This window comes from Chenopodium quinoa, unplaced genomic scaffold (genome assembly GCF_001683475.1).
Source record: "Chenopodium quinoa cultivar QQ74 unplaced genomic scaffold, ASM168347v1, whole genome shotgun sequence".
Taxonomy (NCBI): domain Eukaryota; kingdom Viridiplantae; phylum Streptophyta; class Magnoliopsida; order Caryophyllales; family Amaranthaceae; genus Chenopodium; species Chenopodium quinoa.
In genome coordinates, this window is record NW_018743448.1 from 2,882,648 (window position 1) to 2,954,736 (window position 72,089).

Sequence of the window (72,089 nt, forward strand, 5' to 3'; positions counted from 1 at the left end):
AGATATGGACCTCCTGATAGGCTTAGTAGGAACCAAAATTGGCGTGGTGGTGGTAGTGTTAATCGGCGTTGGAATAGTGGTGACCGGAGGCGATAACGACTTTGTATTGGCTTGTATGGCTTTGTTATTCTGTGCATAGGTTGGCTATTCTTGTTATACCAAAGGTACCTGGAAAAGTTCGGATGAGAGCAGATTTTGTTTGACAGTTTAGAGTCATGGACCCTCGACCACGGATCCGAAAACACATTTCTAATATGGCAATTCCATTTGATTAGGAAGTCTTGAGACTTTTAACACAACCCGTTTCATATTCTTGTAGAGAAAGTGTGATATTCGACATTTTTACGTAAAGAGACTGCTGAATTTTGTGCAATGAAATAATCAACTAAATACAGTACATCAAAAAAAAAAAAAAAAAAAAAAAAAGAAAAAGAAAGGGAAGTTAAACAAGCTGACCAAAGCCCAATATTTGTTTGATGTTAAACAAGGAAAGCAAAAAGGATGGACTTTCGTATCAAATTGCCTTTTATTGATTATCTAGAGAACTATGACTAATTTGAGCTTCTGGGCTTCTGGCATTGTATTTCTAAAACTGTTCCTAATTTATTTACACATGACGCGTCTTATAATGTATATAGCTCCATTTCTATATGTGTAAAAATTATAAAAATTAGATATTAATAAAATATACAATAAGATGAATTCATTAAGACCTCACTTGACTATATTATTACTTATAGATTAATGGATATATATGGTCAAAGTTTTCAAAGTTTGACTCAACTATTTACAACGGGGCCAAAAAATAGGAAATTGATTTTGGCATATCCTTATGTGAAAAGAACATAGAAAACTATGTTCTCTCATAGTGGTGTGTCAAAATCATTTTTAGTGTACCAAAATCATTTTCCAAAAAAATAAGGTAGAGGGAGTAGCAATTGGAAAATTAAGTTGCTTTGATATTTGTGCAACAACAATAAAAAACCAAGTTCTTAACTGTTTGAACACCTGGCAACAAGATGATGGAATTATCCTTCTTTTACACTTAAAATTCATAAGTTGAAGGGAAAGCTAGTTTTTTTTTTTTTTTTTTTTTTTTTTTTTTTTTTTTTTTTTTTTTTTTTTTTTTTTGACAAAGGATCATTCACAAAGAAACAACTAAAAAAAGAAACAAAGAAGCTAACGCTTCCTAGCCGAGGTTGCAAGATGATGAGCAGACAAAACATGTTCACGGGAGACCTTCAAAATTTGGCAAACAGTAAAGGCTGGAAGGATGTCTATAATCTACTGTTGGATCCAAGCCGTCGAAATGTCTCTGGTACCATTTTCTCGAAGAGAAGTCAAAGTAGCCACACAGTCGGTACGAGTTAGCAAACATGTAAATCCTCGCTGGCGAGCCATGCGTAAAGCAAAGAGGCAGGCAAGTAGCTCAGCTTGAACAACTGAGAGAGCAAAGCACGCTCGAGCACCACCCCCTAAGCAGATAGTACTACCTGTCCCATAAAAACACCAATCCGCGCCTGCCTTGTAGTCTTTAGAATCCCAGGCCCCATCCACAATAAGATCCACCGTAGGGAAAGCAATGCTGCTACTTTAAAGGGAAAGGGAGAACAACTGAGACCTAAAATCAGGAGGAATGGCACTATCCATTGGCATAGAATTTTCCTTTGTTGACGTACTACGCATATACCACTCGTGAGCAATCTGAAAGACAGCTGTTGGTGACCATTGTGAGTCTTGAAACCTAATGTTCTTCCTAAAAGCCCAAACTGCCCAGGTGAAGGAGGGGATCAAGTCTAAACCCAACCAATCTCTGAGCTTGATAACTGAATTAAGTAAGGAAGTTTACCAAAGGGGAAAGGCAGGGAGGGAATTATCATCAATTCAAATACCCAATGGACCACAAACCCAAAGGCGGCGAGTAAACGAACAATGTAAAAAGAGATGATCAACAGTTTCATGACTGAGATGACAAAGGAACAAGAAGGATCAACGGGAATACCCTTAGTCTTTACACTAGAAGCAATAGGAAGCGCGTCATGGAGCAATTTCCAAACAAAAAGTTTCCATAATGCCCAAAGCTTTTTCCACCATAAGGATGAGATAGAAGCGGCAACTTGAGTAAACACACCCGAATGTTGGATCAAAGTTGCATAGCCTGATTTTGTTGAGAACGCTCCATCTCTAGTGAAATTCCAGTAAACAAAATCATCCATAGGATGCACGGGGCGTTCAAAGCTCAGAATCTTGACAGCAGTGGATGGAGTAAATAACAAGTGAACTAAAGTAGAGTCCCAAGAATTAGAATTTGGGTAAGAGAAGAAACCAGAGTCGGGCGAACCGATCCAGCAATGGATTCCTTGAATTGCACAGACGTCCCCGACACCCAAGAATCCTATAGAATACAAACCTAAGAACTATTTCCTACCTTCCAACTAAGCCCCAATTGGAGTGTCTTAAAACCTTCTAACAAACTTTTACAGCCCCATGAAGGACGAGTGATGCGGCCGTGGGAGTGGTAATTCAGGAGCAATGGGTATCTGGCCTAAAAAACTCACGAAACCAGCAACTGGGGATTCTACATAACTCTCCAGGCTTGCTTAGCTAGTAATGCAGAATTAAAGAGACCTAGGTGTCTGAGACCTGGCCCGCCTAAACCTTTAGGCGTAAAGAGAAGGGAAGAGGGGATCAACGCAAGACCTTTGGAATGGGGATTAGACTTCCACCAAAACCGGACCAAAAGATTATTAATTTTATCAGTGGTCGTGGTAGGGATCTTGAAAATTGACAGGACATGGTTGAGGGAGGCCACAAAAATAGAATTGACGACCACTAGTTTAGCCGCTGCTGAAAGATGAAGAGAGGCAAAGCTATTTAAGCGGCTAGCCACTTTAACGATGAGGGGTTGGACAACTTTACATTTACTTCTGCCAACATCCATTGAAAGGCCTAGGTAAGAATCTAGGGAGGTTTGAAACTTTAAACCCAAGACTGAAGATAAATAATCACGATAGCCTTTAGTAGTATTAGGGTTGAACTTGACAAAGGACTTCTGCAGATTAATCATCTGGCCCGAAATAACAAAAAAACCCTGAACAACCTATAGAATTTCATCACATGCTTGGGAGAAGGCTGGAAGAAAAGAAGGGAGTCATCAGCAAAGAACAAATGTGAAATGGCTTTGTGGATCATGGCTGAAAAAATTTCCATACAAAGGACAAACTAGTAAGAAGATGAAGGATCTCCCTGACGAAGACCACAGGCGGGTCAAAAGACCTTGGTGGGATTTCCATTAACTAATATCTGATAGGAAACCGTGGAAACACATTGCTGAATGATATGTACCCAGTACGGTGGGAAACCAAAAGCTTGAAGAACTTACCACAAAAATTGCCAGCTGACTCTATTATAAGCTTTATTCATATCGAGTTTCAAAGCCGCTGAGAGAGTATGACCCTTCGCGTTGTTCATGTAGGCAAGTAGTTCATGCGCAATGAGACCATTATCAGACATAAGTCGATTAGGTACAAATGCATTCTGAAAGTCCGAAACCAGGGAAGATAATACCTTCCTAATTCGAAAAGCAATACACTTTGCAATGCATTTATATATAACATTGCATAACCTGATTGGACAAAACTGAGAAGGATATTGCAGGTGGTCCACCTTGGGAATAAGAACAATAAAGGTACGGTTCCATTCCTGAAGCATATGACCATGGAGGAAGAAATATTGCACAGCAAAAATAACTGAAGGTCCGACTACATGCCAATGAGACTTGAAAAAAGCAGAAGTAAAACCGTCAGAACCAGGAGTTTTGGAATCGTCAATCCGAAACATAGCCCGTTTTATTTCGTCTGCCGAAATCGGAATCATAAGATCCTTTTTGGCATTCTTCGAGAGCTGAGGAAGATTTAGATTAGTCCAGTTGAAATCCTGAGGATAGCCTTGGCTCTGAGGAGTACAAAATAACTGCGAAAAATAGTCAAGAATAATCCCACAAATTCCATCTTAATCATGAACCCAGTTACCACTAGACCTGGCAAATGGGTGGTTTGGGTCGGGTACGGGTCGGGGCAATTTCGGGTCGGGTCGAGTATGGGCCGGGTCAGGTCATTTCGAGTTTCGAGTATGGATCGGGTCGGGTATCGGGTCGAGTTCGGATCGGGTCATTTTCGGGTCAAGTATGTTCGGGTCAAATTCGGGTCGGCTCAAAATTAAATCAAGTCGGGTCATGTTCAGGTTGTTCCATTTAATTTGTGGATCTAGTTCAAATCAATAATTTTATATTTTATTATTGTTATAATAAGAACTATCAATTTGGTTTATGAGTGTGGCTACAATTGAAGATGAACAATTTAAATTATTTTTGGCACCGGACATTTTTAGTGCAATTATAAGGTAATTTTAGTTCGGGACATTTCGAGTATTGGGTCTGTTTGGGTCAATTTTGAGTATTGGGTTTGTTCGGGTCAAACAATTCGGGTCAATTTCGGGTCGGGTCAATTCGGGTGTCGGGTCAACTCTATTTCTGGGTCGGGTATGGGTCGGGTCGGGTCAATTTTGGGTTTCGGGTCATTTTCGAGTCGATATATTTGGGTCATTCGGGTCATGGGTCGGGTCATTCGGGTCGAGTCATCGAGTCTGGGTCAGGATTGCCAGGTATAGTTACCACTCATATCCAGAAAACCTTGAATTTTATTCCTCCGACGGCGAGCCTGAACATAGGAAAAGAGAAGGTGGGAGTGAGAGTCACCGAGGGCATCCCATTTAACCTTAGCCCGTTGCTTCCAGTATAAGAACGCGACCTGAGATTGGACTATTTTTTCATCCCTTAAAGAAAGAAATAGATGTCTATGAAGTCTGGAATCCTAGTTCTGAGCCAAAGGTGACATAGAAGCATGTAACTCTTTCCAATTTATACCCCACAACTTCTTATATGATTGATACACCAAGTTAACAGTTTTGCTCGTAACTTCTCTAGTTTTCTAGAAATAACGTACATAGGAGATCCGGAGGTATCTAGATTCCAAGTCAATTAAATTAATAATTTCTTCTACACTTCCTTTGAAAGAAGACACCAGTTATCAATTCGATACGGGCGGTGATGAGCAGGCGGGGCTTTTTCTTGTAGAGTAACTGTTGTGTGATCCAAAAACGTAATGGGTTGATGAAGGAGGAAAGCATCCGGGTGATCCGAAAGCCAATGTTGCGTTGCAAAAGCCTTATCTAACGGTTCAAAGGTCGAATACCCATTGTTATGTCCATTTGTCCATGTAAAAAAAGGTCCAAAATAAGGAATATCTATAGGAGATTAGGAGTATATGTTGTAAATTAGTCCAGTTATAAAATAATACGTGTAATAAAACAAAGAAAATTTTTGATGTATTTTTTGGTCCAAATGAGCATAAGGGCATTATAAATCATAGTGGGACTCTTAGATGAGTCTATTTTACCGTGAATCTATCAACATTTGATATATATATGTCCAATATTTTCTCTGTTTTTTAGTGTATTGATTTGACTGGCACGTAGTTTTAGAAAGGTGAGTTGAGTGGAATAAGATATTGTGTAAGTGGGGTTTGTTGTCGAATTTAAATTATAGAAAATAGATAGTGGGGTAATAATACTTGGTAAATTATGCTCGGTAAATAAGTTACTCCCTCTGTCCTTATTTTTTTGCCCCATTCTAAATAATTGGGTCAAACTTTTAAATCTTTAACCATAAATTCTCATTAATTTATAAGAGATAATATAGTCAAGTGGAGTCTAGTTGGATTCGTCTCATCGTATATTTTATAAATATCAAGTTTTTATAATTTTTTAAGGATGTAGAAATGAAATTATATGCATTATAAGACGCGTCTTGAAGACTGTGAAAAGTCAAATGGAGCAAAAAAATAGGGACAGATGGAATAGGAATGAAGACCATATGTCTAAAAAAAGGAAGTGAAGCAATTAAAGAAAATGACTTATTTAGGAAAATGATGCACTTAAAAAAAGTGTAGAGAGTAGCTTTAATGAAAATTTCAACTTATTTCTAAATTTCAAAATTCAAAATGTTCAAAAGTTTTAATGAAACGTTCAATAATTAATATCCATCTAATTGTAAGTCCGAACTCACAAAATATCTCCTCACAAATGGAGGAGGATGGGAGATTCAAATGTGTGGAATATCAGCTACAGTCCCTAATGCATCCTCAATGGGCCAAAATCTTTTCAATCCATAAAGGTAGTTTGAGGTATAAAAGTATCATGTTTTAGTGATTTTGGTTTAGGGTTTATTATTTTTTTTATTAATCTTCTTCTTGATTTTAAAAATTATTTTAGCTATACCTTACCCTAACAATATTAAATTATCTTTTCAACTGTCTACTAAGAGTCATACGGGTTAAAATCTCTGGCTCCCATTTGTATTGCCTTCTAGCTCATTAGAATATCAAAAGTTTTTTTTTTTTATTTATTATTATTATTATTATTATTATTATTTTTATAATATTTACTAGGATTGTAATAGTATTATACTTGGCCTTGTCTTTGCTTAATTATAATTTAAATTTTTCCAATGAAGTTGGCAAAGACCCATTATGCTCCCCATCTTCCACCCTAACTACTCTAGTGTGTACAAATTCTTAATTGTCGGAGAATTCACCTAAAGCCAAGTATATCCACAAGCGCTTCCTTTTTTTTTTTTCATAAAAAAAAAAAAAAAAAAAACCACTAGCAGAGATCTAAGCAAAGAACCTCGTTACAACCTCTTGAATCCCATCTTACAACAAGATGAGCTAGAGTACGTATTCCCTGCTCGTTTTACATGAGAAATAGAAAAAACAGAAAAGACACTAGAATAAACGATAATATCTTCAATTAGCTAGCAAACTCGGAGGATCAAACGCCACACTCTTCTTCTGCACAGCTGAAACAACCTTCAAAGCATCACTTTCAACTATCACCTTGGAGTAGCCTAACCTTAGAGCCAATTGTTATGTTCATTATATTAGTTTTGCTAATTTAATAATAATAATAAATAAATAAAAAAAAGAAATATAGATGTACATATGTTGTGAAAATTGTTCATTAGGATTACTTTTGCTCACATGATGACAATAAAATGAATCAAAATTTCTTTTTTTAATACTTTGAAAATAGAAAAAATTGCAAATAATAATACAACCTTTAGCCTGTTCTTTTTTAATAATATAACCTTTGGAGGGTGTTCAATTAAAAAATAAAGCTCTCTTTACCTTCCTCTCAATCTAAGCCAAAACACAAACTCGTGCAAGCCTCACTTTCTCTTATTGATAAACGAAAGATATTTCTCAGCGGCAGTTTTGTAAATACATGCATAGGTCCCTCGATCCCGTGTTGAAATTGAGAGCTAAAATTCCGTTATTTGTGTTTACTGTTTTAATATTCGATGTTTTTGTCCTCCTTCCTTCTTCTTCATTTACTCCTTCCTTCTCAATAAAAATGGCAGATTCTTCATCAACACCTCATACAATGCCTAAACACCACCATTTTTGACGACAAAGCTGCTTAATTAAAAGAAAAACACTAAGAAAGATGGAGAAATAAGAACTAGTTAAATTAATTCCAAAGGGTATGGTTTTCTCCAATGAAGGTCTTTGAATTCGAGTGGTGGAGGAGAGAGAATGGAAGAAGAAGATGAACATATGAATTAGCTCCTGTGTATCTTATGAATTTACAATATTAGCCCCAATTACATAGTCAAAATGACAAGCATACCCTGTGAGATAGTTGGTGTAAATCAATAACAGAAACTTGGAATTACCCTATAAACTCTTGGAGAGCTCGCTAGTTTCCGGGCGTGATCAAGCTTGGTTTCTAGTATGCCTTCGACTTTATGGACGAAGGGAGATTCTAAGCATAGGTGTAATACTGCGTATTTTTATGTATTTTATAAATTATTTAATTAATTATAAAATATATTTTTAAGTGTTTAAGTATTTTAATTAAATATTTAAAGGTCTAAAGTATTTAAATTATTGAGTTTTATAAAAGTATAATATATTTTGGCTAAACATTATTAATTGTTTGAACTTGTTTAAATAATAGTATGTGAACAATCCTTACATACTCCTAGTGGACCAACCCATTTCATTTAAGTAAGCCCAATTATTTTATTTGAACCCTTGTGGGTCAAATATTTCATGACAAAAGTCCATTTATTTATTAAGCCCAAACACAATCTCTACTCTCTACTTTAAAAATATCCCTCAAAACCCCAAAATTTTCCCACACAAGAGATCAAAAATCAGATTTTTGGGGGTAAGTAATCTTTTCTTTCTCTTCCCTTATTTTTCTTTTCTTTTTCTTTTTTTTTTCTCCTTTTCTCATTTTTTTTCCTTTCCTTGCATTTTTGAGGTTTCATGCGTGAAACCACTTCACGCATGGTAAGGCACCCATGCAAGCCTCACGCATGTGCTGCCCACATCACCTCACGCCACCCCGCGCGACCAACCACCGCCGGCGACCTGTTGGCTACCACCCACGGTGTTTTTGATTTTAATTATTGAAATATAATTGGTATGTTTTATGATTGTCTTTTAATGACTAAAGAGTATAAATTTCAGATTTTCTATGGTTTTAAATTATGATTTTTTAAAAAGTATTAAAAGTTAAGGTTTTAATTATTAAAGTGTTGATTTTTAGGGTTCTAACTTACAATTGATTTGAGGGTTATATATACCCAGTGATTGTAAGTGATAATAAAGCCTAAAGATTATGTTTTTATGAAGTTTTGATGAGTTTTTATTAAAATAGTATCGCTGAAATTTTATTTTAAGTACAACTTTTGTGTTTAATTGAAAAGGGGTTAATTACCCATAAGTAGAGAAGGTTTTAATTGGTTTTAATATAATTTTCATATTTACTCGTGGGGTTTTAACCTTAAAAGTGTGCTGGAATTTTTATATAAACACCATGAATGAGTTTTTACCTCGTGGTTTTAATTACCCACTTAAAGAAAGAGTTTTAAAGGTTTTAAACCAAGATTTCAGCTTATTAGAGAGGGTTAAAAGTGTTTAAAAGTTGCTGAAAATTTGTGTAATTGAGTTTATGTATTTGGTATTGAAGGAGACTTTAAGTTGAGTAATTTCTAGCATTGTAGCTAGTTGGAAAGACGATTTAAGGTACGTTCGCGTACTTGGTAATTACTTGAATATGTAGAGGCATGCTAGACTTTGTTTAAATAAATTTCAAGTAGTATCATGGTAGGTGATGATTGGAATTTGTTGATTGGATTGATATTGGTGAATAATGATTTGTGACGTGTGAATTATTTATGATGAATTGGTGATTGGAATTAATTATGTTGGCATGTTGAATATGAACCACACTTTTATTGTTGGCATGATAGAGAGCATGTTTAAATAAACTAAATGTTTAATTTGGTTTGGAATATGAAAAGGGAATTTTATTATGGTTCATATAATTTTTTTTGATACTATAAGCATGGGAATTGAGCTATTTAAGTGTCTTAGTACAGAGGAATAAATTATATTGTGGTGCCTATGTGCACTTAAGGTGTTTCTAACACCGAGGGATAGGATTTACGGCGTATTATGCATTTAAGGTGTCTTTGACATCGAGGTAGATTAAAAAGGGTTCAACATTTAAATTTATGTGGTCACTAATTATTCAAGAATTAAATTGGTATGTTTGATTGTGTTATGGTTTGAGAGTCATCACAAAGTATAATAATGAGTTTTAAGGTGCTTTATGCGCTTAAGGTGTTATTTAACACCGAGGTAATTTAAAAAGGGTTTAACATTAAATTTATGTTGTCACTAATTATTCAAGAATTAAACTTGGTGTGTTTGATTGCTTGAATGATTTAGTATGTTGATTTTGAAATGGTTTGAGAGTCATCACTAAGTCTAATGATATGTAAATAACGTGAAAGAGATTACGCACTAAAACTTTTCGAACGTATATACCTTGAGTATGAACATATGGGGGAAATCAGTGACTTTATATTTGACCATAACTTCTACTGGGAGTACAGGACGCTGTATTTTCCTTTTTATTATGCGTAGGAATTCCGCCACTTACGAGTGGTTTATTGTATACTGGCACGATTAGCTCCCGTGTTAGTACCCCTTTATTGGGGCAAGTTAGGGGGAAACCCGTTCGATGCGTAATCAAAATTAAATGGATATTGGTATTGGTCTAATTAGGTGTTGAATGTTTTGTGTGCTTGTAAACAAGGGCATCACGGTAAGTTGTGTGTTGTTAGGATGAAAGCATGTTAGTGTGTTTTATTACGCTTATGTACTCAGCTTTGCTGATTGTGTGTTTGTATGTTTGTTTGGCCTTGTCTTTACCTTGCCCCTACGACGACCCATTTTTAATGGCAAGTAGTGGGGACAAGTAGAGAGAAGCTTTTCAGGTGATGAAGCATTTTTATGAAGGGCATGAGTGAAGAGCGAATCATGCTTAGTTCTCATAGGAATATGATGTATTATATTTGCTTTGAATATTATATATTTTATTATGATTATGAGACTAACGCAAAGGTTTTCAGTATTGTTTGGTTTTAAGGGTCTACAGTGGTTCCAAGTTGTAGGTTAACTTTGTTTGACTTAGTTTGACTTTTACTTTCGTTTGGTTTGACTTTTTCAAGTTGACTTGTTTTTAAATGGTTTTAAAGATAGTCTTCCGCTGTGTGAGTCTTTGATATTTGCCTTAGCCGTTTTCACGGTGGCGGTAATGTCTTAGATTTTTCCTTTTTTCGTATTTTAAAAGGGAAAAATGGGTATTTTAAAAGAAAGGAACTTCTAGGGTGTTACAATAGGCTTGTTCTTCAAGGAATTTTGAGTCTCATAGAGGGTGGGAGATCTTAATTTGGATTCATGATTACCTTCGAACCTTTAGGGAAACATGTCTAATTATTTGAAGGTGAGTTATTTTGTTCTGGTTTTGTGTGTTAGGCACTTGATTTTTCTCCTTTAGAAATTAAGTGTGCTCCCTTTCAATCTCATTAATCGAAACAACTTTAAATGATTAACATTGTTTAACTCTCTTTTAGCTTTGTAATGGTTCTTAATTTCAATTTATAGGAAGTCAGCCAGAGGCACTCTCTCATCATAATCTAGCAACAATGCAACAACAAAGTTGCACCTGTAAAAGTACAATCCAAGGCAAAAGGAGTAAGTTTCAAGAAACAAAAAAAAATTAAATTCTAACCTCGATAAACAAACAATTTTGCGGTGTTTATGTAATTGACATTTCACTTAATGGCATTATCACTTACTTTCTCTCTCCTCCATTAACTCTTTCCGCCTTAGTTTCTCTCTCTTCTTTCAACCTTCGATTTTAATGGAAAAACAAAGCAATATCAAAAACTAATGAGTCAACGGAGGTGAGAAAGCTCACCTACCCTTTGGGGCTAACCATGCCCTTTATTTCACCATTTGTTTTTAGGGTTTTTGTTTATTTCCAATGGCACATCCGTTGGAAATGGCGATGTTGGTGTGCTAATTGTGGTGGCGAAATCGAAGCAGTAGTGGGTAAGAATCATAGTGAAAAGGTGGTGTTGGTGGTGACGAAATTGAAGTATCGATGAGTAAGAATAAGATGAATATGGGTGGGAGGAAGGAGGATGAATAAAATGAAGGTAGGTGGGAGGAAGAAGAAGGTGAACTGGAGGAGGAAATGGACATTAACTGTTGTCGTAACAGATGTGAGAAAGAACAAATTAACGAATGCAAAATAAATAAATAACACACAGATTTATTACATGGTTCACCGATAGTGTATTGGCTACGTCCACGGGCAGGCGAGAGAAAAACTTTATTAATCTTGAGGAAATTCCAGATTACTGATTGATAATATATATCATAGTGGCTAGGAAATAACCTAAGGGTATTTATAATAACCCATACTCTAGAGAAGATAAACTTTATTTAAGGAAATAAAACCCACGAACAAAGTATCCAAAATCGACCAAAACTGCTGAGACGTGCCTCCTTTAGGCACGGACGTGCCTTACGTCCAAAAAGCACCAAAACTCAAAATCTACTGACGTGCCTCGTCAAAACTCTGTCTAGGCACGGACGTGCCTGGCCGAATATCTGTGAAGCTCGCTAAGGCACAAAAGTGCCTAGTCAGTCTTCAATACTTCTTCGTCGAGGCATGTTCATGCCTCCCCAAGGCATGGACGTGTCTTACCCTATTTTCCTAGTTTCTGACGTTTATCTTCCAAGCTCCCAATTCAAGGCATATTTCTTACAAAAATCCACCTTGACTTGAATCCTCTCACAAAAACAAATAACCAGACGTATTGATCACAATGCCCAGACTCTCCCTGCAACCAGACTAGTCCCAAAAGACAACCAGACCAGATTAGCCCCGTAGGACTCCTGATTAGCTCCGTAGGGCTCCAGATTAGCCCGTAAGAGCTACTAACAACCTCGAACACTGAGCAAGTTCAAACAATGTTGGAACTTACTCTGTGGAACCTGCTTGGTGAACATATCAGCAGGATTATCGGCAGTACCTACCTTCTTCTCTTTAATTCTCGTCTCTCTTCGTAGAAAATGATACCTGACATCAATGTGCTTAGTTCTCTCATGATGCACTTGATCCTTTGCCAAACATATTGCACTCAAACTGTCACAATATACTACCTCTTGATCATGATGTAGACCCAGATCACTAACCAGTCCCTTCAACCAGATTCCCTCCTTGGCCACTTCCGTCTAAGCCATGTACTCTGCTTCAGTAATAGACAAAGTCACCGTAAGCTGCAGAGTAGCTTTCCAACTAACAACAGAACCACCAAGAGTGAACACATAACCAGTTATAGACCTTCTACCATCAACATCCCCAGTATAATTGGAATCCGAATAACTTGTAACTAAATAAACACACATTATTATAAATGAGACCAACATCAAACGTACCTCTTAGGTAACGAAAAATTCTCTTGACTGCCTGCCAATGCTCCGTACCAAGATCAACCATGAACCTACTAACAACACTTACTGCATGTGCAAGATCCGGCCTAGGGTTTACCATAGCATACATCAAACTCCCTACTGAACCGGCATAGGGAACCCGAGACATGTACTCCTTATCCTCAGCACACTTCGGTGCAAAAGCAACCGACAAGTGACTATTGGCCGCGCTTAGAGTATCTATAGGCTTCACTGTTGACGTGCCAAACCTCGACAATATTTTCTCAATGTAGCCATTCTGCGATAAAAAAAAGTTTCTTTTGAGACCTATCCCTATATATCTCCATGCCCAATATCTTTCGAGCCGCACCCAAATCCTTCATTTCAAACTCGGCATCGAGAAGACCCTTTAATTTTTGAATATCAGACTTGTTCTTCGCTGCTATCAACGTATCATCTACATGCAGAACTAAGTAGATGTAAGACCCAATTGTCAACTTGTTGTGGTATACACAACAATCATACAGACTCTTGTTGTAGCCTAGCTCCATCATGTAGCTAGCAAACCTCTTGTACCATTGCCTAGGAGACTGCTTTAGCCCATACAAGGACTTCTTCAACTTGCAAACATATTCTTCTTTCCCGGGAACTTGGAAAATATCCAGTTAAGTCATGTATATCCAACACTACATGTAGAAAAACTGCTTTCACATCTAGTTTCTCAAGCTCCAAATCCTGATGTGCAACCATTGCTAGTAGCACCCTGATGGAAATGTGTTTGACCACAGGCGAGAAAATCTCATTGTAGTCTACCCCTCTCTTTGTGTGAACCCTCTAGCAACTACTCGACCCTTATACTTGATCCCCTCCGTAGGTGTCATCCCCTCCTTTTTTCTTAATAACCCATTTACAAGTAACAATTTTTCTCCCTGAAGGCCTAGGAACAAGATCCCAAGTCTTATTCTTATAAAGTTACTCTATCTCACCTCCCATTGCAGCAAGCCAATGGGTAGATTTCGTACATGTAATTGCTTCCTTTTAGGTAGATGGTTCATAGACATCCACCTCTTCGGCAACCTGTAGTGCATAAGCCACCATATGTTCAAAACCAAACCTGTTAGGAGGTTTCCCAAAATTTGCCCTTTTAGGACGCTCCAGAGCTAGACTAGGCTTGTTCAATTTTGGTGTTGATGATTTTGGTGCTTCAGAATTTTCATGCTAAACATCTTCTTCCTGTACCTCATCACTCTCATCATGAGTGACTTGTTGCTCCACCTGTTTGTCACCACTACCATTACCTGATACAACTATGGATTGAACATTAGAGTTAAACATAGAATTTTCATCAAATACTACATACATTTCTACTAAGTATAACTCCATTCTCTGATGGAGACCAAATCCTATAACCATACCCTACAAATACTCCCTTTTTAGCCCTTAGCTCTAATTTACCCTCATTAACATGATAATAAACATTGCAACCAAAAGCTCTCATATTTGAGTAATCTGTACGCTTACCATATCACACCTCATAGGGTGTTTTGAGGTTAATACCAGAGTGCGGTCCACGGTTGATCAGATAACATGTCGTACTAATGGCTTCTGCCCAAAACTTTCTAGTAAATCTAATATTAGAGAGCATGCACCGACCTCTCTCCAAAAGTGTTTGATTCATTCGTTTGTAGGGTTTCGTAGTGACCCTCACTACACGGAAAGAAACCCCCCAAGACCCGCCCCGATAACTAAAGCAATTAAAGCATGCATAACATAATTAATACATAATTAAAAGAAGAAGGGATAAAGAATTATACCCTAGACACGTGCTTCGCTCGCTAATAGAGCTCTTACTTCAACCTCGCAAATGCAAGGCCTCCGACTGTTCGTACCCTCGAACCCGACCAGATCGTCCTAAGCCCCGAAGGTTAGTCGGGACCCGGACAAAATATAAACTTTGGAGTTTTACGAACTTAAGGTATTCTCAACAATGGAGATGCCTATATAGTTCCACTCAAGTGTGTTCTTTCCCAAATGCCAAAGCCTTGGTATTTATAGGGAAATGAACCCTTGGATTTCATTCCCCAACCAATGTGGGAGAATGAGTCAAATTGATAATTTATTTAATTCTAATTAAATAATTAATCAAGGCAATCACTATGCAACAATTGTCAAGGGGAGAGAGAGAGTTAGGTGAGGACCAAAAACAAGGGGGGAACCATTGCCTTGCTCCCCAAGAATTTTGCCCCAAGTGTTGGTCCCCACTCTCCCAAAACCGCCACCAAGCAAGGCTTGCTGGGCTGGCAGCCAGCTAGCATGCTAGCATGCACCAGCCAGCATAGCTAGCCTGCACCGCATCACTGCCCAGCACGCAACGCGCACCAGCCAGCATGTCTAGCACATGCGTGCTGCTAGCGAGCCACGCATGATGCTAGGCTGGGCGCTGGGCCTCGCTGCTAACTGCCTGGAACTCGCACTCGCACACGCATACGCACAGGGTGATGCTTGGCATGGTGCTGCTGTGCGAGGCTGCCAACACTTTGCAATGTCATGCATGCACACGCACACACGCACAGGCCTAGCCATGCGATAGTGCTGTGCTGTGTGCTGCGATGGTGCGACAGCCCTAGGCACATGCACACACACACGCATAGGCCTAGCATGCGATAGTGTTGTGCTGTGTGCTGCGATGGTGCGACAGCCCTAGGTACATGCACACGCACACACGCATAGGCCTAGCCATGTGATAGTGCTGTGTTGTGTGTTGCGATGGTGCGACAGCCCTAGGCACATGCACACGCACACACACGCAAGTGCCTAGCACTGCGATAGTGCTGTGCTTGTACGATGGGCTGCCTTGTGCGCCTAGCACACACATGGTGCGTCTAGGCTTGCGATGAACTAGCCTAGCCTAGCACTTCACATGGCTCGGCCAATGTGATGCTACGGCTATGCTCGTACTTGTTGCTTGTGATTTTGCGACGCTCGGTCTCGACGCCCTAGGCTCGATATCCGACGTCTGTGTTCGTAAAACTCCGACGACTCATTATATTGAATCCTTCGGATTAATTCGTCGTCTTGGATCGGTTGTTCGATTGGGTTAGACCCGAAGGGTTCAGTTAAGATTAAGCTGTAATATTAATTATGCCTTAATATTACTGATCGGAAGCGGCCTCCACCAAGGCATTCCGATCACTTGACCTTACTGAAGAATTAGCTCTGTAATAATTCTGAACCCTCTATCAGAATAATACACTTGTTGGAAGGACACCATTCCTTTCATCGTTCTGCTACACCATTTTGTTGTGGTGTATCTCTGACGGTACGGTGCCTAGCGGGCAATCCCCTCATTCTTGCAAAACTCATCGAACTCAGACCAACAAAATTCAAGACCATTATCAGTTTGTAGCCTTTTGATCTTCTTCCCAATTTGATTCTCCACTAACACCTTCTAATGCTTGAAATTCTTGAAAGCTTCACTTTTAAACTTCATTATGATCACCCAAGTCATCCTTGAAAAATCATCAATGAATGATACAAAGTACCTGTGACCTCCCAATAACTCAACACGTAAAGCACCCTAACAATTGGAGTGGATATAATCAAGAGTACCTTTAGTTCTATTAATGCCTTTAAGGAACCAGCTACGATGTAATTTCCCAAAGACACAATGCTCACAAAAATCAAGGCTCGTGACCTTGTGGCCACCTAGAAGATCAGCCTAAGAGAGAATTTGCATCCCTCTCTCACTCATATGCCCAAGCCTCATGTGTCATAGCTTGGTCATATCATCCTTCTGAATCTCAGACGAAACAACAACAACGAAACCTGATAGAGTGGAGCCTTGTAGAAAATACAAAGTACCACGCTTGACATTCAGAACCCTTGCAGACATTCAGAATTCCACCTTTACCCCTGAAACTGAACCTCTTATTGTCTAATACACTAAGTGAAATCAGATTCTAGTCATTTGTGGAACATTTCTAACATCGTTCAATATGTGAAACGTACCATCATGTGTCCGGATCTTGATAGAGTTAATCCCAATTGCCTTGCACACTGCACTATTAGCCATCGAAATGTTTCCTCCATCTACCCGCTCATAGGTAGTAAACCACTCCCTACGTGGACATATGTGATATGATGCCCCAGAATCAAGAACCCACACATCATTGTGATATGTATGTTCACCCGCAACTAAAGCAATGTCATACTCAGAAATCGAATCCTCTTCTACTAAAGCAGTAGTTATAGATTTATCCTGTTGATTCTTCTTGGGGCATTCTCTCTTCCAATGCCTCTTTTCCTTACTATAATTACACATATCAGTTGTCTTAGGACCCCCTTTGGAATTTCCAGGATTCTTAGCCTTCTTCTTCCCGGAATTTCCATATCTTTTACCACCACTAGCTATTAATCCAGAGGCTAGATTGTCTGTACCTGTACTACCAGATGCCATATGGCGCAATTCCCTAGTATGATGAAATGATCTAACCTATTCTGGGGACACAGTATCTTTACCAACAATGAAAGATTGCACAAAATTTTCATACGACAGAGGCAAAGAAAATAACAAAAGTAAAGTAGCATCCTCATCGTCAACCTTAACATCAATATTACGCAAATCTAGCAAAATCGTATTTAATTGATCTAGGTGATCTCAAAGAGGTGTACCTTCATTCATTCGCAGACTGAACGGACATTGCTTCAATAGAAACTTGTTGGTTAGAGACTTCGTCATGTATAAACTCTCCAATTTCAACCACAGACCCGATGAGGTATCCTCCTCCGCGACCTCGGTAATGATCTCGTCTGTAAGACACAACATGATCGTTGAATGTGCCTTCTCCTCCAGAATGGCCATCTCAGCAGTATCCGAACTCGATAACTTTTTTTCCAATGGTTCCCATAACCCTTGTTGCTTCAGCAACGCCCACATCTTGATTTGCCATAGACTAAAACTATTCCAGTGAATTTATCAATTTTCACATTCATCCCAGACATCTCTCCCACTTAGATTGAACCTAAGCTCTTGATACCAATTTGTTGTAACGGATGTGAGAAAGAACAAATTAACTAATGCAAAATAAATAAATAAATAACACACAGATTTAAGTGGTTCACCAACAGTGTGTTGGCTACGTCCACGGGCAGGCAAGAGAAAAGCGTTATTGATCTTAAGGAAATTCCATATTACAGATTGATAATGAATATCATAGCGGCTAGGAAAAAACCTAAGGGTATTTATAATAACCCATACTCTAGAAAAGATAGACTTTATTTAAGGAAATAAAACCACGAACAAAGTATCCAAAATCGGCCAAAACTGTTGAGGCACGGACGTGTCTCCTTTAGGCATTGATGTGCCTCAGGTCCAAAAAGCACCAAAACTCAAAATCTGCGATGTGCCTCCTTTAGGCACGAACGGGCCTCATCGGAACTCCGTCTAGGCACGGACGTGCCTCCTGATGGCATGGACGTGCTTGGCCGAATACCTATGAAGCTTGCTAAGGCACGAATGTGCCTCTACTAGGCACAGACGTGCCTAGTCAGTCTTCAATACTTCTTCATCGAGGCATGTCCATGCCTTCCCAAGGCATGGACGTGCCTTGCCCTACTTTCCTAGTTTCCGACGTTTATCTTCCTAGCTCCCGATTCAAGGCATATTTCTTACAACCGCATTTTGTCAAACATAGCTAGAAGCAATGCATATATAATTTAATAAATTGGAGCACGTACGAAAATTAAGGCACTTACCTATCATAGAACTATTTGATAAATGAAAAATGTTTATTAAGATTTACTAAAGAAACTAAGTTATTTCAAAGTTGAAAAACCAGGACACGTTATTGTATTTTGGTACTTGTAAGAGCTAGCTTAGCTCATTTTAAATCTTTGTCGGACGCTTTTTGTCTGTAATATTTGTCAAACATATGTCAAAAAAAAATTGTACAAACATGTTCTCTTGAAAAAAAAAATACAAACATTTATTTTAATTTTAGATGATAGACTTTCTTCTAAACATAATTCCTTCCCACCCCCCCCCCCTCTTGCTTTTATCTTATTGATGAAAAGCTTTTATCTTATTGATGAAACACTTATCTTGGCTTTACTAAAAGTCATAACGTTGCATCTATTAGAAGGAGGTAATAAGATATAATAAATTCTTACCAAATAAGAATGCATTGTAACTAATCAAAAACAAGTGAAAAAAAAAGTGTTTCAATTAATCAAAACAGTGGGAGTAAGATTAAAAACAATGCTAATTTGAAATGCTATTTTGCTTCTTAGGTTTTACTGTATTGGCGACTCTTAGACTTTGATTATCCTTGAAAATTACTTTGTCCCTTTATGTTTACCCCATTTGACTTCTCACAATTTTCAAGATATGTCTTTAGATGTAAATTTCTTCTAAATAGTTGATGCAAAAAATAAAAAATGTGATATCATAAGAGTAGATATTAAAATAAATTCAACACAATCTCACCTAACAATATATATATTTTTTAATTTTTTTTATAAATTAGTGTTAATCTGTGGTCAAATTTTTTCTAATTTGGCTCATAAAAGTGCAATGGAGCAAACTAAAAGGGATAAAAGAAGTAAATTGTAATAGAAAAAACTAGGGATTGCAGGTGGAAATTATGCATTTAAGGGACCGATATCTTTGCTCAAACATATTCATTAAAAGCACCAAAGTTTATTGTTTTGGGTGCTATTAAAGATAGTCACCTTTTTTAAAGGTAAGAAGAAGGCTTTATCAAGTCGGAACCTTTCACAAAACAACCCGACTCACGTAACTGGGCAATGCCCTTTGAGATTAGGATTGTACTAGTGTATCATATGGTAATGTATACATGCTGTTTGGGGTGTATTTAAGAGATGAACAGAATACATAGATTGTAGTAAGACAATAAGTTGCTTATTGTTTTGTGAAAAAAAAAAAAAAAAAAAAAAAAAAAAAAAAAAAAAACCTTATACATTGTTTCTGGAAAAAAATAATAATAAACGAATTTAGAGGGGGGAAAAACCTTAAAATAGGTAAAGGGGTACTCATGTTTCTTGTATTTACAGTTTTTAAAGTTAACAAAAACCTGCAGCATACACCTGAAAATCAAAAATATAAATCTCATCAATCTAGTGCATAAAGTGAAAGGAAAAGTGTTGTGGATGAAAAAATTCGAATCAAACAGAAGATATAACAAACAATGATGCCAATAATCAATGTTACTCATCTGAAAAGATTCAGCAAAGAAACATAGCGGGAAGATTAAAAGAATCAAAACTAACAAATTTATGAGAGGATAGGTTTTAAAGATGACAATTCATCTAGAAACAAGGACAATATGATGTTGCACCAATTCAGTTCGAGTCTCTTTAAGTCCAAGCACCTCCATTTCAATATGTAATAATGTTTATGTGTGACATCAATAAGGTAGATCAATACTCTCAAACTAAAATAAATGCTTATGCAGTCAGCAATGAAAATACACACTCTACAAATTCAGAACTTATTTCTTCATATAAATTAAAAAAAGGCTTCCAGTTGTTTGAGAATTTAGATTGATCAGAATTACAGGACAATCTATTAATCAAAGGGCTGGAGATCTTGTAGGCAATTTAAATTTACCTGTTAGAGCTGATCCCATCGTTAGTGATTTCAGTTTAGGAGTGTGCTGTGCAAACTCTGCGGTGTTTCTTCCTAAAAATATACGGAAGATTTTGCTGCCTGTTTGCCAGTAGAGAAAAAAAAAATGAGTAATATAGCTTAATATAAGCAATGGGACACCAGATTTAGTTCAGAAAATCCTATATTATATAAAGACATGCCTTCAAGTAAAAACTCATATAAACATTAATGAGATGTGATACCACAAATGTTATAGACTTCATCTATTCACCTTATATACATGTATTTGGTGCTTCATGCCACTTGTATCCTCTCATTTAGAAAATGTCAGCACTGCCATAAAGAAAACAGAAACAATCAAATTACAATCTTTGCAAAGCCATCATGATAAAGCCTTGGAAAAAGTAATTACATCAAATTGTAGTTTTTCCTCAATCTTCTGGGATTGTCTAGAAACAAGAGTGATGCGGTTTCAGGGTTCCCAGCAAGCTCCAGTGACTGTTACTCCATATGAGCTACATTTCTCATGTTCTAATCTCTTTTATGTACACAATCATACTTGAATTAAAATAACATGAACGGTATAGGAATTCTCTTGTCATAACAGGATGGAAATCCAATAATGATAATTGCCATCCCTTCCAATAATAATTAGCCGCAAAAAGAATTCTCATTGACTGCTACTCCCAAGAAACATAAGATAATTGATAGCCTTGATACTATTGTCAACAGCTTGCAATGAGTCTCTTGTCCATGTGAGGAACCAGCTGAAGACATGAAATGATTTCTGGTCCATATCACCACATGCAAGCAAAGGATGAAACCCATTCACTTTTTACCTCCTCAAGACAGTTCCACAAAAGACATAACTTCCTCTGGACAACATGAACTGCCAAAAATAACTGCTTAACGACTGATTGTTTCCTTAGCAAGCCGAACCAAACGCAGTAGCCCATCAACATCATAGAAATTGAAATCCAGAGCTCTCTTAATGGAAGTGATTCCTCCCTCTTTTAAATCTGCCCGACTCATGCTAACATTAGCAGCTGCAAAAGCAATGCGTGATTTTCTTGAAGCTTCCATTGCAGAATTTACATCCTGAGCCTGCAAAAGATAAACCTTATCAAGGCACAACATCAATCTTAACTTTAGAGAAATTTACAAGAAGATAAAGTACCTTCTCTAAGCCACAGCACTATAGGGTATATAAGAAAATTTTATGGAATAGCTTGTTACTGATTGAGCTCATTATAGACCTTGATTTCAGTTAAACCTCTAATCTTGGTGTTCAGTAATTAAATAAGGTCTGAGGGCAAGGGAAATCTTAGCTGATAAAAAATGAATTTCACAAGCTAGTGGGATCAGCTAAGCCATTGATAAGTGATAACAATTGTTGGTGATGACTAATGAGTGGTGTGGTGATGAAAATTTACGAAAAAGATGTACTTCTAGAGGTATAATTGCATAATTATGGACTTTTAGTATGCCACTTCCTAGTATAATTATACAAAGTCCCCATTGGTAAGTGATAACAATTGTTGGTATGACTAATGAGTGGTGTGGTGATGGAAATTATGAAGATAAATACATCTAGAGGTATAATTGCATAATTATGGACTTTTAGCATGACACTTCCTAGTAAAATTATACAAAGTCATCACCATTTATTATTACCTACAAGAAAGTTTGTAAATGCAAGGTTTTGGATCCTCGCTTTGACTTAGGGGACGTTTGCTGAATAACTAGCTAGCAAGAGACAAGAGTCAGCTAAAGAATATGGTTAACGGTTTGGTTGTAGGAGCTTCTCCATTCACCAGTGAGGTTGTAGCAGTTGATGCTATTTTGGAATGATATAGTCATCTTTTGTTCAAAGAGAATAATAAATTGAAACATAACTATGCAATGTCAAGACTCAACAGTCCAACATGCTTTAAGATTCATGAAACATACAAAGAGAAATAAGCATATCTGACTTTGAGCGGCATGTTAAATATAATTCCAACTTTGAGTTGACGCAATATAAGTTCAACTTTCAAGGGGATAATCTTTAGCATGATCCAAGGTTAATTTGCAATGTTTATTGTCCAAAAAAGTCCTTGCTTGTTTCTATCTTCCTTCATACCCTTAGCCTGGTCCCTCCCCACTACCTCTTTCATACACATTCACTCTCCCCCTATTTCCCATTAACTCAAAAAATGTAAACCACCACCTCATCTCCACCACCACCCATACTTTCCCCAACTCTCCAAACTAAATTCAGCCCACATTTTACGAAATATGAAATATGACTGTTTAGAGATCAGAAATTAAAAGTTAATATCACACTTTATTGTTTTATGCGCAAAGTTTTGTCGCTAAATATATTAAATTCCGTAATGAAAATCATTATGAAAATTACATATTTAGAAAATATGCATTTATACAAATCTAATAAGACATCGTTAATTTTTTTTCCTTATGAATTAACGTACATATAAGGTCAAAGTTTAGTCAAATCTGACAATTAAATCAAATCACATCACATCAGAAGAAGTAAGTTCAGATAAGCAAAAATAAGGCAAACTAAAATTAGCCTAAATGCCATTGGTTTGGAACTATGCAATAGTTCATAATCCTTTAGAGTGAAATCATTTAGGAAACCCAACCCCCCACCCCCACCCCCCCCCCCCCCCTCCACCCCCTCTTAGGTTAGGATAATCTGAATTCATTCAAAGTTGGGATTCACAAAAGATAAATGATTAAAATTGGAATATTTAGAATTATTTTTCCAAATATTAGTTATTCAGGCTGATATAAACAGAATAATTATTTCAGTTTCAAGGCAAGTAACATCTGGTTTCAGTAGCATAAGTAGATACACCATTATTTCAGACAAGAACCAGGGGAACTTACAAAACTAAGAAGCCTAGAAAAGTTTGGACGGTTCTTGGCTGCAATGACGAGGTTTGCTGCAAGTTGAGGTGAACCACCACTTCTGGCCTGAGCAGCCTTGTCCCCATTAGCATTGTTGTTTAAGTTGTCAATATCAGAGGCAGATGAAGAAGGCGACTCTCCTACACATACAAATTCAAAATTAGTGGCTTCTACTTTGCTAAACATCAGTAGCAGCAGCTGATCAAGGACAAAAATTGGACAGGGGTCAGTATTTATGAAAATGATCAATGATAAAAAGCTACTAGAAAGAAGCAACAATATAATACAGGTTGATGTAAGGGTTTTGACCACCAGCCCTACTGCCCTTAACCCCAAACACAAGTCAAAAATAGGGCCTATTGGCAGAAACACCGCTGGTGGCAGTGAAGCATAAAAACATAAAATTGTTCTGCTATGTATTTTGTCATGAAGATGAAAATAAATAACTAATTGAAAGTCCCAGAATATCGAAAGCGGATAAAAAGAATAGAACAAAAGAAAAAAGGAAAACAAGGTCATAAGTACAAACATATTCCATTACCTGGAGGAACCATCTGCAGAGCAGCCTGCAACTCATGCCTATCTCTGCTTGCAGTAATATGTGAATTATAAATTACCCTCATATATGCCACTTCCACACATTTGTATGCCAGTGCAGCAGTAGCCATGTCTTTCATCTTCTCAAATTCATGGGCACAAAACCTTTTTCATTTGGGGAGGAGAAACTTTAGTTAGCGAACATAATAAATCAAGAGGTATATGACTACATATTACTAGAGGTTATAGCAAAGTTGAAATAAAATAAGGAAACAATCACTGCAGACACTCAGGTCAATAATTCTAAGCAGTACGTGTGTGTGTGTGTTATAATAAATCAACAAGTGTATATTACTAGAGGAAATAATTTACAGCAAAGTTGATATAATGTGTTGTGTGTGCGCGCGCACATGCAAGTTCAAGTTCTCTGAAATTGCAGACATCAGATAACCACAGAGAGATATCAAAGGATGCATGAAGCACAACTAATTCCTCAAAATATCTGCCATATTAGTTGAAACTATATGCCACCCAGTATTAGAATGCTGGAAATAATTAGTCTTAGCAATTCAGTGCTGTGCATCCAGTCATATGATACAGACAATATTAAGAGTGAATATGTGATCGACTTGTTTACTTACTGGCAAAGCTTTGCGGTACTACTATAGATTTGCTTAGATTGAGCAATATCTGCATGTTTAATGTTCTCAGCCTTTCCAGATTCTAGAAGGGAGGCTCCATGAAGAAACTTCAGTGCTGCTTCAAAGTACATTGCTATACTTTCTGTTGGACTCGAGCTCTGCAACAGTCAGCAAATAACACCAATTTAGAAAGAAAGGATACTTTAGCGATTCTTCCATTTTCTGATTTCTTTTCAGAGGAGAGAACAAAGACTATTATCACCTTCAGTCGATCAGCCAAGTGTTTGAGGTTTGTGGCTTCTTTAATAGCACTGCTTGCAGCTTGACTAGAAGAATCCCTTCTAAGAGGACTTGGAGCATCCTGATTCTTGTTCCTGTGGCCATTAGATATTGTTTGCTTTGACAAAATATGAGTTCCATTCTGACTATCAGCTTTTTTATTCAGTCTGGGTTCCCTAGGAAGAGCATCAAGACGAGCATCACTGGCTGAAGTACTGGCCTTAATACCTTGCTTAGGTTGCAGATTATCTAACGCCTCCTTTTTCTCACCATCAGAACGCAGCATATGCCTGGACTTCTCTTTTGCAGATATTGGTACCAAGTCCTCAGATTTATCCACATCAAACTTCTTTGAAAATCTTCTCTCATCAAATTCTGGCTTTCCTTCAGACTTTGGAAAAGAGGGTTCTTTATTGCTCAATATTGTACAATTCATATTCTTATCAGCACTTGACCCACATTTCTCGTCAACTTTTACTTTCCTGTCCAGTTCTCTCTCTTCATGAGCTATTGTATGATTCAGTGAGTTCTCATATGAGTCGGACATCTTAACTTTGCTCTTCCCAGAATTAGATTTCAAAGTTTGATTCTTATCATTGGAGAGTGAAGGAGAATCCTTACAAGATTTTCCTGAGTTTGAAATATTGGCATCAAGACGGAGTTCACCTCTAGCTGCTGTTTCATTCACACATCTATGTGAAACTTGTGTCTCTGAGGGGAACCCATTATCTAAGTTCAAATTTTCAACGCGGCTGTTACCATTAGTCAGCTGTAAATCTCCTATACTTTTGTCTTGCACGCCAATCAAATTTGAAGAGCCATGAAGTGTGCCTGTTGCAATTTTATCGTTCAGTATAGCTCCAGATTGATCATCGTTGCCATCATAATCAACAGCAGAGCACCTTGTAGGACTGTCTGTTGCCACTTTGGTGGCCTCTTGGACGTCATCATTCCCTACTGTTACTTTGCACCCAGATATGATGTTATCTTGATTTGGAATTCTCAAGGGAGAAGAAGAAACTGATTCAACAGGTGAACCTTTTATTTCCTGGAACTTAGATTTGACTTTAAGAGATCCAGAAATTTTTGAAGAGCTTGATGTAGCTGCCATAACAGGATTTGCACCTACTGAATCCTTTTGCACAGACTCATTACTAACCAATCTGTGTTGTGAAACATTTTTAGTCTTCTTGTCTGCTTTACCATTTCTTTTACTTGCACTGGAATCTTTTCCTTCTGACTTGGATATCCTATGCCTCTTCCTGCTAGATTTTTCATTATCATCCCTCAATTTGCCAGAAGATGGAGTAGAGTTTGGAGGATCCTTGAAATTATCACCTTTTCTCTTCTTATTTCCACTACCAGACTTGCTGACATGCATGGAACCAACAACTGGAAGGTCCTCAACTTGAAATTTTGATTTGCCAAAATAATCTGGACGGATGCTATTGATGTCATCCTTAGAGTTCTGAGAAGCAAAGAATTCTAAGTCAGATACCTGATCCTTTCCAGATGTACCAGCTCCCAGCCCATAGCCTGAGCTAACACCCAAAGTCTCAAAACCTTGATCATGGGCAGCTACCCCATTATCCCCACTTTGCATGCTACGTGTTTTACTTTTCTTAGAAGTTCTAGAAAAATCTTGATCAGATTCCCTTTTGCTTTTTATTTTTGGGTTCTTAGCATGACCTGTGGGAACACCAAGAAAATCAATTCTCTATAAGAAATAAGAGTGCTAAGATCAGAACAATTAGACAAGGATACTTGACATTTAATACCTCCATCAGAGTAACAATCCATTCTGTGCTTCTCTATTTTCTTATGTTGACCAGAATCTGGATATGTATCACCAGACTTAGCTTGTTGCTCAAGATCTAGTCCGTTCATGTGGTATGGCTCTTTTGCTGAAAATTGCTTCTTTATAGAGCTTGGAGGCTTTTTTGGAGAATTTTGGAAAGATGACTTTGACGGTTTTCTTACTTTACTGGTTATTCTCCCAGAGTTCATAATATCAGCTGAAGTCATTCCAGGAGGAGGGACATGGAAATTGTTGGTTTCCTCCTCACTAGCGCTGCAACGGTTCATATCAGGCCTAGAGATAAAATCAAAATTGTATAAGAACTCAACAAAATTTTTGAAATGTGAGAAAAATTAACACCAGAAATTCTTTCCTGCATGATAGCCCATCAGCCATCTCAAGCCAAAAAAATGTTTAAAAGCAGTGTGAATTGGATGAAAAGCAAGGAAACATAGATTTAATCTAAAATGAGCTTACAGCCAGGTCATCATACTGCAGTCCCACTTATCAGGAAGGTTGTCAGGTTTACAGCCAGGTGGGAAAACTCGCCATTTCTGGCATTTGTCACAGCCAACCCAATCAACATTTGCTTCATTGCTAGTAGGAGCTGTTTCAAATATAGGGCGGCCATTTTCTGGCACAGGAGCATCGGTAGAGTGCCCTTTAAGTTTCTCCCCGAAAGTTGTTCCCTTGCGTGTATCCAAGGAACTTGTCCTCTCCTTAGAATTGTTCTCATAAACAAAGCTGGTCTTGTCAACCACCTCAGAGGTCTTCAACATCTCTCCAGAAGGGACATCTGGGGAGTCCATTACATCACCTTCTTCCTCATTCATCTCTCCAAAGAAGTCAACATATTGACCCATGCCTATCTTGGAATCCTTTTGCACTTCAATTCTACAAGCAGTTTTCTCAGCATCAGTATACTTCATGTCTTTCAGCAACGGAGCACTATCTTCATTAATTTCCATGGCTATTTTTCCAGTAGCAAATCCACGAGCTTGACTTTTCTTTGGTCTTTTTTCATCACCAAACGAGAACTGTCCATTCCCACAAGATACAGCCATAGCATCATCACGGGAAGTAAATTTGTTGGTCCCTTGATTTACAGGATCTTTCAGTCCATTCTTTGAAGCCTTTTTTAAATTGGAAGCACCAGTACTGAAATTAGTAGTACCATCAACTGTTTTAAATTTGTCATCACCAACTTTTTCTGAATCGGTCACCATATTGTTTCGGACTTCAGCAGCTTTGCTATTTGAGTTATTTGCAGCATAGGATACCTTCCCAGTTGATTTCTCACTTAAGCTGACATGGACAAAAACTGGTTCTAAAGGCTCCCTCTCTGATGTATCACTGAAAACTGTTTGCTTCAAAGAAGCTGTTGGAGAGCATCTCACATCACTGTGAGCATTAGATAGAAGGGGAAGTTTCAAAGCTTTAGAAACAAGCTCATCACAAGAAACAGCATCAATGTCTGTCTCCTTCAATTGGGAACCAAAACCTATATTGTTGTCCTTCCCATCTCCCTTATCTTGCAAAGATAACCCTTTTTTATCCAACAACTTCATGTTGTTCTCAACAGAACTTGTCTTATCTTTGATTGGAAAAGTTGGGTGCCCTGTGACAGAATTTTTTAGTTCGGCCTTGGAGGAAGTTTCAGTAAGAATGTCTTGCGTGTGTTTTGGCCTTTCACTCAAACACATCAGGTCATCTGGAAGAGGAGACAAAAAGCAACCTCCTAATAGCAGGGAGGATGTCATCATCTGCCCAGAAATATAATAGAGATCAATAAGAATAAGAGAGAAAAAGTAATTTTCACAAGAAAAAGTAAACAAAACCATGAACTCACTTGAATAATTTGAGTTGGAGACTCGAAACCATCAAATGAAAGTCTACAAGACAGCCCTTCATTATCCATGGGGCTATCATCAAGTGATGAAGTTGGAGAACCATCAAGTCCAAGACCACTATAGATTGCAGCATTTTTCTTCACTGACAAATTATCTGAACCCACTTTAATTCGAACTTTCAGCGTTTTCTGATCACGAACTTCAGATTTAGTTGCACACAAATCCAATGACTTAATGGATTTTTTCCTCCCATTTTTTCTACTCAGGTCATTTTGGGGTAATGGCTTGTAAGGAAAAGATGAAGCAGAACCAGTAGAAGCAGATCCTTGTTTTATTGAATACGAGACATTGGCCGGAGCAAGAGATTTATGATGACCAACCTAAAGACAAGTCCGACAAATAAGAAATATCCAAAATGGTCATTTTTAAAACTTATAAACAAATCAAAAGTAAAGACAAAGCCTTCTATGCATATGAATAATGTTTTCACCAATAAATTTAACAAGAGATACGTCATAAAACAATATAGTAAGAGTACCTCCATTTGTAATGTATTTGGAGACTGGGGAGTAATATTATTTTGAACTCTTGGTGGACTTTTAGATTGAGATCCAACAGGTGATCGGCGATAAGTTGGCAAGAACGAACCATATATACCATATTTTGCTCCTGAAATATCATGAGGCAAGGATAATGAATGTGTCAAATCTTTCAAATCATAGAAAAGAGTAGATGGTTAGTAATAATTGACTCACCCAAACTCTCGGCTGAAACCACCCCTTCAAAATCTTTCTTAAAGTGACCCAGTACATCTTGAAGTTTATCATCCTTGAAAACACAATTAAAATATTGTCACCAATAATATAGTGTACAGCACCAAAACAAAGTGACAAACCGAGTCGAAGTCGATAACAAGAATGGGTACACAAATGACTTGTATCAGAAAAAAGAAGCCAACACTCATTACTCTATAAACGAGACATAACACTGCCAAAATATTTCACCTTGAAAACATCCTGCATCCATAATTCATTACTGATATAGTTATTGACAAAGTTAGGAAAAAAAATTCAGATCCCTAAAGATTTATCTTCATCTCTGTGTGAGCGTGTGGCATTATCAGATTTCTATTTTGAAAAAGCATATCTAATCGTGAAAAAAAAAAATGAAAAAAGGGAGTACGGAGGAAAAGAAACAATGGGTACCAATTCATCCTAGATCATTTGTCCCCTATTAAACTTGTGACTCGCAATTCTGCCACCGAACTCAGGAGGTGGAAAATCAATTAGGAAGGAGTTTTTGGATTTTGAAATAGATATCTGAAATAGTTGCTAGCCATCAATCATTCTATCCCAAGTCACAAGCTTATATTTGTCATGAATTGGTATCACGGGCCATAACAAAAATTTACCATGTACTTAAATAAAGAAAAATTCACCATCACTTATGCAATTGACTTTAACATGTGGCTGAGATGAGGGAATAAATTCAAAATAGGGATAACCTTGGTCCATCATTATATGCCATACCATCATGAAAGGTGAAAAACATAGTACTACTATTAACTTTTCTCAAATACTTACTTTTAACCACCTGATAATGAAACTGACCGATGTCACTAAAAGTTTAACTAAGAATTAACAAAGATAAGTCTCTGCAGTAAGAAAAAAAATTAATTCCTGATAATGCAACAAACTCTATTCATCTGTAAGAATTAAAAGCAAGTTTATTCATCTGTTCTACTCTATCAGAACCACATGTGGTGATCATAAAACTACAAACTCTCACACTCTTTATCCAGCAACGAGATAATGCTAGGAATACTAATCTTGTCAATCATGATCAACTATGCCATATTGTTCTGCAATATACTAGCTTAATAGACAGTATGCTTTCAGTAAGTTTGTAGTTCCTGGACCATCTTCTTTAATCACAACTTGTTTTGAGGTTCAACGTGATTGACTTCTAAAGCAATCAATAGACCTAGATAACCAGTATGTATTGAGCATCAACAAACAAGTTATCTATGATCACCTATAGTTTACTTAGTCAATAGTAATTAAATACTTAGAAAAGCAAAATAGTACATTCTTCTATGACTTGTAATAAGAATCTTATATGTTGGACGCTGGTTAGTTAATAAGTAAATTCCTCCTCAATTAAGATATCAGGAAAATTAAGAAATAACGAGCACTTCCCTGCCATTTAATTAGACAATTACATTGATTGGTATGTATGGTATTAGCATATAAGGGTAAAATCTTGATATACCAAATAATTCTCGTTATCTCTCCTCATAGTCCTTTTCTAAGACAGTCTGCTATTCATTCAAGATATAGCCTTATATGCTATCCTTCCAAATGGGGGTGCATTCTCATATGTTTGACAAGATAAAAGACTATGTTTGACAAAGCAAGAGCACACTATACAAGATATTTTAGTAGTTCCTCCAAGATAAAAGACTATGTTTGACAAAGCAAGAGCACACTATACAAGATATTTTAATTATATTAATTTGAAAGTATCATCAATGGACACTTTGATAAGCTGTCAGATATTGAAAGGTAGTAAATAACAAATAAATGACTCCATACAGTTAATAGATAGAGCTAGCACTTCCTTTTGCTGCTCAAGAGTAGCTGGTCATAAAATGTGCAGACAAGCAGATCTAGATTTTTTGGAGTTTAGAGTAAGTAGTAACTTCCGTTACGAAACTTAGCATGAAAATCATCAACAAGTTGAGGGAACCTCAAACTCTCCCCCTCCCCCCCCCCCTCTCTTCCCCACCTCCCCCAGCATGAAAAAGGCCAAGCATTTATTCAAGGTCTATCATTCGATGGCATTTCACAAAGTTTTAGCAAGTTTGGATCATTTTAATCAACCACCATAGTCCATAAAATCTCAAATGTAGTCGGATAGCCTAGAACAACTGTTGTATAGTTCCTTCCAACCTCCAAGACATATATGTGCTACTGGCACTTCATTATAAAGCATCAGACAATCAAAGAAGATCAATGTTTCTTCTGTGGTCCACACCTATTATTAATCAGCTATAGTCTTTGAGAAGTTCCAAGTTTTAGTATTTCATCAACTTAGGAAAGTATCCCAATTATCAAACAAGAAATATCCTCAACATTCAAGCACTGAGGTAAAATCCCACACTTTATATCATATATCATCTCAAACTTAGTTCGAAACCAATTATTCTCAATACACAAAGTTGGTTTCAAATTTTACATTCACGAAGAAACGCTCACATTCACTAACATTTGATCGAAACTAGCATCTCCATTCTCATAACAACTGTGACTTCATTACCCACATGACATACCAAATTCAACACCATTCACCCACTAACAAAACCCCATCAAAAATGCTCCTACCTCAACCTCGAATACCTAAGTATCAATTGTAGCTAACTAATACAATAACAAAGAATTATACAATTATAAAACAAATAGATTCTGTTAAGCAAAATTTCAATGCTTACTAAAGACTCCTGATCTAAAAACAGCTTAAAGTAGAAGAGCACCATATAATTGAATAACAAAATTTGCACAAAATTAATCCATAAAATCAAAACAAAACCCAATAACAATTAAACTAAGAAGCTTACTAAGTAAGAAAGGGCAACATCAGGGTCAATGCTTGTATCATCATCATCGTCTTGGTAAGAGCAAGCTTCTCCTTCTTCAAGCTCAGTCTCAACCTCCATCTCTCTCTTATTATTATTACTGCTAAATCTCTGCTCTAATCCCTTCCTCCCCAAAGAAATCATCTCAGAAACGCGAAACGTTTCGATTGACAAAAATTACTCACCAAGCTATTTCACAATTTCCCAGAAAATAAAATCACAAATTCTATTCGACCCATTGAAGAATATCGAAATCTAGAAAACCCCATTAGTTATTTCACCTTATTAGATCAAGATCAATAGCTGAAATCCAGAAAAAACCACCTAATTGAAAGGAAAAAAAAAACAATAAAATAAAATAAATGAATTAAATTGGGAAGAAAAAGAATAAATTTTTCTGGGTTTTTTGAGGGTAATTTAATTGTAATTGATCGAAATTTGAGGAGTATTAAAAACCCCTTTTTAGTTGTGGATCGTAAAATTGACGATCTGTAGGAGCTGGAATTTGATTAGCAGAGATGAACTACGGTTTTTTTGGTGTAAAGCAGCCGCGTTTTTAATTTTATTTTTCCTTTTTCTTATTTATGTTTTAATTTTAATGCCCCCACTTTCTAAAAATTTTGAAGGTAAAAAATATTATACTAGTTCTCCTATCTTCTTATTTTGTCAGAAGTGGGCCGATCCAACTAGAGAAAGAGGAGAAAACTAAATTTATGGTTCCCATAATTATATGTTTTCATCATAATTTGCTTGTTTCAATTTTGGCTTCTAGCATTATACCCATGGTTTAATCGATTCGGTCCAAAATCGATTTATAAAATTCAATTTTACCTTTAATATGTTCGGAGAAATCCTAAAAGATTAAAATTATGAGGTATTTCGTATTATATATTAAGATTTCAGAAAGACATTAACCATATTTTTTATTATTTTTTTTTTATGTACTTATAAAATTGATCCAAATCTATTCAGTCCGGGCTATGTATTGCTTTTAATGGTCCAATTTCGGTTTAATCATAGCACAATCAGTCTGGCCTTTAGATTTAAAAAGTATATTTATTATGAAATATTTGTGGATGACTATTATACCCCTGTACTCTCTAGAATATTCTAGGTGTATGGTTTAGGGTTCTCCGTATAAATAACTTGCTATTGTATATGTATATTTATATAAATCTCCTATTATATGAAAGGATACACCTCTTCTCACCCAACCTCTCATATCTATTCTCTCTCTATTTTACAACACGTTATCAGCACCATACCTAGGGTTTTAGGTACTCTACGCGGAATTTCATGAATCTCATTGATACACATTTGATACACACCTAAACAGCATCTCATGCATATACAAATAGAAGATCACATAATAGTTTAGAATTAAATTTTGATGCATGAATTCCCAAGCTTTCTTCTACCTTTTTGCGAAGATTAGAGCCCCAATTGTTGCTCCTCTATGACTATTTGTCAGAATCCACCTCCTTTCTTATGTATTCTTCTTTCTTTTTACTTGTATTTTGCTTTTGTTTATCTTTCTAGGCTTTTCTTTAAGTTTTTTTAGGCTTTAAGTAGAATTATTATGTTATTGTCAATCTAGTGTTTACTAGATTTCCATTGTAAATTCTATTTAAAGCTCTTTAGGGAGCGAATGGTTGAATGAATCAAAGCTCCCTACCCAGTTGCATATTGCTTTAAGACTTGTGTGTTGATTTATGCTTTTATAGATACTGTGCTTGCCTTGTTTTAAAGCATCCCCTCCAAACCAAGAGAACCTCAAAAGACACCCTCGTTGTCGTCGGTCTCGCTTGTGCCCTTCAAAATATCGGTCGTCACAAGCCCCGACTCTGCACTCATTATCGATGTGTGCTTCCTTGAGATACTCTTGGTCCGTGTTGATGTGTGCTCGTGTACCCTTTTCACTCTAGGCTTGCGTCCTTGTCGCCAAAAGACAAAAACGCGCCGCATGACCCGGTGTCAAAACACTCGGACCGTGACACTATTCCACAAATGTAGATCGAACCTCCACCAATGCTAGTTGGACGGGAGGGATTAATCTCCTCTTCTATGGAGAACTTCTAACCGGTTGTTGAGAGAGAGAGGAAGAAAGATGATGAGCGTCGTTTTATTTTTCCCTAAGCCCTTAGTTATGTAATCTTATCATCTAATTAGGGCCAGACTCATTCCCCATTTATTCCATATGGCTGGTCATTCACTAAGCCCAACTTTTGGACCCGGTTTTCTTGTTTGACCTAACACGGTAACGTGTGATCTCATAGGATCTATTTAGTTGGCATTGGTTTAACCCATTTTTTTAATGAAATAAGTAGCACTAATCCAAGTATTTACATACCAATGATATATGCATCAAAGGTTACAATAAATATTCTACCTGTTTTGGAATTTAATTTCTAGAATTCTTGTGGAAATAAGCTAAAAATCCAATTGCAAGTTAGAATTACTAATTCATAATGTCATGTTGCATATGGAAATAATAGAAGAATTACCAATTGAAATTGGAGGAGTTCAATGCATTATTTCTATTTTATTGGCAATTAATCATCCATGTCATGATACGGTAATAGGAAATAATTTTCAAAGATTATACACTCCATGCACTCATAATGTTGATCAAATTATCTTCACCATTAATGGTCATTCGGTTCCTATTCATAAAATAACAAAAGCTTATACTCATCAAACTATGGAACTTACGTGCAACCAGTATAGTGATAGGGCTACTCCTACACCACAACAAGAGGTAGAACTCATTATTGATGGATAAGAAAACTAAGCAGCAAGAATAATTATGTGTAGAGTTATATTCAACAAATCCATTATGACATAGGGATAAGGATAATGCTGCTAAAATAACTTTAACAAATCCTAATAAGATTATTTGAGAAGACAAATGGTTTATACCTATCAAGATATTTGGAATATATTGAACAAACAAAAGAATTGCTGAAAAAGAAGTTAAATAGAATAGCAAAAATGCTCATAATAGTCTAGCATTCATGGTAAGAAATCATACGGAAGAAAAAAGAGATAAAGCTAGAATGGTAATAAATTATAAGCAACTAATTAAATGATAATATTGTGTTTGATGGTTATTATATATATTCCTAATAAAACTGTGTTGTTTAATAGAATACAAGGAGCCACTTGATTTTTTAATTTCTAAAATGAATTATAAGAGTGGTTACTGGAAAATTGAAATGGAAGGGGAAACCATTCCATTAATTGCATGCATTCAGTGCCCCCAGGGACATTGTGAATGGTTAGTAGTGCCTTTTGGATTAAAAAAATGCTCTACAAATTAAATATTTCAATAAGGATGGATAAAATTTTCAGAGAGCTTAATCTGTGTTGTTTGGTTTATATAGATGATATTTTAATCTTCTCAAAAGATTTAATGCAACATAAGAGTGATCTTAAAGTTGTAACTAAAAAATGTGCTAAACATGGAATAATTCAAGGAGAAGATAAATGTGTCCATGCTAAACAAGAAATTGAAGTTCTAGGATTAGAAATTGAGGCAGGAAAAATTATTTTGCAAAAAAACATGTTCTTGAAAAGATTGAAAAATTCCCAGATAACATCGAAAATAGAAAACAACTATGAAAGTTTTCTAAGATGTTTAACCTATGCTTCTAATTTCATAAAAAAAATCTTGCTTTATTGTTAAGAAAACAATTACAACAAAAACTCAAGAAAGACATAACTTGGAACTGAAAGAAAAATGATTCCAAATTTGTCCAAAATATCTATGTGTAAAAATCTTCCTGTACTAACACTTCCTATTAGTGAGGATGATTTAATTCTTGAAACAAATGCTAGCAATAAGCACTGGAGTGTTGCATTAAAAATCAAAGAAGGTGAAAGACTTTGTAGATACAACAGTGGAAGTTTTAATAAAACTAAGTTAAATTCTCCTACAATGCAAAAGTATATTGTTGCAATCATTAGAGGGATCAAGAAGTTCTTAATCTTCTTATTCCCCAAAAAGTTCTTGATAAGAACATATTGCAAAGGCATACTTGGTTTTTTTTAAAAAAATTGTCTAATATGCAAGCGCATAGGAGACTCTTATGTTGGCAATTATGTCTTAACAAATTCTCTTATACTGTTGAACATATACAAGGATCGAAGAGATCCTTAGCAGACAACTTAGCTAGAGAATTAGCCAATGTCAAAGAAACTCAAGGCATCAAAATACCTCATGCCATCAACTAGAAAAGATTGAGGCAGAGTGAAAAACTCTCATTGAAAAAACTTATCTTAATTGCTTTACTTAAATAAAACTAAATAGTAAATATATAACTTACCAAATACGTGTATTGAAAAGTGCAATAAAATGGGAAGAATTTCAAAAATAAAGGAGTCTTTAAGAATAACAACACACTCATTTCATTATTTTTTTTTTCTTTATGTTTGGTATCATGTACGGTGATTAAAAAATATGTAAAATTTGAGTATATATTTATTTTATAATTCACAAAAATCATAGGTTCTACTACTTTATTATTTTTTTATAACTTAAATGAGAGCCTAAGAAAAAGTAATTTAAAAAATAAATAAAAATTGGATGAATACAAAATTAATCGTGTACGCATATAAGTAGAAGCAAAAGAGAGAACCTAAGACACCCTTTGTTAAATACTCCATATAACATTAATCGGTTCTTTTAGTTTAAAACAATAGGCAATGGCAGTTTGGCATTAATTTCATATGGAAGCATATAAGATTCCTGTTGTCTATAACAACCGGTCTCTTTGATCAACAATTTCGTTTTTTTAGGGGTAGCATCATTCCTTCGTGGGTCCGCCCCGACCCACAACAACAATCAATTATCCACTTTGTAGATTGGAATCCTACGGATTATGTAACTTTTTAGTTCCTTTACATAAAGGTTTGTAGGCAAGGTGTGTAAGGCAGACTTGAAGATAGTTTCATAGAGTCTTTCTAAATTCTTAGAGAGCCCTCTAAAGAAAATCCTCACCGTAAGAAAAAGATTGATTTTCCATCTCTTTTAAATTAGAAAAAAACTCTAGTTCTTGTCATGTTTGTTTAAGCTTTAAGATTAGAGTGTTGTAATATATGAGTGTTGTAATCTTTTCAAATTAAATAAACGATTTTTTCACCATATACTCCTGAATTCTAACTTTATATATTCACCATATACCACCAAAAATTTTCAAATTCACCATATTACCATCAATTTCATGAAAATGTCACCACATGCCCTTAATGACTAACGTCATTAAATCCGTTAGTCATTAAGGTTAATTGTGCCACGTGGCAACCTATGATAGGTTTAATTAATTAATTAAATTATTAAACAAAAAAACCCACCACCAACCCATCCACCCTCCCTGACCCCAACCCAGCCTGCCTTCACCCTCGCTGCCGCCTAGACTCGGCCTTTCTCCCCGCCGCCAGCGCCGCCTCTCCCCCTTCCCCGTGCCGGTGCCGCACCCCTTTCCCTTTTCTCTCTGCTTTTAATTTCCTCTTCGGAAACGATTTCGATCCGATCAAAACTCTAACCTTAACCTCAAACGATTTTCAATTTCTTCAAATTTGGGCAAGAAATAGTTCAATTTGTCTTTGAGACCGATATGTTTGGGTTTCACTGGGTTTCGTGGGAGAGGGAGAGGAGTGTCGAGGTGGTTTAGGGGGAAAGGGGTCGAGAGAAGGAGGGAAATTCGTGGTGGTTTATGAGGAACGGGCGTTGACTTGGGGGAGAGGCGGCACCGGCGCGGGGGAGAGGGAGGGAGTCTGGGCACCGGCGGCGGTGTAGGGGTAGTGAGGGTGGCTAGGGCTCGGGGAATCGTGGGGTTTTTTTTAAAAAAAAAATTTGTTTAATTATTTTAATTAATTAATTTAAATAAGAACCAATTAAAGTATGCCATGTAGTACACTTAGCTTGACTGACTAATAGAGTTTACGGAAAAGGACATGTGGTGGCATTTTCATGAAACTGATGGTTATATGGTGAATTTGAAAAATTTTGGTGGTATATGGTGAATAAAGTTAAAACTCAGGGGTATATGGTGAAAAAATCGTTAAATAAAAGTTTCTTCCAAAAAGGAACGTTATGCTCTCGAACCTTATATCTCAAATGACTTATTTTTCAGTTTAAAAACTTCATCATAAAAACAATATAGATTGTTTGATTAGAGACTACAATCTAAGGTAGAAAACGAATTAGATTTGTGTTGTGCCTAATCTAAGGAAGAGAAGATTCAGGTTAACTACCTTAGTTAATCCGAAAGCTCAGAACGCCAGAGATTTCATTGTCAACTAAGCTCGGGTATTGATCAAAACTCTCTAATTGAATAATTAATCCGTTACATGGTGGGCTATTAGCCATTAATCAAGCTAAAACAAATGATCATCAATCTTATAAAGCTATATCTTTAACTAGTATTATTGTTTGTTGGTTAACTGGTGGTATTAGACTCGTGCATTGCACAATTTGAATAATTTTTTTTTATTATGCATAAAAAAAAAATTATCATTTCTGTAAAAAAAAAAAAAAAAAGTGGCAATTGTTTTTTGTTTGAAAAATGTATAGTGTAGATTAAAAAAAAAATTAATAATTGATGACATCACTAGGGATGACAATGGGTCCGGGACCTTACCCAGACCCTGTCAGACCCTACCCTTCAATACGGGTATGGGTCTTATTTTTTTAGACCCTATGGGTACGGGTAGGGTATGGGTTTAGGCGGCATCAGGTAGGGTAAGGGTTCGGGTATGATGTTTTCAGACCTAGACCCAACCCACGGACCCTTAAGACCGATACCCTACCCAGACCTGTACATAGACCTGCCTGCATAATATATTAACTTAGACAAAGTTTCAAAATCCAATAGAAAAAAATCTTAAGGATGTTGATTTTGTAGGATGTTAATGATGAAATCGAGTATGATATGAAAGACAATTATAAATAGTAGGCTATTAACTTTCTAGTTGTGCACCATTTTACAAGATTTAAATTGTAATATGCTTATGGATAATAATAATTTGTTTATCTATCATTCTAACATTTTTATTTAATTATTTTACAATATGTCAAATTAATCGGTCATGTTCTTATGTATTAGTTTATTTGTTTTTTGCGCAATACATGCAATTATGCAATAAAAATTAGACGATTAAAATTTGGAGAAAAAAATAGTGAAGGACCCATATTAGACCCTGGACCCAACCCAGACTTGCTAGACCCATAGGGTCCGGGTAAGGGTCTTGAAATTTTAGACCCTAAGGATCCGGGTAGGGTATGGGTATGAATTGAAAATTCCGGGTACGGGTCCGGGTATCACTAAACTCTACCCATTGCCATCCCTAGACATCACACATAGAAATGGAGGGAAAATTTTTAATGTGAGAATGACACGTAGGATACATTAAAGGTTGATGATGTCAGCAACGTTTTGCTTTAATAATATTTAATAAATAAGATACCAAGAGGGTTGTTATAAACACCAACGAAAAACTTAATGAAAAGACCAAAAAAAAGTGTTAGTGTCTTCTAGGAAGACATGTTAGTTAGGGATGGCAATAGGGTCTAGTAATACCCAAACCCGTACCTGTAAATTTTTTCCCATACCCATACCCTACCCGAACCCTTAGGGTCTAAAATTTTTAGACCCTTACCTGGGTCTAGTAGGGTCTGGGAAGAGTCCAGGGTCCAAACAGGGTCCGTTACCTTTTTATCCCCTAATTTTTAATCGTCTTTTTTTTAATGTACGATTGCATATATATACTTGCATATAGCACGCAAAATAAATAATAATAATAATAATAATTATTATTATTATTATTATTAATTATTATAATAATAATTATTATTATTATTATTACTATTACTATTACTATTATTATTATTAATATTATTATTATTATTATTATTATTATTTATTTATTTATTTTGACATTATAATTATAATTAATTTGACAAATTGTACAACTATGGAAAAAAAAAACTCAAAATATTTTTTTCCGTAAACACTTTACAATTCAAAGTCTCATTCTTATATAAATAAATGCACAACCACAAAATTAGTAGTCTTCTTTCTTATCATACTCAATTTCATTATCAAGATCCTACAAAATTAATAAATCGGACGAATCTAAGTACAAGTTTGAGTAGGGTCTGGGTTTGACGGGTCCGCGGGTAGGGTCTGGGTTTGAATAGATTATACCCGGACCCTTACCCTACCCGATACCACCTAGACTCATACCCTACTCGCACCCACAGGGTCTAAAAAAATTGGACCCATACCCGTATTTCAGGGTAGACTCTGACAGAGTCTGGGTAGGATCCTAGACCCATTGCCATCCCTAGTGTTAGTGATTCATATTCCCTCATATACTCACTCGTTACAGCCTCATGCAGTCATGCATGTTTTTATTATGTGTAGACATGGGTTAATGCCTAGCAATCGTAATTTGGTAGCATTTTAAAAAAGTAGGAAAAATCATACTTGTTTTCATACTCTTTCTGGATTAGTAGTTTGTAGATAACATCATATACATATAACATAAGTGCAACCTTCAGAATATAATCAAGGAAAAATTAGAAAATAACACCACAAATTTCACAAAAAATGGATTATAACACCACAAAATCTCAAACTTTTATTATAACAACACAAAAAAAATCAAAAAATTTGATTTCACCACTATCTAATGGATTCTTGGATGGAATCCGTTGGTGGGGCTCACTGTAGACACGCGATTTGTTTAAAAAAAAGATAAATAAAAATAAAAACAAAAATTAAAAAAAAAGAAAAAAAAACCCTAAACCCTAACCCAACCCAGCCCAGCCCCACCACCGGAACCACATGCCCTTGCCGCCAACAGCCCAAAGCCAGCCGCCAACAACCCAAACCCAACCGTCGAAACCCCCTAACCCCACCAAAACTGCCGACTTCAACACTTCCTCCCTTCCCCCTCTCCGAAAACCACCCTAGCCCCCGCAACCACCTTACGCACCACACCAACGATGAAGAAGACGTCAAATCGCGAATTAAACCCCGTCCACCGGTGTTAGGGAGGAGGTTTTGGGGGTATCCAGTGTTAGGGGAGGGGGGTTTCGGTCATTTTCGGTGTTAGAGGAGGGGGGTTTCGGGCGATGGAGAGGGGGGGTTTGATTTCTGCCGGTGGATTTCAATTTCTGGGCGAAGGTTAGGGTGGTTTTCGCGGCGTTTGAAGGGACTGGATGGTTTCGGGGAGGGGTAGGGGGGAAGGGATGGAGTCGCGCGGTTTTAAGGGTGGTGGTTGGGCTAGTTTTGGATGGGGCAAGCGGTGTCGACGGCTAAGGTTGTGCTGCCGGCGATAGGGGTTAGGGTGGCTGGTGGTGGGCTAGTAGCTGGTTAGGGTTTTAAGGTTTTTTTATTTTTTTTATTTTTCTTTTTATTTATTTATTTTTTTAAAACCAATACCTAATTGACACGTGTTTATAGTGGGTCTTACTAACAGGGATTTCATCCAAAAATCCGGTAGGAGGTGGTAAAATCCAATTTATGTGTTTTTTTTTGTGGTGTTGTAATAAAAGTTCGAAATTTTGTGGTGTTATAATCAAATTTCTGTAATTTTTGTGGTGTTATTTTCTAATTTTTCTTATAATCAATATACATAAAAAAAACCCCGAAAACTCATAAATCTTACTGCAGTAATATACAATAAATTATTATTATAAAGCCAACGATGTTTGTATAATACGAGGTCCTGAACTCCATAGAAAGATGAAAATACAAAAGGTATTAACAATCCATGAGAGCACCTTAATCATCACGAATATGAACTGAAAACATATTGTTCTTATCTTTACTTGGTAGATCTTCCACACAAGAAACAAGTTAGTACTACATGGTGGTGTCCCCTTGTGAATGGTATGTACGCCGTCTCAGATTTGACTCTGGTGTAGGTTGCTGCAGAAAGATCTTTGTAGGATCATTTGGATCAACATACCTGCAGAAATATAGTTCTGGTTTTGTGAACTACCTCAAGGTCCACTATTATCTTGAAGACTCGAAACATTAAAAATATACTTACGCATGTCTCATCATTTCATCCACAGGAGTTTGTGCTGCACGTAGAGGATCAATATGAGGCTCTGGGGCAGGTGCAGCGTGCTGATTGTAGCGCCTAACGGAATTGATCAAGTTAAAGAACAATGGAACAAAGGTACCACAGCCACCCTCCTTGAACAAAATCTTGAATGGGTGGGTTGAGTATAAAGCCCTGTTCTCATTTTCAGGTATAACCTGCAAATTTGAAGTTTCAGAAAACAAGGACTGTCCAAACTCTAAAGAGCATGACCAATGTGCAAATTGATAGTTTGAAAACTCACAGGTTCCACATGTCCGGAAATGTTGTTGCAATGAAATATTGGTTGGTTGAATTTCTCACTATGAACATGCAACTGCAGAAAGGCAACGTAGATCACCATAGCTTTAAACCATCAAAATACAGAAAACAAAATAACCCAAAAAACAAAAAAGTAATAGATATACTTATGTGACTTCCACTTCAGATGAAGCATTTCAGTAAAATAGTTGAATTATTCTTCAATGCCAAAATAAAGAAATAAACGCTACACTATTAGCATAAGACATTTTCTGTTGGCAAGAAAGAAACACTTGACACCATGATCCCCTACAAACAAGTCTAATCAATAGCGGATGGTAGGGAAGGACGAAAAAAGGTTTAAAATCGAAATGGCATGTAATAAAAAGTAGTTAGCTTTTTGGATCAACTAGAAAGGAAAAATACAACACAGAATCATTCACTAAGGAAAAGTTCGTATACCAGAGGCATATCAAATGCATAAAAATTCCCAACAGGCTTGCTTGCAACAAATACCATGCGCACATTTGACAAGTAGATAGTCCCCTTAGCTTTCACTTTTCCGCTCCTAGAAGCCAGTAAAACACAAGTGAGACAAACAATAGTGCATTATGGATTAAAATTAATCAACTTGAAGACGAGCTAATAATTGCAGAACTAAAAGAGACTACAATTTTAAAGCTGCAGAGCTTCTTCCTAAAGCTATAATCTTTATTTATCAATAAATTCAGCAAATCATATTTAAGTAATTAAACTCAACTTCAAAATATAATTTCATCTACATCTTAGTCTTTTCCTTTTGGGCATGTACAAAGAAAGTTTTGGTAAAAAAATGATACTCCCTCCATCTAAAAGTAATAGTCACGTTTCTAAAACTTTAAAGTTTAAGGATTTAACATGATTTTTTTACAAAAATCTTGTAACAGTGGTGTCTTCCACTAATCACTCATTCCAGACAGAGATGTCATTAATAAAGCAAAAATGATGCATTAAAAATTTGATATTATTTCTAACCAAAAGGATACATTTTATATCATAATTGATGAGATCCTCATATATCCATATAGTAACAGTGTAGCATACATGAAAGCCATAACAATCAACACCTTCACATGTCCGAAAACAAAATTTTGAAGGAAGAATTATAAGATCAAATTTAGTCATTAATCTTGTGACAATACTAGGAAACGACACATAGCAACTAATCACACAAACAACTGGTCATGAACCTGCCCACATGCAATATGGAGTGCCTCATTATTTGGCTCTACCAATTATCCGTAGGTGCTGAATGTAATACATATTTGCAGATTGCTTAGTCACTTAAACCACTATTAATTAATTGCACATTGTATTACTGCAGAGCATCTTCCAGAATTGTGGGAAAAAATGCTAGTGGAGCTAACACCTTAAGAAAATACTCCTTCTATCCCTATTTTTTTGCCCCATTTGACTTTTCACGGTTTCCAAGACACATGTTAAAATGTATATAACTTCATTTTCTATACAAGTAAAAGTTATAAAAACTTGATATTGATAAAAGATGCAATGAGACGAATCTAACAATATCCCACATGGATATATTATGTCTTCTTGATTAATGGAAATTTATGGTCAAAGTTTTTCAACTTTGACATATTTATTTGCAATGGGGCAAAAAATGGGGACATAGGGAGTAGCTTGGAAGAAAGGTTGTTGGACAATTGCATGAGGTACATTACAAAATACAACTCATGATCAAGCAACGTGATTTGGTTACTAATAGGATTCCAGCAGTCAAAGTATTAACCTAAATTCTTTGTACCAAGAGCACAAAGTCTATGAAGGAAATTTATATACAAACCTCAACACTCTACTATATAATTAGCTAACAATAAGTTCTTGTGAAGGATATCTCCTAAAAGGCTAAAACATAAATTTTGAATAATGCCACATTCTGATCTACTACTAGTAAAAAAAGATAATATTAAAAGTGAGTTCATCTAATATTGGCGGTAATTTAAGGACTTAGGAATTTATGATATTTTACACTGCTCTCGCAAATAAAACCAACCACTGCCAAGTTCAAGCTTCACTCGTATGGGCAATCCCTATTGATCATGACTAAAAGCATTTATTTCATCTCTCAAAGTCCTACCCCAAAAGAACATTCACAATTTCATACTACCTTTGTTCATATCCAACAAATGTCGGTAAAGAGAATTTCAAAATTCCAATATAAAATTCACACTACCCTTCATGAATTTTGTTCATAGCCGACAAAGGTAGGCAATTTCAAAAATCTAATTGACTAACAACTTAAATAATTTACTTCGTAGGGATGGAGGGAGGTTACTACAAGTTCAGAATCGTCCCCAAAATCATAGTCGAAAAGCTTAAGTAATTTCGACTAACACTTCATCTTATCCCTTTTGCTTAACTATCACCTATCATCTCTCATATACTATTGCCTTCATTATTTTACAAAAACTCTCTCACTCACCCATTATCTCCCATAAACTTGCTTTTATCAAACTAACAGGGGTTTGCTACATAACCAATTGAAGAAAAAGTTAAGTTAAATGTTGTTTCTGGTATTTTCAATCTACTTGTTTTATTAACTCAATTCTCTTATTGTCCTCTATAATCCAAATTTGATGTTTCACCCAATAATTTTTTTATTTTTTTATTTTTTAAATAGCAATTTATAAGTACGAATTTTCTTTAAACAATATCAAATCTGCAATTAAAAAACCAACCAAAAACCCAAGTCAATACCAAACCCAAAAAAACAAAAAAATTCGCATAGCTTAGAAGAAATTAAGCGAAATTTGGAAAAAAAAAAAAAAAAAGAAAAAAAAAAAAAGAAAAAAAGGAAAAAAAAAAGCTCAATTCGATACCAGAAACACAACTACTTGTAACAATTAACCAATTCCTAATCTAAAAATACACAAATCAACCGGTCAATTAAACAAATTAACCTCAAATTCAAATTCATCAGAATACCAAAAAAAAAACCAACATTATTAAACACAAATTAAAGGAGGAGAAATTCTAACCCAGGGATTTTATCGATCTCAAATTCAACACCATCTCTAGCCAAGACGAACAATTCGGCATAAAAAGGAACAGGCATACCATTTGGAAACAATTGAGGGTTTTGAGCCATGTTTAATTTCTCTTGAAATTTTTGGATGACTATAAAATTCTCTCTTGTTTTGAGATTATGATATAAAATCAACAACACCCTCGGTATTTCCGTGTTAGAGGTATTCCACCAGCTTTTAGACAGATCAATTTACCTCCTTTTGATTTACTCCTAGTTTTGTTTGTGAGATGTATTTATATACTTGCGTCTATGTGTGCGCGTCATCGAATGTACTAGTACTAGTAGGTGTCAAACCAAAACTAATCCGACCAACTCGACCCAATCTAATCCGATATTCAGATTTTGTATATGAATACAATCAGGTTATCTTCATGCGATGCGGTTAGAATTAATCTTTCTTGTAATTTATGTTTTGTTGCATTATATGGTATATAAAGATTATAATTAGATATAAAAATAATTTACATTTAAGGATATATATGAAACACATTATTTATAATTAATAATTGAAATAGTCAAAAGAAAATTATTTAAGGAATGCATATTAATGAAATCTGAAGAAAAAAATTACATAGTATATAATTAGCACCAATGCTTCAAAAAGTATACTTAGTACCAATGTCATCAAAATTGTTATTTTAGCTTCCAGCAATTAACAGTTTGTATAGTAGTTTGTAGAAGCATCTATTTGATTTTTTTTTGTCAAAATTCATAAATAGTTTTCAAATTAAAAAAAATAGAGTAGTTCAGCTTTAAAAAAAAATAATAAAATAAATAAATAAAGATGATGTCATTAAAGCAATTAGGCGGGAAATTTTTTCATGAGAAAACGACGTGTGTACAAATTTAGAGAAAGATAATGTCAGCATGTTTTGTTTTAGTATTAGTTAATAGATGTCATCAAAATTATTATTTTAGCTTCCATCAATTAACAGTTTGTATAGTAGTTTGTAGAAGCATCTATTTGATTTTTTAGTCAAAATTCATAAATAGTTTTCAATTAATAAAACTAGAGTAGTTCAACTTTAAAAAAAAAAATGATGATGTCATTAAAGCATTTAGGCGGGAATTTTTTTTTATAAGAAAGCGACATGTGTACAAATTTAGAGAAAGATGATGTCAGCATGTTTTGTTTTAGTATTAGTTAATAGATAATTTAGCACGACTCAACTTTAAAATAGACCCGATCTCATCGAACTCTACCCTACATGAATTGACATCACTAGGTACGTACTGTCCTCATGAAAATAAAGTTTATCTCCTTCGACACAATCAGGTGGCATAATTGAAAGATTAATAAAACAAAATTCACTAAAGATGAGATCCGTCGCTTATAGTGTAATAATTACAAAAATGTCATATTGATTAAACATGTTTGTTGTTTTAATTATAATTTCATTTTTGTTTATTGATAATATAGGTTAAACCTGTGCAATAGAAGCACTATTGTTTAATAATTATGATGACAACAAAATTGTAAGTACATCATAAAAAATAAGAACTCGACACACCAATTATTAGAAAGTGTGAAATATATTAAAAAAAATAACCACATATAATAGTTATAATGAATATTTTATTATTCTAGAAAATTTAATTTAGATTTTATGTTAAGCAAATGTCATTATTTAGATACAATAATCTTTTGTTATAGTAAGAATGTTTTTTTTAAACAAATACTTTTGGAGGAATTTGTTTTAATATAGCGCCACCAAATGTCTCTTTAGCTTCCCCTTTATTAATGTGTAATGTGTAATAGATAGATAATAACCCTCTGCCTCAACCCTTAATTTTAATTTATTTTCTTTTTAATAAAGGTATTGTACACATATAATTTCAAATTTGAATCTAGCATGACTCAAACCTTTACTAGAAGAGTAGAAGGAATTATTTCTCCAAGCATAATCAGTCTGATATCCAAAATAGTACTGGCATGAGTTTTTTTTTAAGGTTAAGCATTGGGTAATAAGGGTGTTGAAAACTAACCCGACTCGACTAGACTTGAATTAACCCAAAAATGATTTGATCCAGAATTTGATATGCATTGCCATAAAATTTAGTATGACTCAATCCGTATTTAATCAGCACTGCCATAAAGATTTAGTATGACTCAAACCTAAACTATAACTAACCCGACTAGACTCGATCAAACTCGACCGAATGCCCAGAATTGACACCTCTATATGTTATCATATTGTACATTCATATCTGGATCTAGCTATTAGTATGGCTAACCCGTAACTTGGCTAGCTAATCAATAGTTAATAGCTGGACTCAAGACCAGCCAACTCTGGCTTGTCCCTCGCTGAGAAATAGTATTTACTATAACAAAAATGAGCATTTTCTAATTGAACATATTTTACAATAATTATGCATTTCTCAATAATTAAATGTTCATTTTCATGCACTATGATGTTCATTCTTCTAAAATAAATGTTCATTTTCTTTTTTAATTAATACAAATTTTTGTATTTGTTCAGTTGTATAAAATGTTCGTTTTTATAGTATAGGATGTTCAATTAACATTAGCATTAACAATGTTAGACATTAGCATTTTGTTCATTATTATAAAACAGATTGTTGATTTATTTAATTGGTTTTAAATCATATAGTTCAGCAAATTGCAAGATATCCATTTTAGAGAATTGAACAAATCTAGGTATTTCATTTGAAGCTTAAAAAAATGTTGATGAATAAGCAACAACATTTATATGTTCATTTTTATTTACAACTGAAATGTTCAGTTATATAATATTAGATGTACAATTTTTTTTATTTTTTTTTTCCAATTTCATAGTCTCTTTATCTTACTCTTATATTATAAATATTTATTTTATATAATGCAATATCCAATTAATAAATGTTCATTATTTTCTGGTAAAGGTTCATTTTTTTCTAATAAATGTTCATTTTTGTTGCGCGGGATCAGCCAGCTACGGCTGGTCGCGAGGCCAGCTAAAAGTTTGCGCTAGCCAATAGTAATTGGATATTGAAAACATAAGCCCAACTTGATCTCAAGCCCAATCCGAGGAGTTCAAGTTAATAGAATCATAACATGTATCCTGCGAGTATGCTTTTGCAGATAAAAAAAAAAACGCGGGAGTTGAAATCATACTTCGTATATAATGCGTTCTTCTGACGCCGAAGAACTAAAATTCTGGGCATATTATATTATTTTCCTGCTCCATTTTCAAGCTAAGTTCTAACTATATATATATATGGATTCTTTTATTTTTACTCTTTTTAATTGCTTCAATTTTGATTCCTTTCCAAATTCCAAATATCAAATTTGTTGCGTTCATCGTAATTTGTTGAAGATTCTAGCGATCCAGATTTCAACCATAATTGATGGCTGGAGGTAATTTACGATGTCTTTTAATTGTAAAAACGAACTATTACTTTTTGAAATTTTCACAAGTTTCTGTTCATTATTGCACAATTTCATTCGTCTAGGATTTGAATTAATGATATTTAGGGATTTTCTGTATAGTTATTTTACTTATTTGCAATTTTTTGATGGTAATTGTTGGATTTCTTCGTCTAGGGTTTGAATTGATGATAGAGAATTAGAGTTTTCTTTCTTTCTTTTTTTTTTTTTTAAAAAATTTCATATATTTTTTTTTTTTTATAATAATTTTCGTGAGGTTGTATTAAGAACTTGAGAATTTCTGAAAAGAGAAAACACAAGGAAATTCATCGAATTTCTAGTAAAAATAGTGGAAAATGGCTTGATTTGATAGAATAACTTGAAATTTTGCCAAGTTATCCAAAAAAAATAATTAAAAAAAAATTAAAATGCTTAATTGAAGTTTTTCCTGATTTCTCATTGACTGTAGTAATAATTTGGGATACTTCAGAGTACCTGCATGATTTGGTCTCTGTATACCTATTGAATATAAAAATGTACGTAGTGTAATCATGCATGCTTAACATACTTAAAGTGTTGTTGTGGATATGGTACTTTGAATGGCTTTCGATATCATGTGAGCTTTTTTATTCTCCATTTTACAGTGTTCGGGCAAGTTTCGGCCTCCTTGGAGACGTCACGTGAGTTTGGAAACGTTAGCAATTCGAGTAATTTGTTTGCTTCCAAAGGTTTTGGTGGTAATGCCATCAATGCATTTGGTGCTGCATCGTCTCCTTTTCAGATATCAAGTGTGTTTGGGAGTGGTAGCAATTTGAGTAATCCATTTGCTTCTAATGCAATGGGGACTACAAATTTCCCAAATATATCTACCCAAGGGTCAGGTTTTGGCTGTAATGCCACCAATGCATTTGGAGCTGCATCGTATTCCTTTGGGACGTCGAGTGTGTTTGGTAGTGGTGGCAATTCAAGTGATTTGCTTGCTTCTAATGCAATGGGGACTACAAATTTTCCTAATATATCTACCCAAGGGTCAGCTTTTGGGGGTAGTACAACCAATGTATTTGGGGAAGCATCTTCTTCCTTGAGGACGTCAAGTTTGTTTGGAAATGGTAGCAATTTGAGTAATGTGTTCGCTCCAAATACAACAGGGACTACAAGATTACCGACCCAAGGGTCAATTTTTGGGGGTAGTACAACCAATGTATTAGGATCAACATCGTCTTCTTTGGGAATGTCAAGTTTGTTTGGAAAGGGTAGCAATTCGAGTTATATGTTTGCTTCTAATACAACAGGAAGTACTACTTCCCCAAGTTTCATTAATCAGGGATCATTTATTGGTGGAAGTTCAACAGGTTTATTTGGAGTGTCGTCGGCTTCTTCCCCATCCTTGAGTAAGTGATAAATGATTCATGTCAGGTTTTTCACAATGTATTTTTAGGATCATTTTGTTTTCTTCTTAATATTCCCTTGATAATTTATATGATTATGTCCATAGTTTGGCAGTTCTTGAATTTTTTTTATCTTCATTAGGGAAAAAATGAATAGTGATTTATGCTTTGAATCAAGTGGAAGTCAAATCCACAGCTCTCTGGTCAGTTTGCGCTGATTTCTCTGTTTGCTTGTATGTGCCAGCATTTGGACAACGACAACCAGCTGCTTTCTTTGGATCATCATCAACACTTGGGACCACAAGCGTTGGAAATTATGGTCCATTTGGTTCTACTACTTCAAGAGGAGCATTTGGAGGTCTATCATCATCATGTTTGGTTTCTGTATTATCCTTAATTGAAGCATTTATTGTTTGGCTTTTATTTATTTTCGTGCTTACTTGTTAAATCTAATTAACATGATTTTGTTTCCATGGGGAGTTTATTTTACATATTACTCTGTAGTAGTTAGTGTGCTTTTTGTATTGTTCATGTTTGAGAACTTAGGAATCTTCTCTCTCCAGAGAATTAAAATCTACAGTATCTTACTTAGTCTTCTAAGTTACATTAACTGCCGATGCATATCATTTATTGCATTCTCATCTGTCATTTGCTAAACAAACAGTTTTCTGGTATTATAACTGTGTGTCCTTTTATTTATTTATATTTTTATACATTATTTATTTCAAGTCTTCAGTGTTTGCACAAGGTCCCTGTTCTTTATTTTTTGCCTTGTCATTATTTGGGAATAAGAGAATTCCTGGGCATAATTCAGTTGCTTTTAAATATTTAATACAATAGAGAGTGAAACCATCCCAAGTTCCTCAATACAGAAGTCACTTTTTGGTGGAACTTCAACTGGATAATTTGGAGCATCATCATCTTCATTTCTGACTTCTCCTGCCACCAATGTATCGGCTCTACTTTCATTTGTTTTCTTCTCTTCTTTCTTTTTTCGTTGGGGAGGTGGTGTGTCATGTACTCATGTGTCAAGCCTCTAGATTGGCTGACATCATAGCTTCTTGAATGGGATAGATTTTAAGATAGGTGAAGGTAAATATGGAAGAGACTGATACTTATTTAGTAATTAGTACTAGTTATTGAATCAATGCTCTTTGTCATGGGTTATGCTGTAACTAGTGTAATAGCCTAATCTAAAGAAGAATCTGGGAAGGGGAATTAAATTGAAGCTAACTAATATTTTTATGATTTGATTGCTTTGACTTTGAATATTGGTACTTTCTTAAGTCATGATTATTTGATGGTCATATGTTCCATTTGGCACATATAGCCACAGTATCTCTTATACCAGTTTTGGTTACTCTTCCCTCAAGGAGGGGGATGTAGGATTGGTCCTCACTATTTGTCCAAAACTACATAAACTTGTAACATTATGCTGGTACTTAATCTTGCATATTTTCTGCATCCTTTGTGTGGTGATTGGTGAATATCTACCTTTTCTTTTCAACATTGACACTGTACATTTGCGAATATAATAAAAAATGGTAAGTCTTCTCCTACCCAGGAGAAGATGCAGGTTCAAATCCTGCTATTCGCCCAATATCAGTCAAAGAAGTTGTAGTAGTTTCTGGTGGTACTTATGCCTTGCTTAATTTCTGCGTCTTTTATGTGGCAAATATCTGCATTTCCTTTTCACTATTGATACTGTACATTTTCATGCTGCTGCTTCTTGTTTTATGTTGATTAATTAGTGATGGTGCATATAGTTTCACTGCCTAACTGTGTTTTTTTCATTACTACATCCACATTATGTTGTAGTTTCCTCTCGATACTGATCAGATTCCTAAGCATCTTAATTCTTGAGGGCACGCTTTTATGGGCAATGAAACAGTAGAAATTATTTGTATGCCGAGTGATTGTCAATGACGTGATAAGAATAATCATGAAGGCATAGGAGTATGCCACAGCCTTTATTAACTCATGGTGGGTGAAAAACATCGACCTTTAATCCCGTATTTGACAATTCATCTTTTCACAATGAGTAATAGACAGGAAGTCTATTGCTTTAAATAGATTACCCTCTTATATCTTAATTTTTCCTATTCAGCACTTAGCCCTTATTCAATTAGTACTTTCTTTCTGGTGAGCTTGTGGATCATTCAAATTGATGACAGGGTCTGAAATCAGTATTCACCTGTTGAGGAGATTCATTCCTTTGGCTTCCTAAACTTTGGAAATCATCCTATTACATAGAGTTTGCTTTCACGATATGAACTTCAACTATTTGATCAATACTTTGGACTTTTGGAGCTTCATGTGTTTTATATTTTCTCTTGCTCTCTGTGACCCACTGAGTTGTTCTACTACCCTACCCCCTAATAGATTATCTTTTGAGGGGGTTTCCATTTCCTTAGCTTCCACGTCAAACATCTTACTGATAATGTAAACAATGTCATTTTCGAAATATTTCATTTTATGATTTAGGGATTGACGATACACCAGCGGGAGCTCCTGGACCACCTGCAATAGTTGGATTTACCAGTAATAATAGTAGCAATGCAGCTGCTTTTATGCCATTGAGAAATGCACTAGCTTCACATGTCACAGGGTCAAATTTTGGGCAAACTTCAAATGCACTTGGAATAATGCCTGCCAACCCATTTTCAACTTCCAGTTCTGTGACTTCCCCATCATTACTAGTAGGTGAAATAGTGAATTTTATGATTATTTAATTATCTGCTTTTATTTCACATTATGAATACACTATCCTTAAATTGTTGGAATACCTGCACCTTTTTTTGGTTCTTTAGGCTCCATTTAAGTTCAGTTACGTGAATAAACAATATCAGTTATGGCTATCACTTGGAATTACTAATTTGAAGATCTGAATAATTTCTGGAATAAAATGTTTGACTTGTGACAGTTGTGAGGGTTTTTGTTAATTGTCTTTTGACCATCTTAACATTCTTCTATTCTAATCAATGTCCAGTGTGACTGAGACTATGGATTTTGGATTTTGAGATAGAAACTTGTGGTTGGTTTGTTGATCCTACAGAGACTTGTGATACAGAGTAATTAGAGTTTGTATGTTCGTCAGACCAGTAATGGGCATAATTAGTTACAATAAATCGTGGAATCCTGATTAATTGTTGATATGCTAAAAATCTGCCGTGATTATTTTAAAATAGTATACACCTATGGATTAAGTTTATATATCATCCAACACTTTTGTACTAGGGGTGTGAGGCAATAATTTCTCTCATGCTTGAACTAAGTATGCTGGAAACTTTGGAGGTAATGTCTGATTACTAACGGATTGTAGTGATAACAAATCTACTTTGCCTAATTGAATTTGTTCTGCAATCATCAAATTCTAAACAAGCAGGAAGGGCTTCCCCAAAAGTTGTACTAATTCTTAATGTATCTGCCACCCAAAAGTAAAAAGGAAAAGTGGATACTATGTATAAGAAATGAAGTAAAATCTCTACTTCTAAATGTTTTTCTTTACCTACTATATTGTTGGGTAGCAATTATGTGTTTTCATAGTTTATCATTTCTTGGTCCTGTTGCCTTAGGGACTTTATTTTGAGTATTCCCCACCCGGTTCACTGGAGCTTTGAACTCTGTTGAGGGTAGTAATAATCAAATTCAAACAAAATCACAACCTGTCCAAATGCAGTTTTTTTTTTTTTTTTTTTTTTTTTTTTTTTTTTTTTTTTTTTTTTTGTATACATTCTTCTAATACTGCTGATTTCCTGCCACAGCTTTGTTCTGGTAAATTTTATTAACTTTTTCTCTGTGATGTAAATTTACTGCAATCTTTTTTGTGGCCAATATACAGGATGCAGAATTAAATCATATGAGCAAACTATTATAAAGGATGATTCAAAAAATTGCAGACTAATCTCAATATCAGGCATGCCTTGTTACGCTGGTAAAAGCCATGAAGAATTGAGATGGGAGAACTATGGCCTAAAATCTGGAGGTATGCATGCTTAATGTGTTACAAGTTTTTCAACCTTATGTTCTCTTCTTTATACCCTCATCACATGCTGTTGTAGTCTGTAGAAGTCTATTGATAATATTGCTATCAAATAATTTTGATTTTTTTTTTTTTTTTTTTTTTTTTTTCAGTCCAGCAGAATTCAGTCAGTGACCAGGCACAGGGGATTAACAAACAGCACTTGAGCATCCCTCTTCCTTCAGTTACAAGTTCCTTGGGAATCCTTACTCCATCTTGTAGTGCTCCAGCGTTCTCAACAAATATGAATACTCCTACTTTTCAAATCCCATCACCAAATATATCTGCATTTCACACCAGAACACCCATTTTTACTGGATCTGGATGCGACCAAGTCACTGCCGGTGATCCAAATAATCAGCCACTACAGAATCCTCAGTTATCAACTCAAGCTTTAAGACTTTGGCCTGATTACTTACTAAGAACAACACCTAAACATCTGTCAATCCACTCACCATCTACTGGAAATGGATGTGACCAAGTAGCAAGTAGTTCTGCTATTAGCTCGATAAAACCATGGCCAAACAATGGAAATTCAGTGATAGATACAATTGTAAGTAATGCGCAGTATTTTTCTGAACTTCCTATCACTTCTTTCTGTGTGTTGCTCATCAAGCACTTTTCATCTGATCTGGTTGAAATTGCAATACATGATTTCTTTGTTTGGATTATGTTATAGTTTTATGCTCATTCCTGTCTCTTAGATATTTTAATTCTTTTTTTTGGGTAATATTTTCTTGTATAATTTGTTCTACTTCTGTAACCTCCTTTTTTCTTCCCTCATCAGCAAGCATCATCTCCCTGGACAACACCTCTTGTCTCAGCAGGTATCTTGAAAAAGTTCATATGATCATTACGAAAATATACTAATGATTTCTGTGTGCAACATCTATCATATATTAGTAACTGCTATTTTTTGTATAACATTTTAACTTTCTTTGCTATTTTCTGGTTACCATTAGGGAATAATGGAGGTTTTTCACTCGATGTTGGCTCGCCTCAGCCCAATCCTCCTCAACAGTAAGCTGATGTTTTTATCTTCATTTTTGTTTTTGTAAAAATTTATCATACTTTTATTTCATGCTTTTTGCTGTATAGATTATAAGAAAAAACAATTAGTTGACTAGCCACAAAATATTGAGGCAATCATCTTATTTCTTTATAGGTTCACAGCAACAAGCAAGGTCACGGAAAGCATTATAGCTGTGAAAGATCCTTTTGGATCTGAAACTAAAACATTCCAGCCAGTGATAGATCACTCTGTCCGTTCTTCATTTATTCAACATGGAATCTCTAGCATGCCCGTGAGTATATCCACACGCTTTCCATGCTACATTGAAAATAAACTTATTTATCTAGGATGATTTTCTTTTAAAAATCTCACGAGCTTTGTTATTGTGCCAAATAGGTGTCTAGTAAACCTGCAAAAATCAGAGTTCCATCTTATTTTACATCAAGGCACCATTCACTTAAGCCGTTGACTGTGAGTGTCAGGAAATATCATCCTAGCAGTGATGGTACAAAGGTGAGGAGGGAATTATTTGTGTTGAAATTCTGTGAATTTGTTGTATCTGTACCTTTTCTTTTCCCTTACTTTGTTGAAGTCTTTGTTTCTTCTAATTGTCCAATATAGGTGCCCTTCTTTGATCGGGCTGCGGAAGGTCTAAATATAAGCAAGGGATATAATTATATAATTCCAAGGGAGAATCCTAGGTCAGTGATTGCTGCATCCACCGAGCCAACCTTTGACAGTGCTTCCAAAAAAGAGGCATCTTCACTGAATCATGCAGCTACTGTGGAGTATGAGGATGGTATGTCATTAATTTTGTGTGTTTTAAGTCAAGCTTGATAAATTGGTCTGACTGTTTTAGGAGCTTTCCTTAATTTTATTAATATCTTGTCCTAAAATCCTTTAAAGAATTATATGCCAGGTTGTGATTTGCAGATTATGTGTGCATATATATGTTTTATAGGTTTTGATGCATCATACATTTCCACTATACAGGCAACGAAGGTATAAAATGGATTAAAGATAAATCAGACACTACCTATGATAAGAAAGCTTATTACAAAGGTGAGGAAATTTTGAGTAGAATATAGACACAGAAGATTATTCAAGAAGCACATAGTTTTGTTAAATTAAGTGAAGTTCCTGATTTTGTTCTGCTGGGAATTATTTCTATGATTTTAGGGGCCGTTTGGTTGGGGGTATTCATCAAAGGGAATGGGAATCAATTGTCCTGATTCCCTTTATTGTTGTTTGTTTGGCATTTTTTCCCATTCCCTTTACCCTCTCCATTACCCAAAATCCTTCCAACTTCATTCTCCACCCCCCCTAGATTTTTCCATTCCCTTTCCTTAGCCACCACAACACCACCACATCCAAACCAGCCATCACCATCCTACCCTACCCCCACCACCCAGCCACCATCGCTGCATCTCCCCCGTCCCTCGCCGGAGCTCCCCGTCCCTCGCCGGAGATCCCCTCCCCCGAAAAACTCCCCCACTCCTGCAAAAACCCTGCTCTCCGTGAACTCCACCACCTAATCCCGCTCTCCTTGAACTCCACCACTGCCTCCAAGACGTCGCCGTCGCTTCCTTGTCCAAGCCAACACTCGTGAGCTCGCCGCTGCTCTCACGTGCACCATGGGTGTCGTCATCCCAACCAAAACCCCGACCACCATGAAATTTCAAAACCCCGGCCACTCTCAAACCCCAAAACAACCACCAAAACCCCGAAACCACCAACAACCCAAAACCCCTCTTCTTTGTGAGCTCGCTGCTAGGTTGGGTGGCCGGATTTCAAAAGTTGGGTGGTTGGGTTGCTGGGGTAAGGGGGAAGGTTGGATTACTAAAATAAATTTGTGTAGTGGTGGTGGTGTTGTGGTGGTAATGTGGTGGATCTGATTCCCTTTGATTTTTAAAACAAACAACACACTAAATTTGAGGGATTTTCATTTCATTCTATTTCATTCCCTTTGTTCATTCCATTCCGTTTACCCCATGCAAACCAAACGGCCCCTTAATATTTTGGAGGACTCTTGGACAAGGCTTCCAAAAACTTGATTGGCTTGTGTCTTTATTTTTATGTTTTGGATTTAGAAAACTCGTGCATGAGATGGTGCCAATTCTAATTTTCTAGGGGAGTGACATTACTTGTGGAGGAGGTGAGTTTGTTAATTTATCACAATAAAAAAGTATGAGATGGTCTAAGCTAAGACTTGATTTTATTTTCTAGTCTTAATGCTTCAGATTTTATCACAATAAAAAGTATGTATCACAATAAAAAGTATGTATCCAGATCATATCACATTCTGGCCACCATGTACGTCTCTTGATGCTTCAGTATATGATTGCATTGCCAATTATTTTTTTAATATTTATATTGTGCAAGAGGTTAAGCATCTGGGTGTAACTACTTGAATGAAATTTGTGTCCTTATTCTATAGTATCATTTATACCAATTTTATGATTTCTATCGTTTTGCTGTCCCTATAATTGTCACTTGCCTATACCCGTGAATTATTTTACGTAGTGATCCTAATTTCATCTCTTCTAATGTTTCAGGTACAGGCAATGCTAAAAAAGCCCAAATCAGCAGTTCTGCACCCATCTCTTGTAAAGATGATTTTGCTAAAACCAATGACAATGCAAAAGAGTTGGAGCTCTTGCTTCCAAAGCTACAACGCTCAGACTACTACACAGAGCCCAAAATTGAGAAGTTAGCATCAATCGAAAGCTCTAATCCAGGATTTTGCTCCCATGTAAAGGACTTTGTACTGGGCAGAGATGGTTTTGGTTGGGTGAAGTTTTACGGGGAGACAAATGTACGTGGACTCAATCTTGACTCCTTAGTTCACTTCAATTATCGAGAGGTGATAGTGTATGATGATGAGAGTGAGAAACCTCCAGTTGGACAAGGCCTTAACAAGGCAGCTGAAGTTACTCTTCTGAATGTTAAATGTGTTGACAAGATTGGAAAACAGCATAATAGTGGGAAAATGGTTGAGAAATACATTGAGAAGTTGAAGCAGGCAGCTGAAAAACAAGGTGCCGAGTTTGTCTCCTATGATCCAGTGAAAGGGGAGTGGAGGTTTAGTGTGAAGCATTTTTAGTGAGTAGAGTTTTTGTAATGTCAGAAGAAAACAATAGTTGAAGGTACGAATAAAACCCCCATGTTTTTTCTTAGTTAAGGATGTCGAGTTCCTTAATTGTTTGTTCATAGGTTTAAGTATGATGATTTGATGAGAAGAATATTTTTTAATGTAAAGAATTTCAGTATCTAGTGATAAATTTGTGAATGCATTTCATTAGATGTTTTGAGTGCAATTTATTAACTGCCTAAATTTTCATTCTGCAGTGCCTTTTACTTTGTGTAATCTGTCTTTTCTATGTCCCTCACTCCTTTCTAACTTAGCTCCTGTAAAAAAAAATGTTTATAAGAAAAGAAAATAGGAAATAAATACTAAATAGCAGTAAACTAGTAGAGTCTAGAATTTAGATCTTCCCATGGCATAAGATGCAGCATTGCTTTAAAATTCGTTGGCGTGTCGAAGCAACCATATTTGATAGAAGCAATATAAAAATATTGTTTTCTCGAGTCTTGTTTGATTCATCTTAATATATACTTTCACATATTCACAATGACAACTTTTACTGATATTTACCAATATAATATTAAAGATACTTCAAGGTATAGAATTTGTTATGGGAAGAGTATTTTTCCCCACATTGCAATATGAAAAGAACAAAGGAAGTATAAGTTTGGAAATCTAACCACCATCAAGTTCTATTTATGACATGTTTTTAATTTACAAGCATCCCAATATAGTATAAATGACAATTGTGATGTTAAGAACAAACTCTACTGAAGCAAAATTGACCAGAGGAGACTAGAACTCAGTTCGACCCACATGGACACACTGACCAAGCGTAGCCAAATCTCTGAATCAGACACTCGCACAAGGGATAGAGCTTTGAATAGGCATAGCATGGAGGTTTTTTCTTCACTAAAATAACCCCTACCCTTGAGCAATAGACGAACATTCAATTTGACAGCTCTATAAAATTGTTATTTCTGAATATGAGAAAAAAAAATTATTTTAACGTTATACTGTCATCCATGCCAAAAACCAAATTTTATTCAATATAAATAGAACATTAAGAAGTCTTCTCACAACGGAGGTTATTAATGCAAAAAAATTAGAAGAGAAACAAATTGGCAAAATTCATGAATGTATGCCAAAACCAATTTACTAACAAGAATATAAAAGTGGATGAATTGAGTGAATAAGGTAATCTATCTATGTTGGCTTCAAAAAAAAATAAAAAAAAAGGTAATCTATCTATGAAAAGAGTTTAAAGATGAGAAAAGAGTAAAAGGTTGGTTTAAGCACTATTATGCCTCACATTAAAAGAGATATAATATTGTAACCTAACCTCATTTTCTTCTGATCATTACATGAATGGTGTTATCCTCCAAGTTGTACTAGTTTAGATATTCATCTTATTTCCTGCCTTGTTTATTCCATACATATTAACATATATAATGCACAATTTCCATTGTTGAGCTTGCTAGCTACTCCGTAGCAGGTAAATAAGAGAGAAATTTCAAGTTTCGACATCGAAAGAGACACTTCCAACAAATTCTGTTAAACAATTGCTTTCATTTGCAAATTACTTCTTCACGACTTTGAATGCGAATTATTACTAAAAGCCAGTCATAAACTATACTATTTTTAACAAAGACTATACTTTATCAAACACAGACGATATATGTTGGGCTCAATTCTAGCACACTTCAAGAGTAAGAATTACCCACCTTCACATAATTAAGTAAAGCATTTAACAATATTTATTAATTTATTAAATAAAAATACAACCAAATTAAGATAACTTGTAGGTAAGAATGAATAGAAGTTAACATGGACCCTGATGATCATAATACTTGAATCGAACAGGTGACTGAAGCTTTTGGTAAATTCTTCAATGTGTTCTCGATTGACATCTGATATGGATTTGGATTTGGATTTGGATTTCGGGCTAAGCATATGACCAGTTCCTCCAAAACTAACGCATGTCTAAGGAGAAACTGGGTTATTACTATCTCCTGATCTAATCCATAGTATTCCCTTTTCACTGTTCTTTTGAGACGATTCCTGCAACATACAGGAGCTTCATGATCTGTACGGGTAAAAAACTCTCATTCCCGCTCCAGCGCCTTTACCCTATACTCACATAAACGGCCGCCAAGATATCCAGCGAGTCCCTAAGAAGTGAACAGCAATAATCATTAAAATTAAAATGAAGAAAACTCGCTTAGAAGTTCAACAACATTGCTCATATGATTATCAAAACCACACCAACCTATGCAAATTCAAGTGTTTCTAAGACAGGTGAACAGTTGAGAAAGGGCATCAGCAGATTATCCCAGCAGCTATCTTGAATAGCACCACCCAACTCTAGATGTTTCAGATTAGGAAACATGGGCAGTTTATCCTTTAAGACTTTCTCATTGACGTGGTCAAACTCCTACGACCACAAGCTGCAACAATCGAGTTTTTGCACTATTCATCACTCTTGTTTGACCATATAATATGATTTATACGTTAAGCAAAATATAGTCACGTTGGATCTTGTTGGATTCGTCTCATAAATTACTTTTACAATATCAACTTTTTATAGTTTTTACTCTTACATAATTATAGATATTTAGCATATAATATGTGTTTTGGGATGTGTAATTTTATCCTTGTTGCAATATTAATAGAACGGAGGAAGTACTACGTAATTTAATTATCTCGTCAGTAATTAGGACCAATAGTTCAAAAGTTCGAACCCTAAATTGCGAAATTGATATTAGATTAGATCAACAATAAACCCTAGATTGTGAAATTGATATGATGATTACAAAAAAGGAACAAGAACTTACCTTAGAAGTTTCTTCAATGGAGGATTGAAATATCAGAAGGCGCCTCAGGGTAAGTTTATCCCAAGACACAGTCTCTGTCACGTCAGCTTTTCACTAACTTTAAATTATTTTTTATTATTTAGACTCATACTAAACTTTTTCCAATTTAACACATTATCCCAAGATTCACTTTAAACTCACTTACCCTCCTAAGATGAGTTTTTTTAATTTGTAGAGTCTTGAGATGAGTTTTGAATTTCAAAACTCATCTCAAGACTACATATAGTCTTGCACGGTGATAGATGTATACTCCATTTACACAACCTTCCTTTGATGAAAGGGTGATTCAATAAGTATTTGAGTACATTTATTGGTGAAATAATCTCTACTGGGAAAGCCATAAAGTAATGATTAAGTTTGATGGAAGCATCATACAAACTCAAACACCCCTTTTCAGCATTGGTGAATCTAGTTTCAGTATCATGAAGGATTCTACTTAAATAGAAAATTATATTTCCTGTTCATGACCCTGTTCGTTCTCTTGGGTTAACATGCTTGCAATTAAATTCTTGGTAGTTGAAAGATACAATTTCAAAGGCTTTCCATTTTGCTTAGGAGGAATTAGTATTGGTGGAGTCGCTAGCTTCCTCTTGATTTGTTCAAAGGCATCTTGATGTTCGGGCTCCCACTTGAACTCTTCTCCTTGTTTAAGTTTAAGAAGTGGAGAAAACACTTTTGTTTTCCCAGCTAAGTTAGTGATAAACCTTTGAACATAATTAATTTGCCCCAGAAACTTCTGGAGTTCCTTTTTATTGGTCAGAGGTGGTGCTTCAAGAACTGCTTTAGCCTTGTTTTGGTCAGCCTCTATGCCGTTCTTGTGAACCAAGAATCCCAGAAAGTTATTGTCTTTAACCCCGAAGGCACATTTAAGGGGGTTCATCTTTAGATTGAACTTCCTCATCCTTTCAAACGCTAGAATGAGGTGTTCCAAATGCTTTGATAAGTCATGGGATTTTACCAAAATATAGTCTATGTAAACCTCCATAAAGTGGCCAATCATTTCATCAAATATGAGATTCATAGCTTTCTAATATGTTGCCCCTGCATTCTTAAGTCCAAATGGCATCGCCGCATATTCATAAAGTCCCAAAGAGCCTGGGCACCTAAATGTCGTCTTTGAGCGAAAATTTCCAACGATCCTTATCTGGTGATACCCAATGAAGCCATCTAGCGTTGATACAAGCTCATGTCTTGATGAGGCATCTATCAACAAATCTGCTACAGGCATGGGGTATTGATCCTTTGGGGATGCACTATTGATATCTCTATAATCTATGCATATCTTGCTTTTGCCATTCTTTTTAATTACATGAACAATGTTAGCTATCCACTCTGCAAATTTGGTGGGTTGTATGAATTCTGCCTCCAAGAGTTTGACAATCTCTTTCTTTATTTTAGGAATCAACTCTGGCGATAAACGTCTTAGATTTTGGACTATAGGATTGTAACCAGGTTAATAGGGAGGCTATGCTGGATAATAGAAGGATCTATACCAGGCATTTCGTGATACTCCCATGCGAAACAATCCTTATATTTGTGAAGTATATCAATCAAAAATAATTTTTCCTTTCCGAGTAATTCCTTACTTATGTAAGTGAATCTAGGACAGTCATTAGTTCCGAGATTGACTTCTTCTAGAGGATCATGGACTTCCTGTTTGATATCTTCACTCTTAGCCCATACCTTTTCATTGTCTTCTCCACCATAGAACTCTTTGTCCGAATTTGGCAATGATCGGATATGGTCATCAAAGTTTGAGTAGTTAAATAGACATTCATGAGCCTCCATGTTTGTGTTAACCTCTATATTATGTTGCGAGTAATAACTTGCATATAAATTTTGAAGAGCTAATAAAGTACCAGATCTGAATTTGCTTTTTATGTAATTATCCATAATATTTGTTCAAACTACAAATGCACAAAGAAAAGATACTAAACATATCCAATCTTAAGTACTCCAAACTTAGAGCAAGACTCTGCAGGTGAATTGTGTTTATCTTCATCTGCATCTGCCTCTTCTATCTTAGCGATTGCACTTAACACCACCTTCAGTTTAGGAACTGACTAGGAATCAAGTTTGAGTACAATCTCATCTGTCTTTGGTGTTGACTTCACAAGAACCCTGGGAAAATGTTGGTTAGTATCAATCATAAAAGCTTCTACATCTGCACAAACTACTTCGTATTCATCACCATTCCATAATATTATTTTCTGATGCAAAGAAGAAGGGATAGCATAAGTTTGATGCAACCATTCTTTACCTAGGATAACATTACAAGATGCTTCTCCTCTTACTATAAAGAATGTTGAAACAGTCTTAGTAGTACCTACTTGGATTTCAATACATGCTAACCCTTTAGTACGTTCAAACTTACCATTGAAACCAGCTATATTAATCTTCACACTAGCCAAATCTTTTTTTTTTGCTTTTACCAATCTTATGAAAAACAGACAAAGGCATCCGATTTATCGTGGCTCTTGTATCGACTAATACTTTCCCTAGTTCAAAACCTTCAAAATTCACAGTCATAAAAAGAGGTTTGTTATGTGCATTATTAACATTGTAATTCCTTAACAAATGTCGAATGACTAACTGTTTCTGATCATGTATTACTATATCTCTACTAGGTGAACTAGATGATGCTTTATTCAATTCAGCAGATATAGTAGAGAGTTTATACTTACCTGCAGCTTTTGCCTGATCCACTTCACCTGCCCATGAACTGGTGCCAGGCTTCACCACTTGAGCTCTAAACTCCACTGGTAAAGTCACGGTATTGCAATCTGCCTCGCAATCCTCCTCTGAATACTTTGACAGAAATTTCACATCTGATCTTGAAACTTCCAAATCAAGAACTTATAGGTCATAGTCTACTAACTCAGATGCTGATTGATCAGTGGCCATCAGATCCTCACCTAAGCTTTCTTCCTTATGATACTCTAGCGTTAAGTCCTTTTCTGGAATATTTTCCATCAGCTCCTTCACTATGGGATGATTTTGGATATCATCGCTAGGCAACTCAATAGACTTTCCACCATCCATTGATTGTTCAATCACTGTGTCAACTTCAGGTTGGACAATTTGTGATGGAATGGTTCTAAGGACACCTCTCTTCAAAGCATCTTCATCCAGTTGAACTGTCATCGCTTGAATATGGCTGCTTAAATTCCTTATGACTGATTTCAACTTTTTTATGGATTTCCTTTTTTCCTTGAGCTTCAGATTACCATTCTTTGTCACTTTATCCTACAACACTCCTTCTGTTCTCTTTTTCATGCTTACATAGTTGTCCCTTTTGGCCGCAGGTAAAAAGTTTTCGTTTCCTTCATTCACCTTATGGAAACTCAACCTGATTTTTAAAGGAGTCAGATTGTTGATTTATGTCTTCTTCTTATGGTGAGTTCTTTGGTGTCTAGGTATCCAATTAGGATAATTTGGAATGGTCTCATTCCTGACCAATTCAAAATGCAACAAATCGGCACAAGAGTGACAAAGATTGTGTCGCACATTCTTAAGTCCCTCTACTGCTTTGGTTTGCAAGGGGAATAATTGAATTGCCTCTTTGTGAGACTGTGCCTTTTGTTTGTGATTACTTATCTTGTTAGGTGACTTATTAGTCTTTTTACCATTCCCAACATGCTTAACTTTGTCCTTCTTCCTTTTAGGATTAAATTTAGCAAGTTTCGTCGCTTGATATTCCTGCTCTAAAACAGTTACTGCATTCATTTTGATCTTTTAATTTAGAAACCTTTGAAGGCTAAACATTCACTAGTAGCATGAGCAGAACTAAAGTGCCATCTACATATCATCATATCTTCATAGTCATCGTCTTGGCATTGAGGTGACACAATTACTCCTTTCTTGACTAGCCTCTCATACAATCTAACTGCAATAGTAACCTCTTTTTGTCTTTGAATTTCACCCTGCACAATATCCATATCAGCACTTACCATAAAAAAATTCATTTCATAGACTTAAAACTCTGACTCTACATCACAAGAGCTAACTTTTTCATCAGGCAAATTTATGTGTTTTTTTTTTTAATTTTTTTTTTATTTTTTATCAATTTCATCCTGAATCTTATTCCTGAATATTATGCAATCTCTAGTTTAATGAGTAAAAGCATCATGCCATTTACTGTAATTCTTTCCCTTAAACTCATCAGGACCTCTTGTTATATGTTTCCCTGTTAATTTGGTCTTTTTATGACTTAGAAGCCAATCAAAGATTTCATCACGTCTCCTAATATCGAAGGTGTATTCCCTCTTTTGATCAGACCTCAAATATTTCTTATAGGTGAACTTTTTGTTAGTTAAAGGAGGACACTTAAACGAAGGACCCTCTACAAACTCAGCTATCGTTGATTCATACATGTCATCTTCCTGATTACACTCTTCAACCATACTAGCATAGTATTTATGTTTAGTTTTGGACTCTTCTTCTAAACACCTTTCATAAGCTATTATAGCACTAAATTAAGCAACAAAATCAGGGAAGTACTATCCTTCAAACTTTTTCCTAAAAGGAAAAGACAAACCCTTTTGGACGATACACACGAATTCTGACTCAAGTACATTTAAGTGACATCTAATCTTAGCGTTCTTAAATCTGTGAATGTAGTCCCCTACGGGTTCTCCTTTTTTCCTGCACTAAATTGGCTAGATCACCTATAGTGACCCCTGCTTCAATTCTAGTGAAATGGTGAAGGAATTGCGTTTGCATATCTTGCCAATTTTGAATTGAATTTGGTGGTAAGTGAGTAAACCAAGAAAAGGCAGTACTAGTAAGAGAATTGGAAAACATTCTAAGATTAAGGAATTCATTATCTGCTGCCTCTCTACAATGACAGTTAAATTTGACCAAGTGTTCCTCAGCAGACATTATACTGTCGCCATAGAAGAGAGGTAAGGATTCAAGAACTTTGAATCCCCTTGGGAAAGGATACATCCTATCAATCCATTCAGGGTATGGACTGTAGGTTCCCCTTCTAGCATATCCACCACTTTGACCCATAGCCCTCTGGATCATCGCCTCCACTTGTCTGAGCAGGGGCTCCTGTCCCATTTGTGGAGGTTGACCTTGTATTAGGCCATTAGGTTGTTGGACTAGTGTATCTTGCATATGAAAAGGATTATATTGGTTCCCTTGAGGATTGTGGAAACCCCTATATCCAACGTCTGTCCCTCCTAGAGTATTAGGAATGGGTTGTGAAATCGCTGGATAATGGACCACTAGCCTGAACCTGATTCTATGAGGAACCTTGTGTAGGGTGGACAGGGTTTGAGTACCCAATGTGGATAATGGTTATAATTCCCAAATTGTGTGGATGATTGTTAACCGTTTATGCTAATAGGTTGAGAGGACATCCTTTGTGCAGATGCAACAGCTTGTGTGTGGCATGCTGGATCTGGCAGATTTCCAATACCATACTTAGCATAACTGACACCAACCTCTGCTCCTAAAGGAGGTATGTTACCCATTGAAGAGGTTAATGGGTGTGTGGTAATCGGTGGAGGCAAAGAAGAAGAAGATGGACCTTGGCCATTATGGTTATATCCTGACTCATAACCTGTCCTTGAACCATTAATTCTTCCTTGACTCCTATACCCATCATCAGAACCAATAGGAGGGATGCTTCTTAGAACTGACAGAGGGGGCAAATCTGCATGAGATCTTGTCATATTCTCTACTCTAGGGTATCCTAGAGGGACGTTATCCCTTTGATTTGCTTTAGTAATCCTACTACCTAAAGCAATTTAAACAGTCATCAACTTCTCATTGAGTTGGTTATGTTTTTCCACTAAAGGTTCAAGCCTTGTAATCTCTTCGGTTGCTACACTTTTTAATAATGCCACGTTAGTAGTGCTTAGAGTATCATTAATATCTAGAATAATCCTATCTACCTGTCTGGTAACCGCTCGTTGGGTAATGGAGTCAAAGTTTCTCAACTCGACAGTTACCACTCTGGCGGTTTTTTCCACCATGACACGATAGTAGTTATCAAACTGCTCTATGTTATTTCCTTTTAAATCCTCAATCAAACCCTTCACGATTTCCACATATTTCGTGTAAATTGTGTTAAGTAAGTGTCTGGTAGGGGTCTGGCTTTCCATTCCTTCTAAAACTGGTTCATCTTGCCTTTGTGTATGAGGCTCAAATGGTTCGAACAAAAGTGCCATGTGTTCTGTTGGCAATTAATTCTGTAGATCTGCTTGATCATCTAAAATAGTTTCAGGATTGTGTTCAGATGAATTAACATCTTCTTGAGTATTTCCTTTACGTGTCGAACACTTAGGAGCCATGGGAAAAAACTTCCAAATTAACAAGAGTTAAATGGATTAAGTCCTTCTCTCACTGTGGTCGCCAAAAAACATGTTTAGGTAAATATTGCTCTTTACCAACAAGTTAAATAGTCTATCTTGTTCAAGAGTATTAGGGGGCTGCCCCTCGAGTTACCGATTTCAAAGATTGATAACCTTGCTAACGTAAAACAAACAAATAAGGAAGATTTCCCAAAAGAAGTAAAACAAGTTATATTGCTCAAACAAACAAATAGATAAACATATGACAAAAGATACAAATGCCCTCCATTAATGAAGGGATAGAGTCAGGTCTACAATTATACAAGTTGAAGGAGAGGTTACCTCCATGGTCATATAATTGGAAAAGACGAACGATCTTCAATACATGCTAGATGATAAACTACACTATCGCTTGGCTACTAAACCAAGGGAAAACTACAAAAGCTAAGAAGAAAGCTTAAAAGAAATGAAATGCTTGTTGTTGAGTTGTTTGTTGATGCCTTCTTTCGGTCCTTGCACTTCTATTTATAAGCAAAATGGAGCAATTATGGATGACTCCCATAACTGTTGTACGGTTATGCTTCTTAGCGTCAACTCTATTTTGAAAATTAAAATCATCCATTAGCCTTCTAATCCGGTCTATATATAATTGGGCCTTAGTATGATATTATCCCAATAGCTATTATGTTTTAACTAAACTAGACCAAAGACCCTTCACTAACTCTAAGACTTTCCCACTTAGTTAGAGTCAAGAAAGTCAATTAAAAGTCAAAAATCTGATTTTTGGGTGTAACAAACCTAAATCCCATATAAGCAGCAAAAGCTATAAGTAAACCAATGGCTTCTAACCTTGCAACTGGTGTAAGTGTCTCATCATAGTCAATACCTTTATGTTGGCTGAAACCTTGAACCACAAGTCTTGCTTTGTTTCTAACTATAATACCATGTTCATTTAGTTTGTTTCTGAACACCCATTTGAGACCTATTGTCTTTTGATGGCTAGGTATAGGTTCTAGATGCCAAACTCTATTTCTTTTAAATTCATTCAATTCAGCTTGCATGACATTAATCCAGCCAACATCAGTCAATGCTTCCACATGGTTCTTAGGTTCCATAGAGGATATAAATTCATAGAATGCACAGAAGCTCCTAAGTTGTGCTCTTGTCTGAGTTCCTTTGGCCATATCACGTATGATTGTATTCACTGGATGTGAACTTTGATGCTTCCAAGATTTAGGTTGAAAGTCTCTAATAGGATATAACCTTGCTTGAGTAGCATTGTTGACCGGCGCATCTGCTAGAACCTCTCCTTGAACATCATCTAGAACTTCTTCGGGAAATTCTACTCAAACTTGTTCTCGAGTCTACTGTGAAGTTCCTTGTGCTTCATCTATTACTTGCTCATGTTGATGAGCATCATTCACAGTTACTTCCTGATTCGTTTCACCTTCCTTTTCATGATACTGCTTCTGCAATGATGTTGATTCTTCATCTGGATCATACTTTCATACTAGTCCAATTTCAAAATCATTATCACCTTCCTGTACATCAATTAACTGGTCAGTTTCATCAAAAATCAAATGTACATACTCTTCCACACACATTGTTCTTTTATTATAAACTCTATAAGCTTTACTATTTGAGGCATATCCTAAGAATACAACCTCATCACTTTGTTCATCAAATTTTCCCAAGTTTCTTTTACCATCATTATAAACAAAACACTTGCAACCAAAAGATCTAAAGTAAGAAATATTAGGCTTTCTCTCTAACAGTGACTCTGTTCAAGATGTACCTGTAGACACTTACTTTTGGCCTCCTGTCCCGACAGGAAGTGCGATGATGTTATAAAAACTCGTTCTTCATGCTAGATCAAAGTTGAAGTGTTTTTGGACTCCGAAATGCATTATGACGTAAGTTAAAACCCGTATTTGAGACCAAATTATCTTAGAGCCTAGTCCGATTACTAATTAGGCCTAAAACTGAAAGGAATGGTGTCCTTCGAACAAGTGTATTTTTCCGATAGAGGGTTCAGAATTAATTAAAAAGCTAATTATTCAGTGAGGTCAAGTGATCGAAATGCCTAGCTGGAGGCCGCTTCCGATTAGTAATATTAATGCATATTAATATTACAACTTAATCTTGACTGAACCCTTCGGGTTACACCCAATCGTGGAACCGAACCGATTCGACGAGTTAATCCGAAGGATTAAATGAGTTAATAGAGTATTACGAATAAAGACGTCAGATTCCGAGCTTAGAGCGTCGAAACTGAGCGTCGTAAGTTGAGTCGAATTTAGGAATCGACGAGACGGAAAAATCGACCAAACGACAAGTCGTTGCTAGAGCAAGATGGCTAGCATGGCTAGCCAAAGGCCACTACCGCAAGGCAATGCTCAGCCGCAATCTCAGCATGCCTAGCATGGCCGAGCATGCTGGCCAAGCATGCCTTGCGTGCATCGCAATGCCTACATGGCTGGTCGCGCTTGCTAGGCAAGCCAGCAACCAGCCCCGCCCCATCGCAAGGCCAGTAGCAAGCATATGCTTGCTGAGCCTCGCGCATGGTCGCAGGAGCTAGCTGGGCACAACCTAGCACAGGTATCGCTGCAGCTAGCTAGGCGCTGCCTAGCACAAGCAATGCAGTAGTAGCAGCAACTCGCATTGCGTGCGTGACCTGCTGGCTGTGCGTGTGTATATGCGGGCTAGCTGGCAGGCCCAGCCATGGCGCTAGGCGTCAGCAAGGCTTCCTTGGCTACCAAGGCAGGCCGCCAGCTAGCACGTGCTTGTTGGCTTGGTTTGTTGAGAGTTTGCTTGGGGAGCAAGGGGTGGATGGCCCCCCCATGTGGTTCTCACCTAACCACTTGCTCTTCCCTTGCCACTTGTCGTTTGGTGATTCATTTGGATATTCAATTTAATTAAATTAAATTCTATTTTGCTTTTTTTCCAACTCTCCCACATTGATGGGAGATGGGATTTCAAGGGCTCCTTTTCCTATAAATACCAATCATTTGGCATTAGGAAGGAGCACTTGAGTTGTGAACTTAAAGGGATCTCCAAGAAGAGAAAACCTTCGTTCTAATACTCTAAATTATTTTTGACCTAGCTCCGACTAAGCTTTTGAGTAAGGGCCGGGTCGGTTCGGGGAGCGAGGGTGTTAGCCATCAGAGGTTCACGCATTTGCGAGACTCTACGCTTTCAAGTCCGAGCTCTAGTAAGAGCGAAGAACGCGTCAAAGGTAATGATTCTTTGTCTCTCCTCGTGTTATATGTGATTATGCTTTTAATACATGCTTAGTTACTTTAATTTGTATGCGATTTTGGGTGGGTATCCTTCCGCGTGATGTTAGACATCACGAAACCCAACAACGGTATCGGAGCCGCGTGCATTTAATTATTGTAACTAATAATTAATTAAGGTGATTTAAATGGATTTAAATATATGGTTTTGCTTTCTAATTGGATTAGAAGCTCGTTTTAATTAGTTTTAATCTCGTATTTATACTAATTTTGGCTAAAGAACCTAGATTTCGACCCAAAACTTGTGAATTTTGGGTGGAATCGATGTTCTAAATCGGTTTTGATCCACTTTGTCAGAGCTACAGAAGCCAAAATCCTCCCAGAAACATGTTTTTCGAGGGATTTTTCGTTTTTGACGAAATTTTTTAAATCTTTAAACCTTGATTAATTACAGCATGTTAATGTTATATTTGTGTATGGTTACACCATTAATCTACAACAATAATAACCCTTATTAAGCACATTTATGAAGTCATATTTGGTGCTTAATTTGGTGAGTTAATTTTTCACATAAACTTGTAATTTCACATTTTTGCAAATTAATTGCTTCAAGTGTGAATGTTTATGGTGAATTTGTAATTTTGAAGCCCCTAAAATGTTAAAGATCCAATCTTTAATTGTTTATTTGGTTGGAACTTAACTTTCTAAATTCCATATTGAACTAAATATTTATTTTAATCATTTTTGAGTTGATTAAAGTCTTAAAAGTTCAAACTCGTGATTGAAATTTGATTACTCTTCATATTGGAAGGATGTAATTTTTCAAGTTTACACAAGTTAGAGTTGGAAAATTTTCATTGGATGATTGTGTTTAATTTTTCCAATTCCTTTCATTTTGTCAAAACTCATTATTAATTTATGTTTGGTTAGATTAATTGTGAGAATAGCCCTCAATTTTTGTAGCATCAAGTTGAGCCAAAAATAATTTAAAGAATGGTTCTTGAATTAATTTTGGTTTGTGCACTAAAAAAATTGAATTTATTTAAGTTTGACTTGTTTTATTTAAATTTCTCAATATTGGTTCTAAAAATAATTTAGAATTAATTTTATTTTACGCAAAAATCGGGATAAAATCCCGAGGCTTAAGCACGCAAATCGAGGC

General features: G+C 35.9%; 4 protein-coding genes across 5 annotated transcripts in view; 2 read left to right on the forward strand and 2 right to left on the reverse strand.

The window, feature by feature from the left end:
* LOC110739300 (homeobox protein LUMINIDEPENDENS-like) overlaps positions 1-519 on the forward strand; it is an 8,756-nt gene extending 8,237 nt beyond the window's left edge. Inside the window, exon 13 of the mRNA XM_021919765.1 lies at positions 1-519. This exon is cut by the window's left edge and continues 660 nt beyond it. Coding sequence (XP_021775457.1) covers positions 1-96 — 96 coding nt within the window. The 3' untranslated portion in view covers positions 97-519.
* Positions 520-19,709: 19,190 nt separating this feature from the next.
* LOC110739301 lies at positions 19,710-32,840 on the reverse strand. The gene is made up of 14 exons (XM_021919766.1): positions 32,182-32,840; positions 29,321-29,393; positions 29,104-29,234; positions 28,565-28,945; positions 27,193-28,478; positions 26,696-27,009; positions 24,901-26,606; positions 24,639-24,796; positions 24,002-24,162; positions 23,440-23,600; positions 20,960-21,651; positions 20,819-20,880; positions 20,548-20,646; positions 19,710-20,024 (listed from the first exon to the last, which is right to left on the reverse strand). Exons 1-11 carry the CDS (start codon positions 32,341-32,343, stop codon positions 21,454-21,456), a joined length of 4,731 nt encoding a protein of 1,576 aa, XP_021775458.1. The 5' UTR covers positions 32,344-32,840; the 3' UTR covers positions 19,710-20,024; positions 20,548-20,646; positions 20,819-20,880; positions 20,960-21,453.
* Positions 32,841-41,859: 9,019 nt separating this feature from the next.
* LOC110739302 (UPF0664 stress-induced protein C29B12.11c-like) lies at positions 41,860-45,871 on the reverse strand. The gene is made up of 5 exons (XM_021919767.1): positions 45,594-45,871; positions 43,018-43,123; positions 42,560-42,631; positions 42,262-42,473; positions 41,860-42,177 (listed from the first exon to the last, which is right to left on the reverse strand). The coding sequence occupies exons 1-5, from the start codon at positions 45,701-45,703 to the stop codon at positions 42,072-42,074; spliced, it is 606 nt and encodes a 201-aa protein (XP_021775459.1). The 5' UTR covers positions 45,704-45,871; the 3' UTR covers positions 41,860-42,071.
* Positions 45,872-48,720: 2,849 nt separating this feature from the next.
* On the forward strand, positions 48,721-58,734 carry LOC110739303 (nuclear pore complex protein NUP98A-like). 2 transcript variants are annotated; one of them, XM_021919768.1, is made up of 12 exons: positions 48,721-49,001; positions 49,655-50,401; positions 50,643-50,756; positions 54,240-54,383; positions 54,533-54,972; positions 55,207-55,246; positions 55,382-55,439; positions 55,585-55,723; positions 55,828-55,944; positions 56,053-56,230; positions 56,425-56,493; positions 57,987-58,734. In XM_021919768.1, exons 1-12 carry the CDS (start codon positions 48,992-48,994, stop codon positions 58,532-58,534), a joined length of 2,604 nt encoding a protein of 867 aa, XP_021775460.1. In that variant the 5' UTR covers positions 48,721-48,991; the 3' UTR covers positions 58,535-58,734. The 2 variants fall into 2 exon arrangements, with proteins under 2 accessions (XP_021775460.1, XP_021775461.1); XM_021919769.1 differs by lacking the exon at positions 56,425-56,493 and having other exon boundaries at positions 48,722-49,001.
* The last annotated feature ends 13,355 nt before the right edge of the window (positions 58,735-72,089 follow it).

What these genes read in the sequence shown, in the direction of transcription:
- LOC110739301 (XM_021919766.1), bottom strand. Translation starts at nt 32,343, where the DNA reads ATGATTTCTTTGGGGAGGAAGGGATTAGAGCAGAGATTTAGCAGTAAT. An exon ending in GGTTTCAGCCGAGAGTTTGG is followed by an intron (nt 29,235 to 29,320) that starts GTGAGTCAATTA and finishes ATGATATTTCAG; the next exon opens with GAGCAAAATATGGTATATAT. An exon ending in CTCCAACTCAAATTATTCAA is followed by an intron (nt 28,479 to 28,564) that starts GTGAGTTCATGG and finishes ATTTCTGGGCAG; the next exon opens with ATGATGACATCCTCCCTGCT.
- LOC110739302 (XM_021919767.1), bottom strand. Translation starts at nt 45,703, where the DNA reads ATGGCTCAAAACCCTCAATTGTTTCCAAATGGTATGCCTGTTCCTTTT. An exon ending in ATGCATTTGATATGCCTCTG is followed by an intron (nt 42,632 to 43,017) that starts GTATACGAACTT and finishes GCCTTTCTGCAG; the next exon opens with TTGCATGTTCATAGTGAGAA. An exon ending in GATGAAATGATGAGACATGC is followed by an intron (nt 42,178 to 42,261) that starts GTAAGTATATTT and finishes ATATTTCTGCAG; the next exon opens with GTATGTTGATCCAAATGATC.
- LOC110739303 (XM_021919768.1), top strand. An exon ending in TTCAAGAGGAGCATTTGGAG is followed by an intron (nt 50,757 to 54,239) that starts GTCTATCATCAT and finishes GCCAATATACAG; the next exon opens with GATGCAGAATTAAATCATAT. An exon ending in CTATGGCCTAAAATCTGGAG is followed by an intron (nt 54,384 to 54,532) that starts GTATGCATGCTT and finishes TTTTTTTTTCAG; the next exon opens with TCCAGCAGAATTCAGTCAGT.